Raw genomic sequence first — 72,089 nt, 5'->3', positions numbered from 1 at the left:
TTTCCTTCCAGCATCCCTTTCCCATGCATTGTGTAGCACCCTGATTTAGTTGGTTATATCTAATTAGCCATTGTAGTGCACCTTGTATCTGCCTTTGATGTAAGAGCAGAACGCTAATCAGACGAAACATCAGCAGTAAGTACCTGGATGTAAATATTATTCTGTATCTGCACTGTGTGACGTGAAGTAATAATTTTTTTGGGGGAAAATGCCTTATTCTATATTCTCACATTTTATTGGACAGCACTCTGACTTAGTTTTATAGATCCATTCACACATCCATGGAAATCACGGATCTGAGAATGAGATCCTTAAAGGTCAGAGAATGTCCTGTTCTGATTTGATTATGAGGATCATAAGAGGACATGCTCAATGCATCTGTAAAAGCGGGCAGCACACCGACACTGCACACAAATACAGGAATGTAGCCTTAGATATGTATAGCACAGTCCCTTAGTATATAGTGTACTCACTTGTTATGTATAACACAGTCCCTTACTATATAGTGTACTCACTTATTATGTATAGAGCCATCCTTAGTTACATTGTTTCCTCTTTTATTATGTATAACACCATCCCTTATTAAGTATCATCCTCTCTAGTTATATAGCTTCATCTGTTGTTATGTACAGTGCTATCCCATTATTACATAGTATTATGTCTTGTTATATATAGCACTGTCCCTTACATAGTATATTTTTGTTATTCTTTTATTACATAGTCATCTCTTTTTAGATATAAAATGGCTGCTTATGAAGCAGCCAGTGACAAGAAGACCAGTCCATCAGCTCCTCCATCAGAAAAGAAGCTTTTTTATGCTCCATCAGTCATCATTGCATTATATATCTAGTAGGAGATGACGCTATGTAAGAAAAACCGGGCTCTGTATAATCTGATATGTAAGGGACGAAGCTGTACATAACAAGAGAGGGCACTGTGCAATAATGGGCAGCAATATACATAATAAGAGAGACTATGCAAGATACATTTTTGTGTGTGAACATATATATATAAATATATATATATATACCTGTAGCTTTGTCGCAATAAAAGAAGGGGTCCCAGACACATTTCTTGCACAGGGGCCCCAAGTTGTCAGTGTCTGGCCCTAAACACATGGATCGTACACTGATGACATAATGATACACAATGACGACACCGGTACTAGATGAGTGAATGAGGCTTTAGAGTAATAAAATTGAAGTATTTGCATTTCCAGCTATTTTGTGATACATTTTTATAGCAACTGACATGTAACTCAGAAACAAACATGATGATCAGTTTCACAAATTGCCAGCAGGTGGCAGATAAGACCTGTATCATACTTATGTACAAGGTGGAAATAAGTTATTTTGTTATATTTTTGGAATCTAATTTGCCTGGAAGACAGGAGACATAACTGGTAGCTAAGTTATTAAATATGACACTTGCCTAGCCATTTTTTGAAGTTCAGAATTCTAATTTTCACTCCCAAGAAATGAATATTTAATTCTACAACATTTATATGCATATTAATAAAAACTATGGAGTTTAACAGGTAAATAAGGTTATATAAATGTCTTATTATACAACTGCAATTTTACTGACCAACTATTTTCTTAGAATGAAGCGCATAATAATATGAATGACATTCTAGAGAACGTCACCATTTGGAACACATATTATAGCAAATTCTGCTTTATGGATGACAGAAAAAAGTGGACAGAAATATTTTAAAAGAATTGTGGAACCCATACTCATAACTGGTCAAGGGCCTAACATTTTGGAGATACACAGATAACTAAACGACATGATGAATTGCTGCATTAAATGGGTTGTTCGCTTTCATACAACTTTCTCCTATAAGATGTGGCACTCACAAAAAAATGGAGCATTACTTATCCTTACCTGGTCCAACAACGTCAAAACATCACTACCTCCATCTTTGTTGTTTGTCTGCAGCACTGACGTCATGTTGACAGTGTGGCAAACAATCACTGTAGGGACGGAAAGACAGCTTGGTGCCCCTGTGCAGGAAATGTGTCTGGGCCCTCCTCCTTTTAAGGCTACAAAGCTAAATACACTGCTCAAAAAATAAAGGGAACACTAAAAAACCACATCCTAGATATCACTGAATGAAATATTTCAGCTGCAAATCTTTATTCATTACATAGCGGAATGTGTTTAGAACAATAAAACATAAAAACGATCAATGTAAATAAAAATGAATATCCCATGGAGGTTTGGATTTGGAATGATGCTTAAAATCAAAGTGGAAAATCAAATTACAGGCTGATACAACTTCAGTGGAAATGCCTCAAGACAATGAAATGATTCTCTATAGTGTGTGTGGCCTCCATGTGCCTGTATGACCTCCCTACAATGCATGGGCATGCTCCTGATGAGGCGGCTGATGGTCTCCTGAGGGATCTCCTCCCAGACCTGGACTAAAGCATCCATCAACTCCTGGACAGTCTGTGGTACAATGTTTTACGATAGTGGATGGTGTGAGACATGATGTCCCAGATGTGTTCAATCGGATTCAGGTCTGGGGAACGAGCGGGCCAGTCCATAGCTTCAATGCCTTCATCTGGCAGGAACTGCTGACACACTCCAGCCACATGAGGTCTGGCATTGTCCTGCATTAGGAGGAACCCAGGGCCAACTGCACCAGCATATGGTCTCACAAGTGGCCTAGGGATCTCATCTCAGTACCTAATGGCAGTCAGGCTACCTCTGGCGAGCACACGGAGGGCTGTGTGTCCCTCCAAAGAAATGCCACCCCACACCATTACTGACCCACTGCCAAACCGGTCATGCTGAAGGATGTTGGAGGCAGCAGATCGCTCGCCATGGAGTCTCCAGACTCTGTCACATCTGTCACATGTGCTCAGTGTGAACCTGCTTTCATCTGTGAAGAGCACAGGGCACCAGTGGTGAATTTGCCAATCCTGGGGTTCTGTGGCAAATGCCAATCGTCCTACATGGTGTTGGGCTGTGAGCACAACCCCCATCAAGGAGTTGGTCTGTGAGCACAACCCCCATCTGTGAACATCGGGCACTCACACCATCCTCATGGAGTTGGTTTCTAAATGTTTGTGCAGATGCATGCACATTTGTGGTCTGCTGGAGGTCATTTTGAAGGCTCTGGCAGTGATCTTCCTGTTCCTCCTTTCAGAAAAGCTGAGGTAGCGGTCATGCTGCTGGGTTGTCTCCTGGTAGCACCTCCAGCCTCTGGACACTATGCTGACAGACACAGCAAACCTTCTTTCCACAGCTCGCATCGATGTGCCATCTTTGGAAAGCTGCACTGCCTGAGCCACTTGTGTGGGTTGTAGAGTCCATCTCATGCTACCACGAGTGTGAAAGCACAACCAACATTCAAAAGTGACCAAAACATCAGCCAGAAAGCATTGGTAGTGAGATGTGGTCTGTGGTCCCCACCTGCAGAACCACTCCTTTATTGAGTGTGTTTTGATAATTGCCAATAATTTCCATCTGTTGTCTATTCCATTTGCACAACTGCACATGAAATTGATTGTCAAACAGTGTTGCTTCCTCAATTTTATGAGGAAAATCCGCACATAAAACAAGCGTACTTGCAAGAAAAATTAATGTGTTGCAGATTTGAAACATGCACCTCTGTGCAGTTTACAATACATTGTGTAAAAAACTACCTTGGTATGGGAGTTCTATAAGGCTATGCACCCACGTTGCGTTTTTTAAGTGTTTTTGCCGCGATTTTCCATGGCGGAAATGCTTAAAAAACGCTTACAAACAGCATCCCATTAATTTCTAATGCATGCTGTAATTGATGTGCCCATGCTGCGTTTTTTTCTGCTGCAGAAACGCATCGTGGTAAAATATGCAGCATGTTCATTATTTTTGTAGAATCGTGGCAATTCCACAACCATAGACATGTATTACAGAAGCTTGTAAATCACATGGAAAATGCGGTTAAACGTGTCTAAAACGCGTCAAAATCCGCATGCGTTTTTCCTGCCAAGGGTATGCAGAATTGAAGCAGAAAATTCTGCTTCTATTCTGCAATGTGGGCACATAGCCTTAAACAACATTACCTGGCATCTGCTCTGCTCTCACAGCCATCACTTCTTTCTCAGAATCCTTGTGCTGGGCTTAAAGTTAGTTGTGAAAACACCACCTGCAAGGGTATGTGCACACGTTGCGGATTTGACGCTGCAGATTCGCACCAGTTTTCCATGCGTTGTACAGTACCATGTAAACCTATGGAAAACCAAATCCGCAGTGCACATGCTGCGGAAAATATTGCACAGAAATGCTGCGGTTTATCTTCTGTAGCATGTCAATTCTTTGTGCGGATTCTGCAGTGTTTTACACCTGCTCCATAATTGGAATCCACAGGAGTAAAAAAGCATGTGAAAACCGCTGATTTTTCAGATTCTGTGCGGAAAAATCCACACACGAATCCGCAACATGTGCACATACCCTTCCTCCTCCTAATCCACTCTGTCATCCCGCAATGCCAGACCGCTTCAGAATAATATACTTTCTAGGAGAACACTGCAGGCAAGTCACTGCCATTTCTATGCACTGTAAAACAGAACACCAAAACACCATCCCTGGCAATAAATACACCGCTCAAAAAAATAAAGGGAACACTTAAATAGAATATAACTCCAAGTAAATAAAACTTCTGTGAAATCAAACTGTCCACTTAGGAAGCAATAATGTTTGACAATCAATTTCACATGCTGTTGTGCAAATGGTATAGACAACAGATGGAAAATATTGGCAATTATCAAGACACACTCAATAAAGGAGTCGTTCTGCAGGTGGGGACCACAGACCGCATCTCAGTGCCAATGCTTTCTGGTTGATGTTTTGGTCACTTTTGAATGTTGGTTGTACTTTCACACTCGTGGTAGCATGATACGGACTCCACAGCCCACACAAGTGACTCAGGTAATGCAGCTCATCCAGGATGGCACATCAGTGCGAGCTGTGGCAAGAAAGTTTGCTGTGTCTGTCAGCGTAGTGTCCAAAGGCTGGAGGTGCTACCAGGAGATAGGCCAGTACACCAGGAGACGTGGAGGGGGCCATAGGAGGAAGAAAACCCTGTATCAGGACCGCTACCTCAGCCTTTGTGCAAGGAGGAACAGGAGCACTGCCAGAATCCTGCAAAATGACCTCCAGCAGGCCACAAATGTGCATGTGTCTGCACAAACAGTTATAAACTGACTCTTTGAGGATGGTCTGAGTGCCCGGCAACCACAGATGGGGGTTGTGCTCACAGCCCAACACCGTGCAGGACGCTTGGCATTTGACACAGAACACCAGAATTGGCAAATTCACCACTGACGCCCTGTGCTCTTCACAGATGAAAGCAGGTTCACACTGAGTACATGTGACAGAGTCTGGAGACTCCGTGGGGAGCTATCTGCTGCCTGCAACATCCTTCAGCATGAGCAGTTTGGCAGTGGGTCAGTAATGGTGTGGGGTGGCATTTCTTTGGAGGGCCACACAGTCCTCCATGTGCTCGCCAAAGGTAGCCTGACTACCATTAGGTACCGAGATGAGATCCTCACATCTCTTGTGAGACCATATGCTGGTGCGGTTGGCCCTGGGTTCCCTCTAATGCAGGACAATGCCAGAACTCATGTGGCTGGAGTGTGTCAGCAGTTCCTTCAAGATGAAGGCATTGAAGCTATGGACTGGCCCGCTCGTTCCCCAGACCTGAATCCGATTGAACACATCTGGGACATCATGTCTCGCACCATACACCAACGTCACATTGCACCACAGACTGTCCTGGAGTTGGGGGATGCTTTCGTCCAGGTCTGGGAGGAAATCCTTCAGGAGACCATCCTCTGCCTTATGAGGAGTATGCCCAGGCATTGTAGGGAGGTCATACAGGCTCGTGGAGACCACATACACACTACTGAGCATCATTTCCTTGTCTTGAGGCATTTCCACTGAAGTTGGATAAGCCTGTAACTTCATTTTCCTCTTTGATCTGTGGCTAATCTCCCAGGACAATGATGGCAGAGAAAAATTGATGAAAGGTTGCAACGCAAGATAGTCTGGATGGTGGACAAACAGCCCCAATCAAATTCCAATGAAATTCAAACTGCCCTGCAGGCTCAGGGTGCAGCAGTGTCAGCGCAAATTATCCATCAGGATTTGAATGAAATAAAAATGCCATGGCAGAATGACACCACTGCTGACATAGAGACATGAAAAAGATAGACTATAGCTTGCCAAAATGTATGTGAGTATCCAAAATCATTCTCATAAAGCATCTTGAGGACAGATGAGACAAATATAGAGCTTTTTGGTAAAGCACATAAGTCTACTGTTTACCGAAAGCGTAATGAGGCTTACAAAGAAAAGAACACAGTAAATACAGCCAAATATGGTGGAGGTACAAAGATGTTTTGGGGTTGTTTTCCTGCCTCTGCCAGTGCCAGAAAGCTGGGTTTCCGTCATAGGTCATGGGTCTTCCAGCACGACAATGACCCCAAACATACTTCAAGAAGCACCTACAAATGGATAGAAACAAAGAGCTGGAGAGTTCTTTAGCCAGCAATGACTCCAGATATAAATCCCATTGAACACTTGTGGAGAGTTCTTAAATTTGCTGTCATGTGAAGACACCTCAGTTATTTATTCCAAAAAGTGTGCAATCCAAAATAAAGGAGAGGGTGCAAACAATTTTGTTTAGCCCGTTTTTGAAGTATTGTGTGTAATTACGCTGAATTTGCCATTTTTCTTTGTTTTTTTGTGTTGTTCCAATTAGAGATGTGCGAACCTTTCAAGGTTCGGATTGATTCAGTTCGGTGAAAGTCCCGATGTTAGCCAAACATGTTCACCAAATGATTCATCGAACGGATCTGAACCCGATTGAATTCAATGGAGACAAAACCAAATGTAAAGAAAACACCTTAAGGGGAGACAAAAAGCTCCCAAACACCTCAAATTATTGGCAGTCACCAGAAAAAGGGGCATCAATTGACCCAGGGTACAAATAGTATAATTGCGCAGCATGGATGCTTGAGACAGGGCATGGACCAGCATTTCTATCTGAAACATTGATTAGTAATGGATGAGTGACAGGTATAGTCCTGGTGCTCTGTAAGATCTGCAGAATTCAGGCAACACACATGAAAGAGACTCAAGTTGGTGTCCAAACATTTCCAAAAATTAGGGGCAGACATCATGAAAAGTGGCATCAATTGACCCACAGTAGAAATTTCATAATGGCACAGCAGCAGTCAGTCACAGGCCAAGCATCAGATGTATCAGGGTCTGGGACAGCATTTACAGCTTTGAACTGAAGCTTCAATTTAGACGAGTTGGATGAGGAGCGATATAAGCTTTCTTTGCTGGGAGCCCTGATACATCAAACTATTTTTTTCCCAGCCACACTCAGGTGGCACAAATATCAGCTTGGTAGAGCACTAATGTTAGAAAAATGTAAGGATAATAACACAGGTAGTTGATTGAAAGTAAATGCAGGCCTGCTGGTCTGAGAGCCTTAAGGTACCTTCACATTAAGCGACGCTGCAGCGATAGCGACAACGATGACGATCGCTGCAGCGTCGTTGTTTGATCGCTGGAGAGCTGTCGCACAGACCGCTCTCCAGCGACCAACGATGCCGAGGTCCCCGGGTAACCAGGGTAAACATCAGGTTACTAAGTGCAGGGCCGCGCTTAGTAACCCGATGTTTACCCTGGTTACCAGCGTAAAATGTAAAAAAAACAAACAGCACATACTTACATTCGCGTCCCCCGGCGTCCGCTTCCTGCACTGACTGAGCGCCGGCCCTAACAGCAGAGCGGTGACGTCACCGCTGTGCTGTACTTTCACTTTCACTTTACGGCGCTCAGTCAGTGTGGGAAGCGGACGCCGGGGGACGCGAATGTAAGTATGTGCTGTTTGTTTTTTTTACATTTTACACTGGTAACCAGGGTAAACATCGGGTTACTAAGTGCGGCCCTGCGCTTAGTAACCCGATATTTACCCTGGTTACCAGCGTAAAACATCGCTGGCATCGTTGCTTTTGGTGTCAAACACGACGATACACGCCGGTCTGACAACCAAATAAAGTTCTGAACTTTATTCAACGACCAGCGATATCACAGCAGGATCCTGATCGCTACTGCGTGTCAAACTAAACGATATCGCTAGCCAGGACGCTGCAACGTCACGGATCGCTAGCGATATCGTTTAGTGTGAAGGTACCTTAACTGCTACAAGCAACACACATGAAAGAGACTCCACTTAAAGTGCAAACATTTCAAAAGAGTATTGCCACACACCATTAAAGGGGCATCAATTTCCACAGTGTGCAAGGATGTTTCAGGATCTGTTTAAATCAGATGATATTTTATTGGCTATGTACAGCAAAGATCGAACTTTACAAAGACAATAAAAACTTAAATAACAAAACTCATTTCAGCCAAGTAGGCCATTAGGTGTATAATCTGTGCTAATTCAACATCAGAGATACTTGGTTCTTTGGCTACATAACCCTCTTATTCTAAATTGGGATAAGGATCCTCTGAAGAAGGTGCTCTGAATCATCCTTATTCACACTATCCACATGAAGGAATTGTTTTCATGGAGAGGAAAATCACCTCCATGTTATTACAAACGGGCAGTATACCATTGGATGGATTACCCTTGTTTGCAAACGTTTCCCAGTGTTGTGCATCCTTGCACAACCATACCTGGTGACCAAGATTCAAGTTGTACTTTTTTCACCAAGTAAAATTCACTCATTTATAATGCTCAGATAGCCCTCTCCCTCTCTTTCCCCAGATGGAGACCCAACTTGGAATCTCCACATTTCAAAAAACCATTGTAACACACCACTAAAGTGGCATCAATTTCATCAGAGTAGAAGCAGTATAATGGGCCTCTGACAACCCTTCCACAAAAGACAACCCAATTTAGAGTCACCACATTTGAAAAAAATCAGTCCTTCACCAGTAAAGTGGCATTACTTTCCCCAGAGAAGAAGCAGTATAATGGGCCTGTGACAAACCTTCCACTACAGGCAACTCAATAGATGGAGACCCAACTTGGAGTCTCCACATTTCAAAAAGTTGTTTGTAACATCAGTAGCAATGGCAGGCACAAAGCCACAATACAGCGAGATCAAAGCATGACGCTAAAATTACACAATTTCCTAGTCTGCCCAGTCTGCAACTGGGGAGTAAAAATCATTGGAGATCCATCACTTGTTCATTTTCATGAAAATTAGCCTATCTACACTTTTAGGGGCAGCCGGATGCGCTTATTCATCAGGACACCACCAGCAGCACCGAAGACAAGTTCTGAGAGAATGCTGGCTGCCAGGCATGACAAAACCTCTAAGGCATGACAGGTGAGATCAGGCCACTCTTCGATTTTTGAAGACCAAAATGCAAAAGGGTCCAAATTTCCACTGATGGCATTGATATTGAGCTAGAGATACTCCTGCACCTTTCTCTCCAGTCGTTCACAACGTATCAGACTTGTCCTCTATTCTGCTGGTGCATAGGCTGGCCTAAAAAATGAGTGATTTGACTCACAAAAATAGCTTATGTCGCTTACACTGCTGCTTATGTTTTTGCATTGATGCCTTGACGTCTCCATGGTTGGAAATCTATAACTGTGATGCATACTGTGTGCCTCACTGCTGTTTTGGGGAAAGCCCACTCTTAAGATTGTCTAAAAACGTGTTTCGATACTGCTGCATGCACGCGTTTCTTTCCCGGGGGATAGTATCTGGCAAAATTTACTTATGTACTGTGGATCTAATAGAGTGGCAACTCAGTAGTCATCACTATTTCTAATCCTAACAACATGAGCATCATGTTGCAGCAAGAAGGTGTTCATGTGTTGGGCTCTTCCATGGGGATCAAGTCCATGGTGAGCAAGTGGCGGAGTAACACTTAAAATTGCTTTCTCCGTCACCTCCCGCCAACCACAGACAACAGAGAGGGGATCATTATCCTCTTCATTTCCTGACTGTTGTGTGTCTGTCACTTCTTCCTTCTCATCCTCCTCCATTTGTTCATCGGCTCCTGCACTTTCACTAACAGTTTGTCAGGTACCATGAGCCCCCCTCAATTACTGTAATCCACCCTACCATTGTTATCCATTCTGCATCCTCCTCTGCTTCCACTTCTTCCTCTGGAATCACCATCTATTCAAAGTGTGCTCCAGCATGTTGCTGACCGCCATAGTGATGCTGATGATGGCAACGTCAGTGCTAACAATCTTAGTAGCCATTTTGATACTGTACAGAACGGTACAGAGGTCCTTCATCTGTGCCCGTTCCACAAGTATGATTTGCACCATGTCCATACTGCGTTGGCCCTGGCTATGCAAAAGGACATACTGCACCATGGCTCATCACTACTGTCACACACAGTCACTGCAACATGAGCAGAGTGGAATTCCACTGTGTTGGTACATTGCAAATCAAACAATTAACCAGTAGACCAAAAGACTTCTGTAGCAACGTGAGTTGATGACCTGCAAAAGATTGCGATTGGCAAAAGTGAGCACACATTGGTCATCCTTTCTGCAGCAGCACAGCCAGGCTGGGATAGTGGCAGAGAAATTGCTGTGCCACCTGGTTGAGGACATGAGCCATGCAAGGCAAGTGTATGAGGCTGTCTCGGCGTAGGGCTGCCACCAGGTTCGCACCGTTATCGCACACGGCCTTCCCTGGTTCTAGATTCCGTGGAGATAGCCATTGTTCAAACTTGGCCTTGATAGCTGTCTTGAGCTGTGTAAATGCTCCAAGGCATAATAATTTAAACACTGCCTGATTGCAGTGAGCCCTGGTTGTGCAGTAAGGAGGTGGGAGAGATGGTCTCTGCTCTGTTGAAATGCATGTCTAATTAAGGGAGAGGTTGATGGCACAGGTGGAGGCCCTATAGAAGGCGGAAGAGACAGAAGCAGTGGAGGAACTGTTACAGAGATTTACAGTGCCTACAAGTAGTATTCAACCCCCTGAAGATTTAGCAGGTTTACACATTTGGAATTAACTTGGCATTGTGACATTTGGACTGTAGATCAGCCTGGAAGTGTGAAATGCACTGCAGCAAAAAAGAATGTTATTTCTTTGTTTATTTTTTTTAAAATTGTGAAAAGTCATTTCAGAGGGTCATTTATTATTCAACCCCTCAGCCCACCAGAATTCTGTTTGGTTCCCCTAAAGTATTAAGAAGTAGTTCAGGCACAAAAAACAATGAGCTTCACATGTTTGGATTAATTATCTCTTTTTCCAGCCTTTTCTGACTATTTAAGACCCTCCCCAAACTTGTGAACAGCACTCAAACATGGTCAACATGGGAAAGACAAAGGAGCATTCCAAGGCCATCAGAGACAAGATCGTGGAGGGTCACAAGGCTGGCAAGGGGTACAAAACCCTTTCCAAGGAGTTGGGCCTACCTGTCTCCACTGTTGGGAGCATCATCCAGAAGTGGAAGGCTTATGGAACTACTGTTAGCCTTCCACGGCCTGGACAGCCTTTGAAAGTTTCCTCCCGTGCCGAGGCCAGGCTTGTCCGAAGAGTCAAAGCTAACCCAAGGACAACAAGGAAGGAGCTCCGGGAAGATCTCATGGCAGTGGGGACATTGGTTTCAGTCAATACCATAAGTAAAATACTCCACCGCAATGGTCTCCGTTCCAGACGAGCCCGTAAGGTACCTTTACTTTCAAAGCGTCATGTCAAGGCTCGTCTACAGTTTGCTCATGATCACTTGGAGGACTCTGAGACTGACTGGTTCAAGGTTCTCTGGTCTGATGAGACCAAGATCAAGATCTTTGGTGCCAACCACACACGTGACGTTTGGAGACTGGATGGCACTGCATACGACCCCAAGAATACCATCCCTACAGTCAAGCATGGTAGTGGCAGCATCATGCTGTGGGGCTGTTTCTCAGCCAAGGGGCCTGGTCATCTGGTCCGCATCCATGGGAAGATGGATAGCACGGCCTACCTAGAGATTTTGGCCAAGAACCTCCGCTCCTCCATCAAGGATCTTAAGATGGGTCGTCATTTCATCTTCCAACAAGACAACGACCCAAAGCACACAGCCAAGAAAACCAAGGCCTGGTTCAAGAGGCAAAAAAACAAGGTGTTGCAGTGGCCTAGTCAGTCTCCTGACCTTAATGTGGCGCCCCCAGGGGTATTTGCCACAAAAATAGTTATTGACACCAAATACAAATATTAAAATAGCAAGACTGCACTACCATCTCCGGCCAGAAGGGGGAGCTCCAGAGACTCCCCTTGATCTATTCTGGTCTGAGAAAAGGACTGGCAGTTGGGTTGAGGAGCTGAAAGTGAGAGGTCGTATAACTGAACTCCTAACAGCCCTATGACGGATTATAGGCCCGTGATACCCATAGTAGGAAAAGAGGAATAGAGAAAAAGGACATTGTGAGAACCGGGTAGCAATAACCTCTACCCAGAATAGGCGCAGAGACGGATACCGGATCCGTGGCTATATTCGTTATATATAATACAGCAACCGGAAGAAAGTGAGGTGATATCAGCTTCACCAGGGTAAGACGCAGCAACAGACACAGAGTTCAGTGGTACTCCCAAAGGGGGTAAGCCGACAAAAAGGACTCGGGTTGTCCGTCGAACCAGAGCACAGAAGAGACAGATTGGGTCGGCAGCCAGTTCACATACAGCAGCAGGGCCATACAGAAACTGCGCATAATAAGAGGTGGAAATCCTGACAGGGTCAAAGTAATTCAGAGTTCTTATACAGACTCCGGTGACAGTATTGGTTGCAAATCCCTTTTTGTTGAAGTAAACTGGTTAAATGTTTCAGCGCCTCAGTCTTTCATTTGGACAATAGCCATCGATCCAGGATCGGGGTCATCACAGCTGAGAGGACCTGCTGCTGATCAAGTAAGTGTCTGTTCCTTCATGATATCCCTTACACTGTGCATCGCCTGAGGCCACAGCACCGGGTCAAGCCACTAGTGACATCCCCCTCAAGAGACGGACCTCTTTGATCTGGTGCTAGGTGCCTCGGTCTCCCGGGCGTCACAACTGGCATCACGAACAGGATTGGGCCAGCCCGTACACCGGGTATTGTGTGCTGTAATTGGAGTCTGAAACTGTGAAAATTTGGATGAAAAATCTTGGAAATTGACTTTGTTAAAGAAAATCCCATTCCCCATTGAAAACTGTTGAAAGTGACTTTTCTCCATTGGTTATAATGGGGTAAAAATGGCCGCCATCCCCTGATGTGATCATCTCATAACCGTTAGGCACAAAACTGTTAATTGAGCTACGTCATTACCCAAGCCCCAGTCTAACTGAAAAACTTCAAAATCCACCATCACAGAGCGTTCGGCAGTTAGAGGCAGCAGGGGGCGTGTCATTGTCATCCTGCTGCACAGAGGAACGAATCTACATTATCTAGACGAAAGCTGGGACCGGAGGGGTCTGGATTAACTAAGGGGGTACAGTATGTCACAGCACGGAGACGCCGCAGCACCCGGCGACGCTAATGCAGCTGAAAGACAAGAGTGTCGATAGAGAGCCTGGCAGCGCAGCAGTGCAAGGAGTGGCGCCCATCATGCCGGTGTTGATGCCATATACCCCGGGTGGCCCGTGGCTTCCAATGTATGAAGGTGAACCTAATACCCTTGACGGTTTCAGGGAAAAGATGCTGGCTCATTTTGATATGTTCCCCGTGGGTGAAGCTCAGCGTGTTAGTCTCCTGATGATGCAGTTAAGTGGCCATGCTAAGCGAGAAGTCACGGCATGGGCAACTGATCTAAAAGGTACTGTTGAACACATATTTGCTGGATTAAAAGCTACATTTGAAACCACTGCCAGCAGCAAAGCTAAAGTACGATTCTTTAATTGCAAACAAAAAGCTAATGAGGGCGTGAAAGATTTTGCCTTAAACCTGCAGGAAGCCCTTAAATCACTTACACTGGCTGAACCCATTTTTAACACAGGAGCCGATAAACTGCTAAGAGATCAATTTATTGAGGGACTCTACACCCCTTCTCACCGGGGGCATGTGAGCATGCTTGTTTTTAAGAACCCTGAATTGACATTTGCCCAATTAAAGGAGAGCGCTATACGTCTCCAGCTGGCAGAGGCACCTCGGGATCAGGATCTCACACAACCCATGGCAGATGCACTTCAGCAACGGGGAATGCCAGTGACATCAGCTACGTCCGCTGCCAGTGCTAAGTCCCTGGGGCCCATTACTAATGAGACTCTTCAGCAAAAGCTTGACTCTTTAACTGATGTTGTTGCTTCAATGGCTAAAATCATGCAGGAGATGAGAGAACCCAAGATGGAGTTGGTAAACCGTAGAGAGGATATTCCATGGATGAGGTCCCGGAGATACCCGACATGGAGAGGATGGCCCCGTGACCGCTACCAACTGGATGGACAGCCCATTTGCCGCCGTTGCCAGCAGCCAGGCCACTTTGCATGAAATTGTGATTTAAACGGGAATCCCCTGGGAATGCGGGTCGCTTCGCAGGAATGAATTTTCAAGGCCCAACACCCTGGCACGACAGATACATCGGAGGACGACCCATCATCCCTATCGTGCTGGACGGAATTCCCCTCAACGCTTTGCTGGATACAGGTTCCCAGATTTCATCTATACCATATATCCTTTATAAGAGGTACTGGGCTGAGGTAGATATTGATAAAGGACCCTCTGATGTTGAACTAGATATATGGGCCAGTAATGGTAAGTTGGTACCAAAACTAGGATTCAGGGAGATGACCATAAAGATTGGTAAAGCAGAATTGAAGAAACAGGGTATAATTGTCGTTGATGTTGATCGGCAGAACTGTGAACCAACTGTATTGATAGGGATGAATGTGTTAGAGAATTGCTTTTCCGAAGTTATTTCTGTCTTACAACAAATTGCTGAAACTGCCCGATCCTGCCAGCAGAGAGTTCTCTGGAGGGAAATAAAAGTATTAATGTTAAGGCAACAGATAGAAGTTGCAGGTGGAGAAATCGGCAGTGTGAGGGTGAGTGATCCAACGTCTATTGTAATCCGACCAAAAACAGAAATGCTGGTATGGTGTAGAGCGGCCATTGGTACTAAAGGACGAGACTATCAAGCCTTAATAGAACCAGCGTACACCGACAGCAGGCCCACTATACTCACGGCATGAGGGGTGGTCGAGGTACACCAGGGACGGGTGCGGTACGACTTTTGAACTGTGGAGAGGAAGAGGTCACTTTGTCAAGGTACGCTACAGTGGCAAAGTTATACACTGTTGACAACAATGCCATCACAACCGTTGAGCCCTTAGAATCGACTTGTCAGGTGGAAAATAACGGCTCAGATGGAGAATCGGAGGATTGGTGCCAACAGCTAGACGTGGATGTAGATTCAACACCTATCCATCAAAGACAAGGGGTGTATAGATTAGTGACGGAATATGAACAGGTCTTCAGTAAACACCCATTGGACTTCGGATGGATAGAAGGGGTGGAACATACAATCCCCACCGGTGACCATCCCCCGATAAAAGAAAGATATAGACCCATACCGCCCGCTCACTATCAATGCGCGAAGGACATGCTGAGAGAGATGAAACAGGCCGGGGTAATAAGAGATAGTTGTAGCCCTTGGGCGGCCCCTCTGGTGATTGTCAAAAAAAAGGACGGAACCATGAGAATGTGCGTAGACTACCGGCAGATTAATAATATCACCCATAAAGACGCCTATCCCTTGCCTAGGATAGAAGAGTCCTTGAATGCTTTGAAATCTGCTAATTATTTTTCCACCTTAGACTTAACAAGCGGGTATTGGCAAGTCCCTGTGGCTGAGAGAGATAAAGAAAAAAACGGCATTCACCACACCAATGGGTCTAAGCGAATTTAATCGCATGCCGTTCGGACTCTGCAACACATCCGGTACTTTCCAGCGATTGATGGAATGTTGCCTCGGACACAAGAACTTCGAGACCGTCCTCCTGTACCTAGATGATGTGATCGTCTACTCAAAGACTTACGAACAGCACTTAACAGACCTGGCAGAGGTGTTCGAAGCCTTATCCAAGTATGGTATGAAAATCAAACCATCCAAATGTCACCTTCTCAAGCCAAAGGTACAATACTTAGGGCACATCGTGAGTTCGGAGGGAGTAGCACCGGATCCCGAGAAAATAACTGCCATAAGGGATTGGCCAAGACCTACCAACGCAAAAGAAGTGAGGCAATTCTTGGGATTAGTGGGTTACTATCGTAGATTTATAAAAGGATTTATAAAATTGGCAGCGCCCTTGCAAGATGCTTTGATAGGGCAGACGAAGAAACCTTCAAACCGAAACCCTCCTTTTCAGTGGAACGACGAAAGAGAAGACTCCTTTGAACAACTAAAGAAAGCACTAACCGGAGAAGAAGTTCTGGCGTACCCAGATTACCATCAACCTTTTATCCTCTACACCGATGCCAGCAATGTGGGATTGGGAGCGGTGCTGTCACAAAAGCAAGAAGGTCGGGAGAAAGTCATCGCCTTTGCAAGTAGAAAACTCCGGCCTACTGAAAGAAATTCAGAAAATTATAGTTCCTTCAAATTGGAGCTACTGGCAGTAGTTTGGGCTGTGACTGAACATTTCAAACACTATTTGACTGGTGCAGAATTTATTGTCTATACTGACAACAATCCATTGACCCACCTAGACACGGCTAAATTAGGTGCGTTAGAACAGCGATGGATAGCCCGGTTATCTAATTACAACTTCGTGATCAAGTATCGAGCAGGTCGCAAGAATGGAAATGCCGATGCCCTATCCCGGATGCCACACTTGAGAGATGTAGAAGAAGAAACGGGGGAGCTTGAAGAAATTGAACTACCAGCCTTTCATCAGCCCAAGGCAAAACATCGTCAGTCAAATACCTATCAGAAACAACAAGAAGTGAATTTTAGTCCATTAGCACACCATAGATGGGCTGACACCCAAGATAGCAATCCGGCTGTGAAGCTAGTGAAGGAACTATTGACTGAGCAAAGTGCATATCCTGATGAGGATGCCCCAGAAGAGATGCATCAACTCTGGAAAGAGAGAGGCAAAATGTTCCTGTATCAAGGGAAACTCTGTAGAAGATACACCAATCCGAAAACACATGAATTGGTTTGGCAGATTATCATGCCTAAACAAGATGTGAAGACGGTCCTCGAGGCTTACCACAATGGTGCTGGTCACTTTGGTTGGAAAAAGCTAGAAGTACTTCTGAGAGAAAGATTTTATTGGGTCGGGATGAGAAAATCAATCGAACAGTGGTGTAGAAACTGTGGCCCGTGCAACCTCAGAAGGAACGATCAAAAGAGCCAAAGAGCAGCACTGCAGCCCATAATCACCAAACAACAACTTGAACTGGTAGCCATGGACCACGTGAAGTTGACACCGAGCCGGTCCGGTTACGTCTATGCCTTGACCATCGTGGACCATTATTCACGCTTCTTGGTAGTAGTACCTGTAAAAGATCTAACTGCAAAAACAGCAGCCAAAGAGTTCCAAACGTACTTTTGTAAACCCCATGGATATCCGGAACAGGTTCTCACTGACCAGGGTACAGCCTTTGAATCAGAGATCTTCAGAGAATTCTGTAATATGTATGGTTGCAAAAAGATCCGGACGACGGCCTATCATCCGCAAACAAACGGCTTATGTGAGAAGATGAACCATATTGTGATAGACCTACTAAAGACTTTACCTGAAACGGAAAGGAATCAATGGCCAGAGAAATTGCCTGACTTGGTGGATCTGTATAATCATGTCCCGGTGAGCCTTACCAACTGCACTCCAGCTTATCTTATGCGTGCAAGACCCGGCCAATTGCCAATCGATCTAGAAATGGGAATTCTGAAACCAGACGCAGAAGTTCAAGACTCCAATTGGGATGTCGTACGGCAAAAGCAGTATCACCAAGTGCAAGAGAGTGTGGAAAGAAGCCTCCAGCAAACCAGAGAAAGACAAGAGCGAACTTTCAACCAGAATGCTCTAGCAACTCCATTAAGACCGGGTGACCAAGTACTCAAGAGGAATCATCGAACCAATAAACTGGATAATCAATGGGAAGCCGTACCCTACACAGTTTTACCAACAAGAATGGATAATCCTAAAATGTGTCTCATTAGCAAAAACGGAGGTTTAACATCTGTACTAGTGTCAAGAGACAATCTTAAATTATGTCCGGAAACGTTGAAAGAGCCAGAAGTTGTCCAGCCAGATTCAGAAGTTATTCAACCTATACAGGTTCAACCAGTAAAGGAAAAAGAGGAGGAAATGTATCACACCTGTATAGGAGACTTTCCCAAAACCCTACTAACATACCATGGTGCAGTAGTGGTTCCCATGGTGGCCTTTTATCCAACACCGAACCCAATGTTAGAAGTCCCAAGACAGGAAGAGGCTGACCCCGTACTACAAGAGGTTCCAGGTCAGGAAGAACAGATTCCTGATCAGAGTGATCCCATTCACGGTGGACTTGCCAACCCCATAGTGGTGGAATTATCTATAGCAGAGAGGGCAGATACTATATCCACAGTAGACAGTAGTACACCACATAAAGAGACACCGCTATTACGTAGATCCCAGCGTAGTACCCAGGGTCAATTACCGGCCAGGTATGCGGATTACCAACTATAAGATTATAGTCATTGTTATCGTTCTGTAACGTTTAAGCCCAGTACCTACAGAGACTTACCTGTATGAACTTCTTGCATATTCTTGAACTTTTATCAGCCCGGAAACACTAAATCAAAGCCCCGGAAAGACTGCTTTGTGAACTTTGCTTCCTAGTACCTTCAAGGATAAAACTGTATTAATGGACGCTATTTGAAGTGACTTTTTACAGAATTCCATTTTTTTTGTTTCTTTGAGTGGTTTTTGTAACTTTTCATTTTTAAGACTCTGTACATATCAATTGTTATTTCAAAATGTTATCGTCCCACTGTCCCGGAGTACTGTTCTTAACTAAGGGGGAATGTGGCGCCCCTAGGGGTATTTGCCACAAAAATAGTTATTGACACCAAATACAAATATTAAAATAGCAAGACTGCACTACCATCTCCGGCCAGAAGGGGGAGCTCCAGAGACTCCCCTTGATCTATTCTGGTCTGAGAAAAGGACTGGCAGTTGGGTTGAGGAGCTGAAAGTGAGAGGTCGTATAACTGAACTCCTAACAGCCCTATGACGGATTATAGGCCCGTGATACCCATAGTAGGAAAAGAGGAATAGAGAAAAAGGACATTGTGAGAACCGGGTAGCAATAACCTCTACCCAGAATAGGCGCAGAGACGGATACCGGATCCGTGGCTATATTCGTTATATATAATACAGCAACCGGAAGAAAGTGAGGTGATATCAGCTTCACCAGGGTAAGACGCAGCAACAGACACAGAGTTCAGCGGTACTCCCAAAGGGGGTAAGCCGACAAAAAGGACTCGGGTTGTCCGTCGAACCAGAGCACAGAAGAGACAGATTGGGTCGGCAGCCAGTTCACATACAGCAGCAGGGCCATATAGAAACTGCGCATAATAAGAGGTGGAAATCCTGACAGGGTCAAAGTAATTCAGAGTTCTTATACAGACTCCGGTGACAGTATTGGTTGCAAATCCCTTTTTGTTGAAGTAAACTGGTTAAACGTTTCAGCTAGGGTTGAGCGACTTTCATTTTTTTAAGATCGAGTCGAGTTTTGTGAAACCCGACTTTGTCCAGAGTCGAGTCGAGTGCAGTCGGCCGATTATCGCTAAAAGTCGGGGATCGACCGAAACACGAAACCCAATGCAAGTCAATGGGGAAGCATAGTCGGCAGTGAGTGGAGGCCAGGAAAACACCTACAGTGCCCATTTTAATGCCAAAAACATCCATTCTTGTTTCTGAAGCTTGTCAATCTTAATTAACTTTATAATAATAGTTGGGCATTGGAACTTGGGGGTCATTTGGCAAAAGTTGTGGGGGGTAGGGCTGGTTCAAGGTTTTAGTGGGCCCAGGAAACGTGGACTACATCACGGCGGTGGAGCAGGGAGAGGTAAGTATTTCAACGTTGCAAGTGCTGTGATCCTGAGCAAGCAGGGGGGGCCCACTCATTCGCATTGGCACTGGCACAGGGCTCCTCAAAGTACGGCGGTGTGTTTGCACAGTTGGGGCGCCTCCCACTGGCAGCGACACTTTTGCGTACTATGAGGGGCCCTGTGCCAGTGACGTCGCCAACGAGTATGCCCCCCCACCTGATGAAGGAACCTGCACTTTCATCTGCACCTTCCTCTTTGTCCCTGTGTAAGGTGGTATAGTATGCGGGAAGGGGAACCTGACTTTCAGATTGTGGCTTATTAGCATGCAAGGGGAATGTAGTGGTCTAGGTCAATGTACCAGCAGACTCATCTAGCAGTGGCTGGGCAATGGGCAGGATGAGGCGGAAAGAGATATAGGGCCAAAGAATAAAGTAGGCTAAATGCAGTTCAAGTTTGGTAGTGGAGTAGTAAACCCAGGAGCAGCAGACACTGTTTTAAGGGCCCAACCACACTAGTAGGCCAAATGCAGTTTAATATCTGCTACTGTAGGCCAAAAGCCAGAAGGTTGAAGCTCAGCTTTATTCAGTTGAGGAAAAACACCAGGGAGGGGCAGACACCGTTAGTAGGCCATAACCAAAGTTGAAAGCCAAATGCAGTTTAATATCTGATACTATAGGCCGAAAGCCAGAAGGTTGAAGCTCAGCTTTATTCAGTTGAGGAAAAACACCAGGGAGGGGCAGACACCGTTAGTAGGCCCTAACCACCAATTTCTTAAAAAACAGCACTTAATGAGAGCCAGAAGGTTGAAGCTCAGATTTATTCAGTTGAGGGAAAACATCAGGGAGGGGCAGACACCGTTAGTAGGCCGTAACCAAAGTTGAAGGCCAAATGCAGTTTAATATCTGATACTATAGGCCGAAAGCCAGAAGGTTGAAGCTCAGCTTTATTCAGTTGAGGAAAAACACCAGGGAGGGGCAGACACCGTTAGTAGGCCCTAACCACCAATTTCTTAAAAAACAGCACTTAATGAGAGCCAGAAGGTTGAAGCTCAGCTTTATTCAGTTGAGGGAAAACACCAGGGAGGGGCAGACACTGTTAGTAGGCCCTAACCAAAGTTGAAGGCCAAATGCAGTTTAATATCTGATACTATAGGCCGAAAGCCAGAAGGTTGAAGCTCAGCATTATTCAGTTGAGGAAAAACACCAGGGAGGGACAGACACCATTAGTAGGCCGTAACCACCAATTTTTTAAAAAACAGCACTTAATGAGAGTTAGAAGGTTGAAGCTCAGCTTTATTCAGTTGAGGAAAAACACCAGGGAGGGGCAGACACCGTTAGTAGGCCGTAACCAAAGTTGAAGGCCAAATGCAGTTTAATATTTGATACTATAGGCCGAAAGCCAGAACGTTGAAGCTCAGCTTTATTCCGTTGAGGAAAAACACCAGGGAGGGGCAGACACCGTTAGTAGGCCGTAACCAAAGTTGAAGGCCAAATGCAGTTTAATATCTGATACTATAGGCCGAAAGCCAGAAGGTTGAAGCTCAGCTTTATTCAGTTGAGGAAAAACACCAGGGAGGGGAGGGGCAGACACCGTTAGTAGGCCCTAACCACCAATTTTTTAAAAAACAGCACTTAATGAGAGCCAGAAGGTTGAAGCTCAGCTTTATTCAGTTGAGGGAAAACACCAGGGAGGGGAGGGGCAGACACCGTTAGTAGGCCCTAACCACCAATTTTTTAAAAAACAGCACTTAATGAGAGCCAGAAGGTTGAAGCTCAGCTTTATTCAGTTGAGGGAAAACACCAGGGAGGGGCAGACACCGTTAGTAGGCCGTAACCAAAGTTGAAGGCCAAATGCAGTTTAATATCTGATACTATAGGCCAAAAGCCAGAAGGTTGAAGCTCAGCTTTATTCAGTTGAGGAAAAACACCAGGGAGGGGCTGACACCGTTAGTAGGCCGTAACCAAAGTTGAAGGCCAAATGCAGTTTAATATCTGATACTATAGGCCAAAAGCCAGAAGGTTGAAGCTCAGCTTTATTCAGTTGAGGAAAAACACCAGGGAGGGGCAGACACCGTTAGTAGGCCCCAACCACCAATTTTTGGTTAAAAAAGCACTTAATGAGAGCCTGAAGGTTGAAGCTCAGATTTAGACAGTGGAGGACAATTTGAATTAGGGACTGCAGACAGACTTAGTAGGCTGTCCCCTGTGAACCATGCATCCACCACATTAACCCATTGCGCCGTAATGGACACGTAACCTTCCGTGGCCATGCCTACAGGTCCATGCGTCTGTTGTCAGGTGCACCTTTGTACTCACAGATTGCCAGAGTGCATGGACAATGCGGTCTTTTACATGCTGGTGGAGGGTTGGGATGGCTTTTCTAGAAAAGAAGTGCCGACTGGGTAGCTCGTAGCGTGGTACAGCGTAGTCCATCATGGCTTTATTAATATTAAATAAAATATATAAATAGGCTCTATGAACTTTTAAATAGGTTCCAGGGGTACACGGGCAGCATTGGTGTGGTCAGTGGAGGAGTATTGCAAGGAGTGACCGCAGACAGGCTAATGAAGGCCTAAAATAACAAAAAATAGGCTCATGGCAGTTTTAAATAGGTTACATGGATACACAGGAAGCATTGTGGTCAGCGGAGGAGTATTGCAAGGAGTGACCGCAGACAGGCTAACGAAGGCCTAAAATAACAAAAAATAGGCTCATGGCAGTTTTAAATAGGTTACATGGATACACAGGCAGCATTGTGGTCAGCAGAGGAGTATTGCAAGGAGTGACCGCAGACAGGCTAACGAAGGCCTAACATAACAAAAAATAGGCTCATGGCAGTTTTAAATCGGTTACATGGATACACAGGCAGCATTGTGGTCAGCGGAGGAGTATTGCAAGGAGTGACCGCAGAAAGGCTAACGAAGGCCTAACATAACAAAAAATAGGCTCATGGCAGTTTTAAATCGGTTACATGGATACACAGGCAGCATTGTGGTCAGCGGAGGAGGATTGCAAGGAGTGTCTGACACAGTTAGTACTCACAAAAAATAAATAGATGTTAATGTCTCGCAAAACAACAACAACAAAAAAAAAAAGCTGGCATACTTAGGTACAGGGGTGGGCTCATCTGCTGAGTTTCTGACAAAGTAATTTGGCAGTAACTTAGTATTTACTGGTGTCAATATAGGACACTGACCCAGACTACTTTAACTAGCATCATAGATGTCAACAAATTGGTATTGTCAGTGCCAGGCATTGAATGATGTCAGCGCATAGACTAAACATTGGTGGAGCTGTGCGAGATAATTTTGCACGTGGTAGAGCACAGTTTGAGCTGGGGGGGTGGGGGAACTCTCTTGTGGCCGGCGGTACCGTCCCAGGGCCCTCATGTTACAACGGTGTGTCTGACGTTGGGTGCGCACCACCACCACCAGAGACACTACATTGTACTATGAGGGACCCAGTGGCAGTGCCGTCGACCAAAAGCGGGCACACCCACCTCTTCAGACAAACAGCACTGTAACGGGTGCTTGCAACAAGTGGCGAGACCACGGCCCCGTGGGGGGAGTTTTCCCAATGGGGGAGGTGTAAACATGTCGTATGCTGGACAAACAGCTGCTCCAAATTAAGAGATTGGAACACTCAGTCAGTAAGACCAGTCCACAAGCAAGACCTTTTTATAGGAAAGCTAGGTGTCAGCAGGGAAAGGTGGGGCAAAATAATTTGAAATCCAGGAGTGGTTCATTTTAATGAAGGTGAGATCATCCACATTTTAGTTAGCCAGACGAGTCCTTTTTTCGGTTAATATTGAACCAGCAGCACTGAATACTCTTTCTGATAGCACACTAGCTGCTGGGCAAGCAAGCTCCTGCAATGCATATTCTGCCAATTCAGGCCAGGTGTCTATTTTGGATGCCCAGTAATCAAATGGGAATGACGCTTGAGGGAGAACATCGATAAGGGATGAAAAATAGTTAGTAACCATACTGGACAAATGTTGTCTCCTGTCACTTTGAATAGAAACTGCAGTACCTGTCCTGTCTGCGGTCATTGCGAAATCACTCCACAACCTGGTCAGAAAACCCCTCTGTCCAACGCCACTTCTGATCTGTGCACCTCTAACACCTCTGCCCTGTAGCCCCCTGCAGCTTGTGTGAGACCCATCACCGGCGCTGTGTGTTGGGAATGCCTGAATCAAACGGTCTACAAGAGTAGCTTGATTGGTTGCTAATATTTGTTCGAGGTTCTCATGTGGCATAATATTTTGCAATTTGCCTTTATAGCGAGGGTCAAGGATGCAGGCCAACCAGTAATCGTCATCGCTCATCATTTTAATAATGCGTGTGTCCTTTTTGAGGATATGTAAGGCATAATCCGCCATGTGGGCCAAAGTTCCAGTTGTCAAATCTGCGGTTGTGCTGGTTTGAGGGGCAGTTACAGGCAAATCTACGTCACTTGTCTCCCTTAAAAAAGCAGAACCCAGCCTTGCAACGCCACTAATTTCTGTTGGCCCAGGTGAAGCTTCCTCATTAAAAAAGTACTCATCCCCATCATCCTCCTCGTCCTCCTCCTCCTCTTCGCCCGCTACCGTGTCCTCTACACGGCCCTGACCAGACAATGGCTGACTGTCATCAAGGCTTTCCTCTTCCTCGGCTGCAGACGCCTGCTCCTTTATGTGCGTCAAACTTTGCATCAGCAGACGCATTAGGGGGATGCTCATGCTTATTATGGCGTTGTCTGCACTAACCAGCCGTGTGCATTCCTCAAAACACTGAAGGACTTGACACAGGTCTTGTAGCTTCAACCACTGCACACCTGACAACTCCATGTCTGCCATCCAACTGCCTGCCCGTGTATCCTCCCACAAATACATAACAGCACGCCTCTGTTCGCACACTCTCTGAAGCATGTGCAGTGTGGAGTTCCACCTTGTTGCAACGTCGATGATTAGGCGATGCTGAGGAAGGTTCAAAGAACGCTGATAGTTCTGCATACGGCTAGAGTGTACGGGCGAACGGCGGATATGCGAGCAAAGTCTGCGCACTTTGAGGAGCAGGTCGGGTAACCCCGGATAACTTTTCAGGAAGCACTGCACCACCAGGTTTAAGGTGTGAGCCAGGCAAGGAATGTGTTTCAGTTGGGAAAGGGCTATGGCAGCCATGAAATTCCTTCCGTTATCACTCACTACCTTGCCTGCCTCAAGATGTACAGTGCCCAGCCATGACTGAGTTTCTTGGTGCAAGAACTCGGACAGAACTTCCGCGGTGTGTCTGTTGTCACCCAAACACTTCATTGCCAATACCACCTGCTGACGCTTGCCACTAGCTGTCCCATAATGGCACACCTGGTGTGCAACAGTGGCAGCTGCGGATGGAGTGGATGTGCGACTGCGGTCTGTGGACGAGCTCTCGCTTCTGCAGGAGGAGGAGGAAGAGGAGGAGGGCGGGCGAACGCCTACAGCCAACTCTTTCCTTGACCGTGGGCTAGGCAGAACTGTCCCAATATTGCTGTCCCCTGTGGACCCTGCATCCACCACATTCACCCAGTGTGCCATGATGGACACATAACGTCCCTGGCCATGCCTACTGGTCCATGCATCTGTTGTCAGGTGCACCTTTGCAGTCACAGACTGCCTGAGTACATGGACGATGCGATCTTTAACATGCTGTTGGAGGGCTGGGATGGCTTTTCTAGAAAAGAAGTGCCGACTGGGTAGCTCGTAGCGTGGTACAGCGTAGTCCATCAGCGCTTTGAAAGCTTCGCATTCAACTAACCGGTAGGGCATCATCTCTAATGAGATTAGTCTAGCAATGTGGGCGTTCAAACCCTGTGTACGCGGATGCGCGGATGAGTACTTCCTTTTCCTAACAAGAGTCTCATGTAGGGTGAGCTGGACTGGAGAGCTGGAGATCGTGGAACTAGCGGTGGTGCCGGTGGACATAGGTGAGTGACAGAGGGTTGGAGATGTTATTCTTGCCGGTGCCCTACATGCAGTGTTTCCTACTGCAAACCTGGTGATTCCCTGACTGCTTTGGCCTGGCGACGAAAGCTGCACACATACTGCAGGTGGTGCGGGAAATGGTGGGTTTACAGTGAGGGAAGGGATGTAGCGTTGCTGACTAGCTTCATTGGCCGAGGGTGCTGCAACCTTTAGGGATGTTTGGTAGTTAGTCCAGGCTTGCAAATGCATGGTGGATAAATGTCTATGCATGCAACTTGTATTTAGACTTTTAAGATTCTGATCTCTGCTTAAGGTAGTTGAACATTTTTGACAGATGACTTTGCGCTGATCATTTGGATGTTGTTTAAAAAAATGCCAGACTGCATTCTTTCTACTATCGGATACCTTTTCAGGCATTGCAGACTGAGCTTCTTTAACCGGATGGCCACGCTGTCCTCCAACAGGTTTTGGTTTTGTCACGCGTTTTTGGCCAGAGACGGGCCCGGTAGATGGAACCTGTTGTGATGTTCATGCCTGCTGCGGCTACTCCTCCTCCGCTTCAGAACTACTGCCGCCTGCACCCTGTTCCCCCAATGGCTGCCAATCGGGGTCAACAACTGGGTCATCTATGACCTCCTCTTCTATGTCGTGTGCAACTTTGTCTGTGTCACCGTGTAAGCCGGTGGTATAGCGTTCGTGACGGGGCACCATAGTCTCCGCTGGGTTTGATTCTGCCTCAGTACACTGCGAGGGCAATGTTCTGGTCTGAGTCAAAGGAACAGCATAGTAATCTGGCTGTGGCTGTGCATCTGTGCACTCCATGTCCGATTCAACTTCTAATGGGCATGACCTGTTAACTGTTTCACTGTCTAACCCAGGAACGGTAAGTGTAAAGAGCTCCATGGAGTAACCTGTTGTGTCGACTGACGCATCCTTCACTGTTGTTCTGGGTGAAGGACACAAGGCAGCGACTTGTTCCTGACCGGGAGCATCCACTGACGATGCACTGCTCTGACATTTGGCACTTTCCGAGGAGGAGGCGAAAGAGCTAGAGGCAGAGTCAGCTATGAAAGCCAATACTTGTTCCTCCTGCTCCGGCTTCAAAAGTGGTTTTCCTACTCCCAGAAAAGAGAGCGTTCGAGGCCTTGTGTAGCCAGACAACGAACCTGGCTCAACAACTCGAGACTTAGGTAATGTACTGCTTTTACCACGACCACCTGATGCTCCACCACCACTACCATCATTACCAGCTGACAATGACCGCCCACGGCCACGACCTCTTCCACTAGACTTCCTCATTGTTTGCAAAACGTAACCAAAGTAACGGTATTTGTTACTGTAAAACAACTTATAAGGTGAACTCAAACTTCTGTAGGATTTATATATACCTTTACAGGTGCCTGACACTGAAAGGAAAATCAGGCCCAATGTTACACACTTGGTTTTCTGTGCCCCAATAATTTGAGACAGATGGAACACAGGATCGGCACTCAAGCAGAAATGCCAATCTTAATCTCCCACTATTTTTTTTTTCAGGGAGAATTTAAAAAATAAAAAATAAAAAAAAATAAAAAATATTACACACTAGGTTTTCTGTGGCACACAATGAGAGACAGATGCCACACACAGGACTGGTATACAAGAAATAGGAGACAAAAAAGCGCAAATAGGGTCTTATCCACAGGACTGCTCTTAAAGATTTATAAGAGAACTGCTCACCTGATGGTGCAAAGTAAAGGCGTGTAATTTGTCAGCTGCTGCAGATCCACAGGTCGGCGCTGCGACCTTTTAGAGACGTTATAATAGATGAATGTGGATAAAATCTGCGCTGCTGTAACAAATAATGAATCCAGATATAGTTGTAAGGTGTTCGGGTGGTTTATTCAACGCGTTTCAAAGCTCATGGCTTCTTCTTCAGGAAGTTTCCACACAAAGATCTTTGTGTGGAAACTTCCTGAAGAAGAAGCCATGAGCTTTGAAACGCGTTGAATAAACCACCCGAACACCTTACAACTATATCTGGATTCATTATTTGTTACAGCAGCGCAGATTTTATCCACATTCATCTATTATAACACACAGGACTGGCACAGAGGCAGACTTGCCAATATTTATCTCCCACTAATTATTTTTTTTTGAAAAGGGAGAATTTACCCCCCCCCAAAAAAAATGGCCAAGTATTACACAGTGGTTTTCGGTGGCACACAATGAGAGACAGATGCCACACACAGCAATGGCACAGAGGCAGACTTGCCAATATTTATCTCCCACTAATTATTTTTTTTTTGAAAAGGGAGAATTTGTAAAAAAAAAAAAAAAAATGGCCAAGTATTACACAGTGGTTTTCGGTGGCACACAATGAGAGACAGATGCCACACACAGCAATGGCACAGAGGCAGACTTGCCAATATTTATCTCCCACTAATTATTTTTTTGGAAAAGGGAGAATTTACCCCCCCCCAAAAATGGCCAAGTATTACATAGTGGTTTTCGGTGGCACACAATGAGAGACAGATCCCACACACAGTAATGGCACAGAGGCAGACTTGCCAATATTTATCTCCCACTAATTATTTTTTTTGAAAAGGGAGAATTTACCCCCCCCAAAAAAATGGCCAAGTATTACACAGTGGTTTTCGGTGTCACACAATGAGAGACAGATACCACACACAGCAATGGCACAGAGGCAGACTTGCCAATATTTATCTCCCACTAATTTTTTTTTTTTGAAAAGGGAAAATTTACCCCCCCCAAAAAAATGGCCAAGTATTACACAGTGGTTTTCGGTGGCACACAATGAGAGACAGATGCCACACACAGCAATGGCACAGAGGCAGACTTGCCAATATTTGTCTCCCAATAATTATTTTTTTTGGAAAAGGGAGAATTTACCCCCCCCCCAAAACAAAGGCCAAGTATTACACAGTGGTTTTCGGTGGCACACAATGAGAGACAGATGCCACACACAGCAATGGCACAGAGGCAGACTTGCCAATATTTATCTCCCACTAATTTTTTTTTGGAAAAGGGAGAATTTATCCAAAAAAAAAAATGGCCAAGTATTACACAGTGGTTTTCGGTGGCACACAATGAGAGACAGATGCCACACACAGCAATGGCACAGAGGCAGACTTGCCAATATTTATCTCCCACTAATTATTTTTTTTTGAAAAGGGAGAATTTGTAAAAAAAAAAAAATGGCCAAGTATTACAAAGTGGTTTTCGGTGGCACACAATGAGAGACAGATGCCACACACAGCAATGGCACAGAGGCAGACTTGCCAATATTTATCTCCCACTAATAATTTTTTTTGGAAAAGGGAGAATTTACCCCCCAAAAAAATGGCAAAGTATTACACAGTGGTTTTCGGTGGCACACAATGAGAGACAGATGCCACACACAGCAATGGCACAGAGGCAGACTTGCCAATATTTATCTCCCACTAATTATTTTTTTTTTTTGAAAAGGGAGAATTTACCCCCCCCCCAAAAAAATGGCCAAGTATTACACAGTGGTTTTTGGTGGCACACAATGAGAGACAGATGCCACACACAGCAATGGCACAGAGGCAGACTTGCCAATATTTATCTCCCACTAATTTTTTTTTTTGAAAAGGGAGAATTTACCCCCCCCCAAAAAAAGGCCAAGTATTACACAGTGGTTTTCGGTGGCACACAATGGGAGACAGATGCCACACACAGCAATGGCACAGAGGCAGACTTGCCAATATTTATCTCCCACTAATTATTTTTTTTTGAAAAGGGAAAATTTACCCCCCCCCAAAAAAATGGCCAAGTATTACACAGTGGTTTTCGGTGGCACAAAATGAGAGACAGATGCCACACACAGCAATGGCACAGAGGCAGACTTGGCAATATTTATCTCCCTGCAGTAATGTCAGAAAAGTATGGCAGGCAGCTATAAAAAGGACTGCTGCACACAAAAGTGTAGACAAACACACAAGATAGCTGTGCAGAAAGGAAGGAAAAACAGGATTTGTGCTTTGAAAAAAGCAGTTGGTTTGCACAGCGGCGTACACACAAAGCAACACAGCTATCAGGGAGCCTTCTAGGGCAGCCCAATGAGCTACAGCGCTGAGGAAAAGAAAATGTAGCTTCCACTGTCCCTGCAAACAAAAGGTGGTGTTGGACAGTGGAAATCGCTACAGCACAAGCGGTTTGTGGCTTTATGTACCCTGCCTATCACTATCCCTGCTTCTGAAGAAGCAGCAGCAACTACTCCCTACGCTCAGATCAGCAGCAGTAAGATGGCGGTCGGCGGGAACGCCCCTTTATAGCCCCTGTGACGCCGCAGAAAGCAAGCCAATCAATGCAATGCCCTTCTCTAAGATGGTGGGGACTGAGATCTATGTCATCACGCTGCCCACACTCTGCGTCCACCTTCATTGGCTGAGAAATGGCGCTTTTAGCGTCATTGAAACGCGACTTTGGCGCGAAAGTCGCGTACCGCATGGCAGACCCCACACAGGGATCGGCTCGGTTTCATGAGACGCCGACTTTGCCAAAAGTCGACGACTTATGAAAATGAACGATCCGTTTCGCTCAACCCTAGTTTCAGCGCCTCAGTCTTTCATTTGGACAATAGCCATCGATCCAGGATCGGGGTCATCACAGCTGAGAGGACCTGCTGCTGATCAAGTAAGTGTCTGTTCCTTCATGATATCCCTTACACTGTGCATCGCCTGAGGCCACAGCACCGAGTCAAGCCACTAGTGACATCCCCCTCAAGAGACGGACCTCTTTGATCTGGTGCTGGGTACCTCAGTCTCCCGGGCGTTACATTAACACAATTGAAACTTGTGGAAGGAGCTCAAGATTAAAGTCCACATGAGACACCCAAAGAACCTAGATAACTTGGAGAAGATCTGCATGGAGGAGTGGGCCAAGATAACTCCAGAGACCTGTGCCGGCCTGATCAGGTCTTATAAAAGACGATTATTAGCTGTAATTGCAAACAAAGGTTATTCCACAAAATATTAAACCTAGGGGTTGAATAATAATTGACCCACACTTTTATGTTTAAAATTTATAAAAATTTAACTGAGCAACAAAACTTTTTGGTTTGTAAGATTTATGCATCTGTTAATAAATCCTGCTCTTGTTTGAAGTTTGAAGGCTCTAACTTATTTGCATCTTATTAAACCTGCTAAATCTGCAGGGGGTTGAATACTACTTTTAGGCACTGTATACCGCAAGCTTTGGGAATTGCAAGACTTGTGGAGCAGCCCCTGCCCTCGCAGCCACTAGGTTCACCCTGTGCCCAGTCAGCGAGATGTAACGCCCCAGCCCATGTTTGCTCATTCAGGTATCAGTAGTGAAATGCACCCTGGCAGACATAGATTTTTTCAGGGAACGGGTGATGTCTGTGACATGTTGGTGTAGCGCAAGCACAGATTTTTTAGAAAAGTAGTGGCAACAGATACTGGGGGACTGCGACAGCTATCAATTTTTGGAAATCGTCTGTATCCACCAGGCAGAAAGGCAGCATTTCTGTGTCCAACAGATAGAATGGTGGAATTCAAATTCTTAGCTTTGCCATGCGAAGGAGGAAACATTCTTTCATGTGACCAGGGCTGGCTGCTATGCTGAGAGAGAGTGGAGTTGGGTGAACAGGACAAACTGTTGGACTGTGAGTGAGATGCAGGCAGAAATCTTATGGTGGATAGAGAAAGATGTGGTGTGCTCGGTGAAACAAAAACAGCAGGCATCTCTACTTCCATAACATCTGACAGGCTGTCACTAACCCTGACTGTAGGGGTAAGCAAGTGGAGGTTCTGCGGTCGGAGATCTATGTGAGAACGCTTGCCATGGTGATGGAGGAGGATGAAGCAGCATATGCGGTTGATGGGATGGCTGGTCCGTATTTTAGTGCAGTGTGATTCCTAGACTAAGGCTTTTTTATTGCGCATGTGCCGGATCATGCATGTTATAGTCAAATATTGCAATTTTTGCCTCTATTGAGTCATTTTTGGCAATTTGGCAGATAACGTGAGTTGGCTCATCCTTTGTAGTCTCAAAAAGGCCCAGTCTAGGCAACCCTTTCCACCTCTGTGAACTGCACACTGAGGATCAGTGCTGGCCACAGCCACAGTTGTGACTGAGGATGCAGTGCTTGTCGTGGTTGCATCACTTCATGTCTGTGTGGCAAACCACAATGTAACCTCCTTGTCTTCCCCTTTCTCCACTTCCTTTGCTGAGCTATTCAGCTGTATGTCTTTGGGTTCACACCAAGAGGGATCCACCTCATCATCATCCTCTCTGTTCTCCCACTCCTTGCCCCGAGAGTCACCCTCCTCCTCTTCCTGCCCTGACAGCACACTACAGTCAGCATGCGTATCAGGCATCTGAGTCTCATCCATAACACCTCTACCTCCAGGGTATAAAGCCTGTTGATGAGGGTCTCGATTCTGTTCTGACTCTGCTTTGTCTGGCCCCAAATCCAGCAAGAAAACATTTTGGGCATGCTTTCCTCTTCTGCATTCTGTGAATCTTTGGAGCAGACCTCTGATACACATGGAATAGAATGTGTGAACAGCTCTGCAGACTGGCCCATCTGTGGTTCCGCACAGTCAGTTTGGTGGTTGGAAAGTTGTGACATGGGGAAAACAAGCGTTATTATGGTGCCACCTCTGAGAATTACACTGTGTGCGATTTTAAGGTTGAGGAAAAAGAGTAGAGGCCACTTGATGCAGCGCTTGCCATCCACTGGAACACATGCCCTTTCTGACACTCATCTACAAGGCATCCTGCTGTCCAGCTGCCAAAGAAAGGGAGTCGAATAGCCTATCCAGTAACAGATGATGTCAGTTGTCATTTGATAGGACTAGACAATGTTTGTTCAGTAGAGCTTTCAGTAAATTTTCCACCTAACCCACGTACATGTCGAACACCAAGCCTATTCCCCCTTCCACCACGACCTTACTTTTTCCCACTTATGTAGTATGTACTGTTCCCCTCTCTGTTTACCAGCTGTTATGCAATCATAGACCCAGACCTGTCAGTCACCTGTCACTAAATGAACAATCAATTTTTTTTTCTGAGATAGAGTGCCTGAGCAACAATATTAGCAAATGATGCCTCCTGAGTCCTGACTGTAACACAGTATTAGAACAAATGATTTTGAGCAGGAAATATGGATTTTGATGAGCAAATGGGCCCTCTCGGCTGCACCCCAATATTATGCCTAATAATTTTGATTATCAAATGGGGCCTTCTGAGTCCTGACTGCAACACACTTTTAGCCCAATGTGGACTACTGCCTGTACAACACTATTAGTACTAACTAGTTAGATGCTGGATGGTCGATTTCACACAGGACAGTATCTTCTCTAGCTATATGACAAGTTAACTTGCAGCAGGAGTGGCCTTATTGTGCTGTTCCACTGAGAAAATGGTGCCAGCAAAATAGCATCTCTGCTTTTTATATGCAGATGGACATGCGATTCTGGCAGCCAATGACATTGTGGATGGTTTCTGATTGGCTGCCGGAATGTACACACGTTAAGCAGGGCCGGACTGGGACTAAAATTCAGCCCTGGCATTTGAAGTTACACAGGCCCACTTGTCACACGGTGACAGTATAATACCTTTGTACACTTGTAGGCAGGGCCGGTTTTAGGCAAAGTGGGGCCCTAGGCAAAGTTTAAAATGGGGCCCCAAATGCTAACATATTGCACATCACACAAAAGCATTTTGGTTGTATTTACTTACATGCGCTGATCTCAGGCCGCTAAATGAGTTTGATCGACCATACTGAAGTTGTTCAACGCTTGTTTCCCGGCCTCTTTCCACCGTCTGAGACAGAATGATGGGACAGAACGATCACTAACAGATCACCATACAGTATCATGTTATCAGCAGCACATCTACAGTTTACGCTGGCGATGTGCTGCTGAGAACAATGATTTTTGTTCCGGCAAAAACAATCTGAATATGCAGCATTTTACTTGTTTAGTAAAATATACCCCATAGTCCTCCATATATTATAATGTGCACCATAGTCCTCCATATATTAAAATACACTGCTTAGTCCTCCACAGAGCATAATACACTCCTCATAGTGCTCCATATAGTATAATGCACCGCCATAGTCATCCATGTAGTACAATTCACTTCCCATAGTATAATGCACCCCATAGTTCTTCATATAGTATAACGTATTCCCCATAGTCCTCGATACAGTATAATGCAGCCCACATACAGTATAATGCAGCCACCACCCTACAGAGTATAATGTAACCCCCCATAGAATATAATGCAGCCCCCCCAATAGAGTATGATGAAATCACCCCTCATAGAATATATATATAATACAGCCCCCCCCATAGAATTTAATGTAGCCCCAAATAGAATAGAATACAGCCCACCTCCCCATAGAATATAATGCAGCCCCATCAGAGTATGATGCAATCATCCCTCATAAAATCTAATACAGCCCCCCATAGAATATAATACAGCCCACCTCCCCATAATATATAATGCAGCCCCCCATAGTATAAGACAGCCTCCCCCATAGAATATAATATACCCCCATAGTATAACACAGCCTCCCCTACAGAATATAATATACCCCCGCAATAGTATATAACACAGCCACATAGTATATAACATGGCCTCCCCCATAGAATATAATATACCCCCTATAGTATATAGCAAAGCCCGCATAGTATATAGCACAACTTGCATAGTATATAGCACAGCCTGCATAATATAGCACAACCCGCGTAGTATACAGCACAGCCCACACAGGGGTATATAGATCAAAGCCCGCACAGGGGTATATAGAGCACAGCCCGCACAGGGTTATATAGAGCACAGCCCGCACAGGGGTATATAGAGCACAGCCCGCACAGGGGTATATAGAGCACAGCCCGCACAGGGGTATATAGAGCACAGCCCGCACAGGGGTATATAGAGCACAGCCCGCACAGGGGTATATAGAGCACAGCCCGCACAGGGGTATATAGAGCACAGCCCGCACAGGGGTATATAGAGCACAGCCCGCACAGGGGTATATAGAGCACAGCCCGCACAGGGGTATATAAAGCACAGCCCGCACAGGGGTATATAGAGCCAAGCCCACACAGGGGTATATACAGCCAAGCCCACACAGGGGTATATACAGCACAGCACAGGGGTATATACAGCCCAGCCCACACAGGGGTATATACACCAGAGCCCACACAGGGGTATATACAGCAGAGCCCACACAGGGGTCACTCCCTGAGGAAGCTACGTGCTGCGAAACGCACGTTGGAGTGTAGTAACGAGGCACTGGCACAGTAACATGAGCACTGGTAAGGATAACTATTTGCACTATGCACTTTATTAATGGTTTTTGATGGGGAACCAATATACTAACTTTGCATGGGCACTGCCTTTCATTCACCGTATAGTGGCAGTAACTGTCTAAAGGACTATGCACTTTATACTTGGATATGAAATCCTCCTAAAGTTGCACTATAGCAGTGGCTCCCCCTTTCTTATGTGACCTCTTGCCGTAGTTCATGTTTATTTATGTTCATATATGAAAATATGCAGGGGCATTAATAACAATATATTTTGAATATTGAATATTATTATAACTTGTCCCTTGCATAGCCTCATTTGGTTAATAATGTCTTGTGCCTCTTTGAGATTTTCTGTGTATTGTCTTGGTTGGTGTCTTATGTGTTATAATAAAATATTCTGATTTTACTAAGTTGTCAATCAGTATTTTTTCAGGTAGTGTTTTTTTTTGTTTTTTTGGGGTATATACAGCCCAGCCCACACAGGGGTATATACAGCCCAGCCCACACAGGGGTATATACAGCCAAGCCCACACAGGGGTATATACAGCCAAGCCCACACAGGGGTATATACAGCACAGCACAGGGGTATATACAGCCCAGCCCACACAGAGGTATATACAGCAGAGCCCACACAGGGGTATATACAGCAGAGCCCACACAGGGGTATATACAGCAGAGCCCACACAGGGGTATATACAGCAGAGCCCACACCGGTAGGGCTCTTAGTCTAGCAATGTGGGCGTTCAAACCCTGTGTACGCGGATGCGCGGATGAGTACTTCCTTTTCCTAACAAGAGTCTCATGTAGGGTGAGCTGGACTGGAGAGCTCGAGATCGTGGAACTAGCGGTGGTGCCGGTGGACATAGGTGAGTGACAGAGGGTTGGAGATGTTATTCTTGCCGGTGCCCTACATGCAGTGTTTCCTACTGCAAACCTGGTGATTCCCTGACTGCTTTGGCCTGGCGACGAAAGCTGCACACATACTGCAGGTGGTGCGGGAAATGGTGGGTTTACAGTGAGGGAAGGGATGTAGCGTTGTTGACTAGCTTCATTGGCCGAGGGTGCTGCAACCTTTAGGGATGTTTGGTAGTTAGTCCAGGCTTGCAAATGCATGGTGGATAAATGTCTATGCATGCAACTTGTATTTAGACTTTTAAGATTCTGACCTCTGCTTAAGGTAGTTGAACATTTTTGACAGATGACTTTGCGCTGATCATTTGGATGTTGTTTAAAAAAATGCCAGACTGCATTCTTTCTACTATCGGATACCTTTTCAGGCATTGCAGACTGAGCTTCTTTAACCGGATGGCCACGCTGTCCTCCAACAGGTTTTGGTTTTGCCACGCGTTTTTGGCCAGATACGGGCCCGGTAGATGGAACCTGTTGTGATGTTGATGCCTGCTGCGGCTACTCCTCCTAAGCTTCAGAACTACTGCCGCCTGCACCCTGTTCCCCCAATGGCTGCCAATCGGGGTCAACAACTGGGTCATCTATGACCTCCTCTTCTATGTCGTGTGCAACTTCGTCTGTGTCACCGTGTAAGCCGGTGGTATAGCGTTCGTGACGGGGCACCATAGTCTCCGCTGGGTTTGATTCTGCCTCAGTACACTGCGAGGGCAATGTTCTGGTCTGAGTCAAAGGAACAGCATAGTAATCTGGCTGTGGCTGTGCATCTGTGCACTCCATGTCCGATTCAACTTCTAATGGGCATGGCCTGTTAACTGTTTCACTGTCTAACCCAGGAACGGTATGTGTAAAGAGTTCCATGGAGTAACCTGTTGTGTCGACTGACGCATCCTTCACTGTTGTTCTGGGTGAAGGACACAAGGAAGCGACTTGTTCCCGACCGGGAGCATCCACTGACGATGCACTGCTCTGACATTTGGCACTTTCCGAGGAGGAGGCGAAAGAGCTAGAGGCAGAGTCAGCTATGAAAGCCAATACTTGTTCCTCCTGCTCCGGCTTCAAAAGTGGTTTTCCTACTCCCAGAAAAGAGAGCGTTCGAGGCCTTGTGTAGCCAGACAACGAACCTGGCTCAACAACTCGAGACTTAGGTAATGTACTGCTTTTACCACGACCACCTGATGCTCCACCACCACTACCATCATTACCAGCTGACAATGACCGCCCACGGCCACGACCTCTTCCACTAGACTTCCTCATTGTTTGCAAAACGTAACCAAAGTAACGGTATTTGTTACTGTAAAACAACTTATAAGGTGAACTCAAACTTCTGTAGGATTTATATATACCTTTACAGGTGCCTGACACTGAAAGGAAAATCAGGCCCAATGTTACACACTTGGTTTTCTGTGTCCCAATAATTTGAGACAGATGGCACACAGGATCGGCACTCAAGCAGAAATGCCAATCTTAATCTCCCACTATTTTTTTTTTCAGGGAGAATTTAAAAAAAAAAAAAAAAAAAATATTACACACTAGGTTTTCTGTGGCACACAATGAGAGACAGATGCCACACACAGGACTGGCACAGAGGCAGACTTGCCAATATTTATCTCCCACTAATTATTTATTTTTGAAAAGGGAGAATTTACCCCCCCCAAAAAAAATGGCCAAGTATTACACAGTGGTTTTCGGTGGCACACAATGAGAGACAGATGCCACACACAGCAATGGCACAGAGTCAGACTTGCCAATATTTATCTCCCACTAATTATTTTTTTTTTTGAAAAGGGAGAATTTGTAAAAAAAAAAAAAATGGCCAAGTATTACACAGTGGTTTTCGGTGGCACACAATGAGAGACAGATGCCACACACAGCAATGGCACAGAGGCAGACTTGCCAATATTTATCTCCCACTAATTATTTTTTTTGGAAAAGGGAGAATTTACCCCCCAAAAAAATGGCCAAGTATTACATAGTGGTTTTCGGTGGCACACAATGAGAGACAGATGCCACACACAGCAATGGCACAGAGGCAGACTTGCCAATATTTATCTCCCACTAATTATTTTTTTTGAAAAGGGAGAATTTACCCCCCCCCAAAAAAAATGGCTAAGTATTACACAGTGGTTTTCGGTGGCACACAATGAGAGACAGATGCCACACACAGCAATGGCACAGAGGCAGACTTGCCAATATTTATCTCCCACTAATTATTTTTTTTGAAAAGGGAGAATTTACCCCCCCCCAAAAAAAATGGCCAAGTATTACACAGTGGTTTTCTGTGGCACACAATGAGAGACAGATGCCACACACAGCAATGGCACAGAGGCAGACTTGCCAATATTTATCTCCCACTAATTTTTTTTTGGAAAAGGGAGAATTTATAAAAAAAAAAAAAAATGGCCAAGTATTACAAAGTGGTTTTCGGTGGCACACAATGAGAGACAGATGCCACACACAGCAATGGCACAGAGGCAGACTTGCCAATATTTATCTCCCACTAATTATTTTTTTTGAAAAGGGAGAATTTGTAAAAAAAAAAAAAAATGGCCAAGTATTACAAAGTGGTTTTCGGTGGCACACAATGAGAGACAGATGCCACACACAGCAATGGCACAGAGGCAGACTTGCCAATATTTATCTCCCACTAATTATTTTTTTTGGAAAAGGGAGAATTTACCCCCTCAAAAAATGGCCAAGTATTACACAGTGGTTTTCGGTGGCACACAATGAGAGACAGATGCCACACACAGCAATGGCACAGAGGCAGACTTGCCAATATTTATCTCCCACTAATTATTTTTTTTTGAAAAGGGAGAATTTACCCCCCCCAAAAAAAAGGCCAAGTATTACACAGTGGTTTTCGGTGGCACACAATGGGAGACAGATGCCACACACAGCAATGGCACAGAGGCAGACTTGCCAATATTTATCTCCCACTAATTATTTTTTTTTGAAAAGGGAGAATTTGTAAAAACAAATAAAAAAATGGCCAAGTATTACACAGTGGTTTTCGGTGGCACACAATGAGAGACAGATGCCACACACAGCAATGGCACAGAGGCAGACTTGGCAATATTTATCTCCCTGCAGTAATGTCAGAAAAGTATGGCAGGCAGCTATAAAAAGGACTGCTGCACACAAAAGTGTGGACAAACACACAAGATAGCTGTGCAGAAAGGAAGGAAAAACAGGATTTGTGCTTTGAAAAAAGCAGTTGGTTTGCACAGCGGCGTACACACAAAGCAACGCAGCTATCAGGGAGCCTTCTAGGGCAGCCCAATGAGCTACAGCACTGAGGAAAAAAAAATGTAGCTTCCACTGTCCCTGCAAACAAAAAGTGGTGTTGGACAGTGGAAATCGCTACAGCACAAGCGGTTTGTGGCTTTATGTACCCTGCCTATCACTATCCCTGCTTCTGAAGAAGCGGCAGCAACTACTCCCTACGCTCAGATCAGCAGCAGTAAGATGGCGGTCGGCGGGAACGCCCCTTTATAGCCCCTGTGATGCCGCAGAAAGCAAGCCAATCACTGCAATGCCCTTCTCTAAGATGGTGGGGACTGAGATCTATGTCATCACGCTGCCCACACTCTGCGTCCACCTTCATTGGCTGAGAAATGGCGCTTTTAGCGTCATTGAAACGCGACTTTGGCGCGAAAGTCGCGTACCGCATGGCAGACCCCACACAGGGATCGGCTCGGTTTCATGAGACGCCGACTTTGCCAAAAGTCGACGACTTATGAAAATGAACGATCCGTTTCGCTCAACCCTAGTTTCAGCGCCTCAGTCTTTCATTTGGACAATAGCCATCGATCCAGGATCGGGGTCATCACAGCTGAAAGGACCTGCTGCTGATCAAGTAAGTGTCTGTTCCTTCATGATATCCCTTACACTGTGCATCGCCTGAGGCCACAGCACCGGGTCAAGCCACTAGTGACATCCCCCTCAAGAGACGGACCTCTTTGATCTGGTGCTGGGTACCTCGGTCTCCCGGGCGTCACATTAACACAATTGAAAACTTGTGGAAGAAGCTCAAGATTAAAGTCCACATGAGACACCCAAAGAACCTAGATAACTTGGAGAAGATCTGCATGGAGGAGTGGGCCAAGATAACTCCAGAGACCTGTGCCGGCCTGATCAGGTCTTATAAAAGACGATTATTAGCTGTAATTGCAAACAAAGGTTATTCCACAAAATATTAAACCTAGGGGTTGAATAATAATTGACCCACACTTTTATGTTTAAAATTTATAAAAATTTAACTGAGCAACAAAACTTTTTGGTTTGTAAGATTTATGCATCTGTTAATAAATCCTGCTCTTGTTTGAAGTTTGAAGGCTCTAACTTATTTGCATCTTATTAAACCTGCTAAATCTGCAGGGGGTTGAATACTACTTTTAGGCACTGTATACCGCAAGCTTTGGGAATTGCAAGACTTGTGGAGCAGCCCCTGCCCTCGCAGCCACTAGGTTCACCCTGTGCCCAGTCAGCGAGATGTAACGCCCCAGCCCATGTTTGCTCATTCAGGTATCAGTAGTGAAATGCACCCTGGCAGACATAGATTTTTTCAGGGAACGGGTGATGTCTGTGACATGTTGGTGTAGCGCAAGCACAGATTTTTTAGAAAAGTAGTGGCAACAGATACTGGGGGACTGCGACAGCTATCAATTTTTGGAAATCGTCTGTATCCACCAGGCAGAAAGGCAGCATTTCTGTGTCCAACAGATAGAATGGTGGAATTCAAATTCTTAGCTTTGCCATGCGAAGGAGGAAACATTCTTTCATGTGACCAGGGCTGGCTGCTATGCAGAGAGAGAGTGGAGTTGGGTGAACAGGACAAACTGCTGGACTGTGAGTGAGATGCAGGCAGAAATCTTATGGTGGATAGAGAAAGATGTGGTGTGCTCGGTGAAACAAAAACAGCAGGCATCTCTACTTCCATAACATCTGACAGGCTGTCACTAACCCTGACTGTAGGGGTAAGCAAGTGGAGGTTCTGCGGTCGGAGATCTATGTGAGAACGCTTGCCATGGTGATGGAGGAGGATGAAGCAGCATATGCGGTTGATGGGATGGCTGGTCCGTATTTTAGTGCAGTGTGATTCCTAGACTAAGGCTTTTTTATTGCGCATGTGCCGGATCATGCATGTAATAGTCAAATATTGCAATTTTTGCCTCTATCGAGTCATTTTTGGCAATTTGGCAGATAACGTGAGTTGGCTCATCCTATGCAGTCTCAAAAAAGGCCCAGTCTAGGCAACCCTTTCCACCTCTGTGAACTGCACACTAAGGATCAGTGCTGGCCACAGCCACAGTTGTGACTGAGGATGCAGTGCTTGTCGTGGTTGCATCACTTCATGTCTGTGTGGCAAACCACAATGTAACCTCCTTGTCTTCCCCCTTCTCCACTTCCTTTGCTGAGCTACTCAGCTGTATGTCTTTGGGTTCACACCAAGAGAGATCTACCTCATCATCATCCTCTCTGTTCTCCCACTCCTTGCCCCGAGAGTCACCCTCCTCCTCTTCCTGCCCTGACAGCACACTACAGTCAGCATGCGTATCAGGCATCTGAATCTCATCCATAACACCTCTACCTCCAGGGGATAAAGCCTGTTGATGAGGGTCTCGATTCTGTTCTGACTCTGCTTTGTCTGGCCCCAAATCCAGCAAGAAAACATTTTGGGCATGCTTTCCTCTTCTGCATTCTGTGAATCTTTGGAGCAGACCTCTGATACACATGGAATAGAATGTGTGAACAGCTCTGCAGACTGGCCCATCTGTGGTTCCGCACAGTCAGTTTGGTGGTTGGAAAGTTGTGACATGGGGAAAACAAGCATTATTATGGTGCCACCTCTGAGAATTACACTGTGTGCGATTTTAAGGTTGAGGAAAAAGAGTAGAGGCCACTTGATGCAGCGCTTGCCATCCACTGGAACACATGCCCTTTCTGACACTCATCTACAAGGCATCCTGCTGTCCAGCTGCCAATGAAAGGGAGTCGAATAGCCTATCCAGTAACAGATGATGTCAGTTGTCATTTGATAGGACTAGACAATGTTTGTTCAGTAGAGCTTTCAGTAAATTTTCCACCTAACCCACGTACATGTCGAACACCAAGCCTATTCCCCCTTCCACCACGACCTTACTTTTTCCCACTTATGTAGTATGTACTGTTCCCCTCTCTGTTTACCAGCTGTTATGCAATCATAGACCCAGACCTGTCAGTCACCTGTCACTAAATGAACAATCAATTTTTTTTTTCTGAGATAGAGTGCCTGAGCAACAATATTAGCAAATGAGGCCTCCTGAGTCCTGACTGTAACACAGTATTAGAACAAATGATTTTGAGTAGGAAATATGGATTTTGATGAGCAAATGGGCCCTCTCGGCTGCACCCCAATATTATGCCTAACATTTTGATTATCAAATGGGGCCTTCTGAGTCCTGACTGCAACACACTTTTAGCCCAATGTGGACTACTGCCTGTACAACACTATTAGTACTAAGTAGTTAGATGCTGGATGGTCGATTTCACACAGGACAGTATCTTCTCTAGCTATATGACAAGTTAACTTGCAGCAGGAGTGGCCTTATTGTGCTGTTCCACTGAGAAAATGGTGCCAGCAAAATAGCATCTCTGCTTTTTATATGCAGATGGGCATGCGATTCTGGCAGCCAATGACGTTGTGGATGGTTTCTGATTGGCTGCCGGAATGTACACACGTTAAGCAGGGCCGGACTGGGACTAAAATTCAGCCCTGGCATTTGAAGTTACACAGGCCCACTTGTCACACGGTGACTGTATAATACCTTTGTACACTTGTAGGCAGGGCCGGCTTTAGGCAAAGTGGGGCCCTAGGCAAAGTTTAAAATGGGGCCCCAAATGCTAACATATTGCACATCACACAAAAGCATTTCGGTTGTATTTACTTACATGCGCTGATCTCAGGTCGCTAAATGAGTTTGATCGACCATACTGAAGTTGTTCAACGCTTGTTTCCCGGCCTCTTTCCACCGTCTGAGACAGAATGATGGGACAGAACGATCACTAACAGATCACCATACAGTATCATGTTATCAGCAGCACATCTACAGTTTACGCTGGCGATGTGCTGCTGAGAACAATGATTTTTGTTCCGGCAAAAACAATCTGAATATGCAGCATTTTACTTGTTTAGTAAAATATACCCCATAGTCCTCCATATATTATAATGTGCACCATAGTCCTCCATATATTAAAATACAATGCTCAGTCCTCCACAGAGCATAATACACTCCTCATAGTGCTCCATATAGTATAATGCACCGCCATAGTCATCCATGTAGTACAATTCACTTCCCATAGTATAATGCACCCCATAGTTCTTCATATAGTATAACGTATTCCCCATAGTCCTCGATACAGTATAATGCAGCCCACATACAGTATAATGCAGCCACCACCCTACAGAGTATAATGTAACCCCCCATAGAATATAATGCAGCCCCCCAATAGAGTATGATGAAATCACCCCTCATAGAATATATATATATAATACAGCCCCCCCCCCATAGAATTTAATGTAGCCCCAAATAGAATAGAATACAGCCCACCTCCCCATAGAATATAATGCAGCCCCATCAGAGTATGATGCAATCATCCCTCATAAAATCTAATACAGCCCCCCATAGAATATAATACAGCCCACCTCCCCATAATATATAATGCAGCCCCCATAGTATAAGACAGCCTCCCCCATAGAATATAATATACCCCCATAGTATAACACAGCCTCCCCTACAGAATATAATATACCCCCGCAATAGTATATAACACAGCCACATAGTATATAACATGGCCTCCCCCATAGAATATAATATACCCCCTATAGTATATAGCAAAGCCCGCATAGTATATAGCACAACTTGCATAGTATATAGCACAGCCTGCATAATATAGCACAGCCCGTGTAGTATACAGCACAGCCCACACAGGGGTATATAGATCACAGCCCGCACAGGGGTATATAGAGCACAGCCCGCACAGGGGTATATAGAGCACAGCCCGCACAGGGGTATATAGAGCACAGCCCGCACAGGGGTATATAGAGCACAGCCCGCACAGGGGTATATAGAGCACAGCCCGCACAGGGGTATATAAAGCACAGCCCGCACAGGGGTATATAGAGCCAAGCCCACACAGGGGTATATACAGCCAAGCCCACACAGGGGTATATACAGCACAGCACAGGGGTATATACAGCCCAGCCCACACAGGGGTATATACAGCAGAGCCCACACAGGGGTATATACAGCAGAGCCCACACAGGGGTCACTCCCTGAGGAAGCTACGTGCTGCGAAACGCACGTTGGAGTGTAGTAACGAGGCACTGGCACAGTAACATGAGCACCGGTAAGGATAACTATTTGCACTATGCACTTTATTAATGGTTTTTGATGGGGAACCAATATACTAACTTTGCATGGGCACTGCCTTTCATTCACCGTATAGTGGCAGTAACTGTCTAAAGGACTATGCACTTTATATTTGGATATGAAATCCTCCTAAATTTGCACTATAGCAGTGGCTCCCCCTTTCTTATGTGACCTCTTGCCGTAGTTCATGTTTATTTATGTTCATATATGAAAATATGCAGGGGCATTAATAACAATATATTTTGAATATCGAATATTATTATAACTTGTCCCTTGCATAGCCTCATTTGGTTAATAATGTCTTGTGCCTCTTTGAGATTTTCTGTGTATTGTCTTGGTTGGTGTCTTATGTGTTATAAATATTCTGATTTTACTAAGTTGTCAATCTGTATTTTTTCAGGTAGTGTTTTTTTTTGTTTTTTTTGGGTATATACAGCCCAGCCCACACAGGGGTATATACAGCCCTGCCCACACAGGGGTATATACAGCCAAGCCCACACAGGGGTATATACAGCCAAGCCCACACAGGGGTATATACAGCACAGCACAGGGGTATATACAGCCCAGCCCACACAGGGGTATATACAGCAGAGCCCACACAGGGGTATATACAGCAGAGCCCACACAGGGGTATATACAGCAGAGCCCACACAGGGGTATATACAGCAGAGCCCACACAGTATACAGCAGAGCCCACACAGGGGTATATACAGCAGAGCCCACACAGTATACAGCAGAGCCCACACAGGGGTATATACAGCAGAGCCCACACAGTATACAGCAGAGCCCACACAGGGGTATATACAGCAGAGCCCACACAGTATACAGCAGAGCCCTCACAGGGGTATATACAGCAGAGCCCACATAGTATACAGCAGAGCCCACACAGGGGTATATACAGCAGAGCCCACACAGTATACAGCAGAGCCCACACAGGGGTATATACATCAGAGCCCACACAGTATACAGCAGAGCCCACACAGGGGTATATACAGCAGAGCCCACACAGTATACAGCAGAGCCCACACAGGGGTATATACAGTAGAGCCCACACAGTATACAGCAGAGCCCACACAGGGGTATATACAGCAGAGCCCACACAGTATACAGCAGAGCCCACACAGGGGTATATACAGCAGAGCCCACACAGTATACAGCAGAGCCCACACAGGGGTATATACAGCAGAGCCCACACAGTATACAGCAGAGCCCACACAGGGGTATATACAGCAGAGCCCACACAGGGGTATATACAGCAGAGCCCACACAGTATACAGCAGAGCCCACACAGGGGTATATACAGCAGAGCCCACACAGTATACAGCAGAGCCCACACAGGGGTATATACAGCAGAGCCCACACAGTATACAGCAGAGCCCACACAGGGGTATATACAGCAGAGCCCACACAGTATACAGCAGAGCCCACACAGGGGTATATACAGCAGAGCCCACACAGTATACAGCAGAGCCCACACAGTATACAGCAGAGCCTACACAGGGGTGTATACAGCAGAGCCCACACAGGGGTGTATATAGCAGAGCCCACACAGGGGTATGTACTGCAGAGTCCACATCTCGTCACCCCCCCCTGATAATGGCCCCACAGTCCAGTTAAAAAAGAAAAATCAATCTCCTCACCTTTCCTTTTGCCCGCACTGCGCGCGGCTCCTGGCTCCTGTCTCCTGTCTCGGCGGATGCAGTCTGCCCGGGACACAGCAGGTGCGTGATGATATGACGTCATCGCGCACCCGCAGTGTCAGAGGCAGAGCAGGGAATGATGGGAGAGGGGGCGTCAGGTGACGCCTTCTCCTCCATCATTGCATTGAACTATACCGGCGTCATAGACGCCGGTATAGTTAAATGCGGCGGTGGCGGCACTGGCGGGGGGGAGGGGGAGAAACAGTGCAGCGGCCCACTACTGGCACCGGCCCTTCTGGCATTTGCCAGAAGTGCCCGATGGCCAGTCCGGCCCTGACGTTAAGTTATTAACCCCTTTCTGACATTAGACGTACTATCGCAGCTGACATCCGGCACTATGTGCCAGGAGCGGTCACGGACCGCCCCCGGCACATTAACCCCTGGCACACTACGATCAAACATGATCACAGTGTTCCGGCGGTATAGGGAAGCATCGCGCAGGGAGGGGGCTCCCTGTGTGCTTCCTTGAGACCCCCGGAGCAACGCGATGTGATCGCATTGCTCCGAGGGTCTCTTACCTCCTCGCTGCAGCAGGCCCGGATCCAAAATGGCCGCGGCATCCGGGTCCTGCAGGGAGGTGGCTTCACAGCGCCTGCTCAGGCGCCGGGAAGCCAGGAGCTGTGCATGTCAGATCGCCGATCTGACACAGTGCACAGCAAAGTGTCAGATCAGCAATCTTACACTATAACATGATGTCCCCCTGGGGCAATGTTATAGTGTAAAAAAATATATATTCACATGTGTAAAAAAAATTAAAAAAAATTCCCCCAAAAAATTCCCCCCAAAAATAAATATATTGTTCCTATAAATACATTTCTTTATCTAAATAAAAAAAAACAATAAAAGTACACATATTTAGTATCGCCGCATCCGTAACGACCCGACCTATAAAACTGTCCCACTAGTTAACCCCTTCAGTGAACACCGTAAAAAAAAAACGAGGCCAAAAACAACGCTTTATTATCATACCGCCAAACTAAAAGTGGAATAACACGCGATCAAAAGATGGATATAAATAATCATGGTACAGCTGAAAATGTCATCTTGTACTGCAAAAAACGAGCCACCATACAGCGTCATCAAAGAAAAAATAAAAAAGTTATAGTCCTCAGAATAAAGCGATGCAAAAATAATTATTTTTTCTATAAAATAGTTTTTATCGTATAAAAGCACCAAAACATAAAAAAATGATATAAATGAGGTATCACTGTAATCGTACTGACCCGAAGAATAAAACTGCTTTATCCATTTTACCAAACGCGGAACGGTATAAACGCCTCCCCTAAAAGAAATTCATGAATAGCTGGTTTTTGGTCATTCTGCCTCACAAAAATCGGAATAAAAAGCGATCAAAAAATGTCACGTGCCTAAAAATGTTACCAATAAAAACGGCAGCTCGTCCCGCAAAAAACAAGACCTCACGTAACTCTGTGAACCAAAATATGAAAAAATTATAGCTCTCAAAATGTGGTAACGCAAAAAATATTTTTTGCAATAAAAAGCATCTTTCAGTGTGTGACGGCTGCCAATCATAAAAATCCGCTTAAAAACACGCTATAAAGGTAAATCAAACCCCCCTTCATCACCCCCTTAGTTAGTGAAAAATTTAAAAATTAAAAACATGTATTTATTTCCATTTTAAATTTAGGGTTAGGTTTAGGGCTAGGGTTAGGGCTAGGGTTAAGGTTAGGGCAAGGGTTAGGGCTAGGGTTAGGGTTGGGGCTAGGGTTAAGGCTACAGTTAGGGTTGGGGCTAAAGTTAGGGTTAGGGTTGGGGCTAAAATTAGGGTTAGGGTTGGGGCTAAAGTTAGGGTTAGGGTTTGGATTACATTTACGGTTGGTAATAGAGTTGGGATTAGGGTTAGGGGTGTGTCAGGGTTAGGGGTGTGGTTAGGGTTACCATTGGGATTAGGGTTAGGGCTGTGTTTGGATTAGGGTTTCAGTTATAATTGGGGGGTTTCCACTGTTTAGGCACATCAGGGGCTCTCCAAACGAAATATGGCATCCCATCTGAATTCCTGTCAATTTTGCATTGAAAAGTCAAACGGCGCTCCTTCCCTTTCGAGCTCTCCCATGCATCCAAACAGTGGTTTACCCCCACATATGGGGTATCAGCGTACTCAGGACAAATTGGACTACAACGTTTGGGGTCCAATTTCTTCTCTTACCCTTGGGAAACTAAAAATTGGGGGCAAAAAGATCATTTTTGTGAAAAAATATGATTTTTTATTTTTACGGCTCTGCATTATAAAATTCTGTGAATCAATTAATGGGTCAAAGTGCTCACCACACATCTAGATAAGTTCCTTAGGGGGTCTACTTTCCAAAATGGTGTCAGCGTACTCAGGACAAATTGTACAACAACTTTTGGGGTCCACTTTCTCCTGTTACCCTTGCTAAAGTAAAATAAATTGGAGCTGAAGTAAATTTTTTGTGAAAAAAAGTTAAATGTTAATTTTTATTTAAATATTCCAAAAATTCCTCTGAAACACCTGAAGGGTTAATAAACTTCTTGAATGTGGATTTGAGTACCTTGAGGGGTTCAGTTTTTAGAATGGTTTCAGACTTGGTTATTTTCTATCAAATAGACCTCAAAATGACTTCAAATGAGATGTGGTCCCTAAAAAAAATGGTGTTGTAAAAATGAGAAATTGCTGGTCAACTTTTAACCCTTATAACTCCCTAAAAAAAAAATTTGGTTCCAAAATTGTGCTGATGTAAAGTAGACATGTGGGGAATGTTACATATTAAGTATTTTGTGTGACACGTCACTGTGATTTAATTGCATGAAAATTCAAAGTTGGAAAATTGCAAAATTTACAAAATTTTCGCCAAATTCCCATTTTTTTCACAAATAAACGCAGGTAATATCAAAGAAATTTTACCACTATCATGAAGAACAATATGTCACGAGAAAATAATGTCAGAATCACCGGGATCCATTGAAGCATTCCAGAGTTATAACCTCATAAAGGGACAGTGGTCAGAATTGTAAAAATTTGCCTAACGTGCAAACCACCCTTGGAGGTAAAGGGCTTAAAAGTAAATTATACTCCACCGTTCCACTGACCTATACACACACCCTCCCTTCATAAAACATGTCCCCCCGTTCATAATACAACACCACTATCCTAGCCAAAGTCATAACAAGAACATTAGTGGAAATGAGATCATTTATGGAGCTGTGACCGAATTTTGCCAACTTTGAGGAAAAATGCTCAGAAAAACGAACACAAATCCGAATGTGCTACGTTTGTGCCGTATTTGAGATTGGCGAATGTTTTCTGAACAAGTTTGCTCATCTCTAGTTCTAATACATTCAAAGGAAATAATTGTGTATAAAAAATAATGTGTAATTGCAATAATATTTTGAAAGAAACACGTCTTTTTCCAGAATAATTTCAAGGATATTAACACTGTTGGTCATGACTGTGTTTGTGAATGCTGTGTGTGTATAAACAGTATAATGGTTGTATACGCCTGTCATGTGCTCTTGTGCAAAATGTGAGGTGTGTGAGTGATGTGTATATATGTATATTGTGCATATATAATTTATTTCAGTATATACTGTATACAATATATTGTGTGTTCCAACAGGCATGTTTCAGCCGAGAAATCATGTGATATGAGCTATAGAGGGGAAAAATTTACTCATAGGTGGGAGTTCAGAACTATACACATCACTAACAGAGATAGAAGTACCCAAAAATTCAAATGTAAAAAACATAAAACTTTATTGAATATAAAAACTGGATAAAATGCAAACTAAAATAAAGAGGATACAAGCTAGTACAGAGAATATAGTGGTAATTGGTCACATATGCAGTTTATCTTTAATCCTCAATATTGATATGTAGCAAACAATTAAGCACTATGAATAATATATCCATAAATAAGCACCAGTCTAAAAAAGCACCATATAGATAAATTGCTATCTACTGTACATAAGATGCTGACTCCATCTAGTGGACAAAAAAAATAATGACATCACAAATCCATAGGTTTCAGTATTTTAGTGATAACTAGTGTTGATCGATACCTACCGATATTTGAAAGTATCGGTATCGGATTGTATCGGCCGATATCCGAAAAATATTGGATATCGCCGATACCGGTACCCGATACCAATACAAGTCAATGGGACACAAATATCGGAAGTGATCCTGGATGTTTCCCAGGGTCTGAAGGAGAGGAAACTCTCCTTCAGGCCCTGGGATCCATATTCATGTGTAAAATAAAGAATAAAAATAAAAAATAGGGATATACTCACCCTCTGACGGGCCCTGGTGGTAACCGCTGCAACCGGCAGCCTCCTTTCCTAAGAATGAGCGAGTGAAGGACCTTCGATGACGTGGCGTCTTGTGAACTCGGTATCGGAATTCCGATACCACAAATATCGGCCGATACCCGATACTTGCGGTATCGGAATGCTCAACACTAGTGATAACCTTTGTGTGATAACTATAAATTAAATAAATTATAAATAAAAATAGGTAGCAGCCGGCAGCACTTCAATGCAAGGGTGCACGTTCCAGTCCAATGGCCCAATTGTTGAGAAAACACAGTCCAGTGCAAAAAAGAACAGCATCTCATCCAGGTGATGAAAGATTAAAAAAGCTTTATTCTGCCATGATGCAACGTTTCGACCACTGTAGGTCTTTATCAAGCATGTACAAAACATAAAATGGCAGCCTTATATAGTGTGGTGGCACATGCACACCAATCACTCACAAGGTACTGCCCACTTTGCTTAAATACAAAATATATACATAATATATCATTACATTTCTAAACACACCATATTTACAGTATATAATCAAATCCAATCTTGACACAGAGCACATAAAAAAACACAACAGAGAAATTTACAAAAAACATCAATATCAGAAACACAACCAATCACATATAGATCAAGAAATGTTGGTATAGAAACCAAATCCCAATCAGGACTCACCTCACTGTTTATTTGTATATCTAACCAATCATTGCCCACAAAATCCTCTCGCTCAAACCGGCTAATCAAAGCTACCTACACAGTTATGCTGTTTCAAACATGGGACTCCATTCGCCGTCACCGGGGATAGATTGAGGATTTTAAAGAAAAAGAAATACTTGTGCCACCACACTATGTAAGGCTGCTATTTTATGTTTTGTACATGCTTGATAAAGACCTACAATGGTCAAAACGTTGCATCTATAAATTATAGTCAAGATAGAAGATGGCAAATAATGATAACAGCATGTACCTATACCAAATCATGTAACAGAAATATACTATTTATACATGTATATACATATATGTATATATACATAAAGTATACTGTACTAATAATAGAACATACCTAAACCATAGCATATATACACACGTGGTCAAAATTGTTGGTAACCCTTGTTTAATGACAGAAAAACCTACAATGGTCACAGAAATAACTTGAATCTGACAAAAGTAATAATAAATAAAAAAATCTATGAAAATGAACAAATGAAAGTCAGACATTGCTTTTCAACCATGATTCCACAGAATTTAAAAACTAAATAAAACTCATGAAATAGGCCTGGACAGAAATGATGGCACTCTTAACTTAATATTTTGTTGCACAACCTTTTGCGGCTATCACTGCAATCAAACAATTCCTGTAACTGTCAATGAGACTTCTGCACCTCTCGACAGATATTTTGGCCCCCTCCTCAAGAGCAAACTGCTCCAGTTGTCTTGTGTTTGAAGGTTACCTTTTCCAGACGGCATGTTTCAGCTCTTTCCAAAGCTGTTCAATAGGATTTAGGTCAGGGCTCATAGAAGGCCACTTCAGAATAGTCCAATGTTTTCCTCTTAGCCATTTTTGGGTGTTTTTGGCTGTGTGTTTTGGGTCATTATCGTGTTGTAAGTCCCATGACCTGCGACTGAGGCCAAGCTTTCTGACACTGGGCAGCACATTTCTCTCTAGAATGCCTTGAAAGTCTTGAGATTTCATTGTACCCTGCACAGATTCTAGACACCCTGTGCCAGATGCAGCAAAGCAGCCCCAGAATGTAACAGAGCCTCCTCCATATTTAACAGTAGGGATGGTGTTCTTTTCTTGATATTCTTCATTTTTCTGTCTGTGAACATAGAGTTGTTGTGCCTTGCCAAAAAGTCATTTTTGTCTCATCTGTCCATAGGACATTCTCTGAGAAGTTTTGTGGCTTGTCAACATGTAGTTTGGCAAATTCCAGTCTGGCATTTTTATGATTTTTTTCAACAGTGATGTCCTCCCTGGCCGTCTCCCATGAAGTCCACTTTGGCTCATACAACAACGGATGGTGTGATCTGACACTGATATTCCTTGAGCTTGAAGTTCACCTTTAATCTGTTTAGAAGTTTTTCTGGGCTCTTTTGTTACCATTCGTATTATCCGTCTCTTTGATTTGTCCTCAATTTTCCTCCTACTGCCACGTCCAGAGAGGTTGGCTACAGTCCAATAGATCTTAAATTTCTGAATAATATGTGCAGCTGTAGTCACAGGAACATCAAGCTGCTTGGAGATGGTCTTATAACTTTTACCTTTAACATGTTTGTCTATCATTTTCTTTCTAATCTCCTGAGACAACTCCTTCCTTCGCTTCCTCAGGTCCATGTTGAGTGTGATACACACTATGTCACCAAACAGCACAGTGAGTATATGTTACTCCTGGATATAATCTTTTTGATGGAAAATACATTGTGCAAAAAGATAATCAACTGGATGTTTTAAACCAATATCAAGATGACCTACTAGGAACATCACATGAACAAATAAAACCTCAATAACAACAATAATATGGGCTTTAGAGAGAACCATAACATGCATTTCTCCAATTGGCTTCTTTAGAAAGATTTTTTTTGGGGGGGGTAATGGTGCATCATATGTACATGGCTAGGCAACCGATCAAGTACCTTATCAGAGTGATTTAATTCAGCATGTTAGAGATTCAGCAAGTAACAAACCTGAGAAGCATACTCACATAGGGTGTCAGCATATAGATTCTCAGCACATGGATTCTGGATGGTGGTGACACACGCCATTCAGGTCGGTCCCACACACCATCCGTCCTTCACTGAATTGCATCATGCGTAGCAGGGCATGGTACAGGTACATACAGGGTGCATCTCACAAAATTAGAATAACATCAAAAAGTTTATTTTTTTCTGTTCTTCAATACAAAAACTGAAACTCATATATTATATACAGTCATTACAAACATAGTGATCTATTTCAACTGTTTATTTCTGTTAATGTTGTTAATTATGGCTTAGGCCGGGGTCACACTAGAGAGGAATATGGACGTATTCTCTTGATAAGCTTCAAGAGGTAGTCTGTATATTGCATTAATTTTCTATGGTTTTCCTGGCATCTGAGTGTCTATGTGCAGCGCATATACACTTTTTCTGGTATGCTTTCTTACCTGTAATCTTGTTTCCATGACCTGTTTCATGTCTCTCATTATGTTATTCTGCCATATCTTTGAGGGCCTCTCTAACCGCTCCCTCTCTTTATGACCTTTGCTTAACTCTCTACATCTGGTCTCGCCATACCCACCCACCTCCTCATTCACACCTGATTGCCCTTAGCTGGGGATATATTCAGACCCAGGATTCTGATCAAGACTTTAGTCTGATCCATGTATCTTTCAAATTCCACCTTTCAAATTACAGATTTCTAATTACTATACTTTAATATACTTTGAATTAGACTTGAATTGGACTGGAATTTGACTGTAAGGTAACGGATTATCAAACCACTGCCATGTTTTGGTTTCCTTTCTCTCTCACACCTACACTACTCTCTTTTTCCCTACCTCCTGTAATCCCCCCACCTAGTAAGAAATTAGTAATTTCACCCTCCATCCTCCCCAGCCATCTCACCTCCTCACAGCTGTTCCTCCATATACAATCCTCTTTCTCCAGACACACACGGCACCATCATGTCCTATCCTGCTCCCACCTTCTAATGCTCTGTCTGCTACTCCTCATCGCTGGTGACATATCCCCAAATCCTGGCCCTCCTCATCACATCACAACACTCATTTCTAACCCCCTGCCACGATCCTCTATACGTTTTCCCAACCATGATAACCTTATACCCATTCATTAAGCCCCCACTCCCCCAGTCCTCCAACCTGGAGCACTATGGAATGCACGCTCTGTCTGCAACAAACTGCCATTTATCCATGACCTCTTCATCAGTAACAAACTCTCCTTCCTCGGCATCACTGAAACCTGGTCACCCCCTCTGACTCAGCCTCTCCAGCTGCACTTTCCTATGGCGGATTCCACCTCTCTCACACCCCTCGCCCCAGCAAGAAACATGGTGGAGAAGTTGGCTTGCTCCTGTCCATCACCTGCTCCTTTACTCCAATCCCACTACCACACTCCGCTACTCTTACCACGTTTGAGGTGCATTCTGTTCGCATCTATTCCCCCTCCAACCTCCAGCTGGCTGTCTTCTACCGCCCCCCAGAACTAGCCATCTCCACCTTTCTCGCCCACTTCACCACCTGGCTACTTCATTTCCTCTCTGCTGATATCCTCACTATCATCATGGGTGACTTCAATATCCCCAATGACATTTCCACCTCAGCTGCCTCTAAACTTTTATCGCATACTGCCTCCTTCGGCCTGACTCAATGGTCTTCTGGGGCCACTCACAAAGTTGGTCACACACTAGACCTTATCTTTACTCCATTCTGTTCCCTTCCTAATCTCACTAACTCACCCCTCCCCCTGTCTGACCACAGCCTACTAACATTCTCTTCCCTCTCCTCTCCTAGTGCGCAACCCCCACTCCACAAACTCACTCACCCTTGCAGAAATCTCAAACACCTCAATTTACAATCACTCGCTGAGTCCTTTCTCCCTCTTACAGACATAGCTTCCCTTCATAACACAGATGCTGCTGCCACTTTTTATAATACCACAATAACAGCTACACTCGATTCACCGTCCCACTCATGCATAGCAAAACTCGTACAATCAACAGACAGCCCTGGCTGACCAGCCTTACCAAAGAACTGAGATGAGCTTCCAGGGTCGCTGAGCGGAGATGGAAGAGATGCCACTCTGCTGAGCACTTCATCGCATACAAGCAGTCCCACACCAGCTTCAAGTCCATGCTCACTGCCACAAAACATACTTATTTCTCATCTCTCATATCCTTCCTGTCTAACAACCCTAAACAGCTTTTCAACGCTTTCGATTCTCTACTCTGTCCCCCAGCACCTCCTCCCCCTCATTTCTGCTGAAGACTTTGCCTCATTCTTTAAACAGAAGATCAATATTATCAGAGACAGCTGTGGCCTGCAATGCCCAATGCCCTCTTAGCTGCTCAACCCTGTTCCTCCAAACCCAGCTTCTCCACCATGACAGAAGATCAGCTCTCCACCCACCTGTCTAGATCACATCTCACCACTTGCACGCTTGATCCGCTCCTTTCCCACCTCATCCCTAACCTCACCACAGTCTTCATCGCAACCCTAACACACCTCTTCAACCTCTCTCTCACAACTGGTGTCTTCCCCTCATCCTTCAAACATGCCAAGATCACACCCATCCTCAAAAAGCCCTCCCTCGACCCATCTTCTGTGTTTAGCTATCGCCTGATATCTCTTCTTCCTTATGCCTCAAAACTACTGGAGCAGCATGTCCATCTTGAAATGTCCTCCCGCCTCTCCTCCTGCTCCCTCTGGCCAGTTACAATCTGGTTTCCGACCCCATCACTCAACTGAAACTGCCCTAACTAAAGTCACCTATGACCTACTAACCGCCAAGAGCAAGCGATACTACTCTGTCCTCCTTCTCCTGGACCTGTCTTCTGCCTTGACCCTGTGGACCATTCCCTCCTGCTACAGAATATATCATCCCTTGGCATCACAGACTTGGCCCTATCCTGGATCTCATCATATCTAACAGACCAAACTTTCAGTATCTCCCTCTGCCACACCACCTCCTCACCTCACCCCTTTTCTGTCGGTGTCCCTCAAGGCTCAGTTCTGGGACCCCTACTCTTCTCCATCTACACCTTCGGCCTGGGACAGCTCATTGAATCCCACGGTTTGCAGTATCATCTCTACGCCGATGACTCGCAGATCTACCTATCCAGACCTGACCTCACCTCCTTACTCACCAAAATCCCATACTGTCTGTCTGCTATCTCGGCCTTCTTCTCTGCTCACTTTCTAAAACTGAACATGGACAAGACAGAATTCATCCAAAGTAAAGTATGGAACAGCATCCAGTCCAGGTGAAAGATTAGAGAAAACTTTATTCCGCCATCATACAGCGTTTCGACCAAATGGTCTTTATCAAGTATTGGGTCGAAACATTGTATGATTGCGGAATAAAGTTTTCTCTAATCTTTCACCTGGACTGGATGCTGTTCCATACTTTACTTTGGAGTTACTACGTCCAATTGGGTCTGTGGACTTGGAGCGTGCATCCTTTTTTCTGATGTGCTGTCAGCTGTCCTTTTTGTCTTTTTTTTTTTTTTTAAACAGAATTCATCATCTTTCCCCATCTCACTCTACCCCTCCACCAGACTTATCTATCAATGTCAATGGCTGCTCACTTTCCCCAGTCCTACATGCTCAGTGCCTCAGGGTGATCCTTGACTCTCCTTCTCTTTCAAGCCACATATCCAAGTCCTTACCTCCTCCTGCCATCTCAAGCACAAAAATATTTCCCGGATCCGTGCATTCCTTGACAATGAAACCAAAAAACAATAGTGCACACCCTTATCATCTCCCGCCGTGACTACTGCAACCTCCTACTCTCTGGCCTCCCCTCTTGCACTCTGGCACCACTCCAATCCATCCTACACTCTGCTGTCCGACTAATCTACCTGTCTCCCTGCTATTCCCCAGCCTCTCCCCTATGCTACGCCCTTCACTGGCTTCCTATCGTCCAGAGGCTACAGTTCAAAACCCTTACTATGACATACAAAGCCATCCACAACAAGTCTCCTCCATACATCTGCAACAAGGTCTCCCGCTACTTACCTGCACGCAACTTTCGATCCTCACAAGATCTCCTTCTCTACTCCCCTCTTATCTCTTCTTCCCACAACCGCATCCAAGACTTCTCCAGTGCTTCCCCCATACTCTGGAACTCTCTACCCCAGCACATCAGACTCTCGCCTAGCATAGAAACCTTCAAAAAGAACTTGAAGACTCACTTCTTCCAACAAGCCTACAGCCTGCAGTGATCCTCAACCTACTGAACCCCAAGAGAAGCAAATGGGGGCACCACGATCAGTGGGACTCAAACCCAGGCCTGAAGAAGCTGAGAGTAATGTATGTAGAAAAAAGGTAGGCCTCACAAGACGGGAGTCACCACCATATAAATGTAAAATGTCAAATAACAACTTTATTTCACACTAATGCAAAAGACAGAACATTTAAAAGCATTAAAAACAAGGGGATGACACATATCCCTAAACAAACCAAAAAGCCTGTAATAAGGCCTAAGCACTGCTCCCACAACAAAAGGGTTAAATACACATGCCCAATATGGTGAACAAACTGCCCTGAGAAATGGTCAAATGGCTGAACATAACCAGTCCCCCCGGTCCATGTAGAGACTCAAATATAAAGAAAAAAGGTGTAAGTCTAATAGCAAATGTGCCAGCACTCCATGATGGCATTAAATCTGCAAAACAGTAATAATGAACACAATATTACATGTTATAATCTGTCCAGCTGAAAAAATTGGCTGTGGACAGACATGGATTCCATACCCACCAAAGGAGAAAGGACCGGTGACCTGAAGCGCAAGGGCAGGAAATGACCCGTGGATGCCAATAATACGAGCAAGGGCATGTGTACCCTGATAGAGGTGATTGCGGGCAGCAGACACCCAACGCGTGTCGCCACGCTACGGTGGCTTCGTCAGGGGCATCCACGGGTCATTTCCTGCCCTTGCGCTTCAGGTCACCGGTCCTTTCTCCTTTGGTGGGTATGGAATCCATGTCTGTCCACAGCCAATTTTTTCAGCTGGACAGATTATAACATGTAATATTGTGTTCATTATTACTGTTTTGCAGATTTAATGCCATCATGGAGTGCTGGCACATTTGCTATTAGACTTACACCTTTTTTCTTTATATTGGAGTCACTACATGGACCGGGGGGACTGGTTATGTTCAGCCATTTGACCATTTCTCAGGGCAGTTTGTTCACCATATTGGGCATGTGTATTTAACCCTTTTGTTGTGGGAGCGGTGCTTAGGCCTTATTACAGGCTTTTTGGTTTGTTTAGGGATATGTGTCATCCCCTTGTTTTTAATGCTTTTAAATGTTCTGTCTTTTGCATTAGTGTGAAATAAAGTTGTTATTTGACATTTTACACTTATATGGTGGTGACTCCCGTCTTGTCAGGCCTACCTTTTTTCTACATACATTACTCTCAACCTACTGAACCACCGCACGACCAGCTCTACCCTTTCTTAGTGTATCCTCACCCATCCCCTGCAAACTGTGAGCCCTCGTGGGCAGGGTTCTCCTTCCTTCTGTACCTGTTAGTGCCTTGTTTTCTGCTCATGTTTATTGTATTTGTCTATATTTGCCCCCTTTTCACATGTAAAGTGCCATGAAATAAATGGCGCTATAAAAATGTATAATAATAATATCCAGTCAGTTGGTTTTTTTTTCTGTGTCTGTGTTGTGTGGAGAAAGAAAGTCTCCACACTGAAGCTCATGTGAGAGCTGCCATAGGTGTTGTTCCAGAAGTACTGGACTTTTTACTTTCTTTTTGAGCCAGACAGGCTTTTTTCTGTTGCGAGTTTTGGGTCTCGATTTATGATTAGTGATGAGCGAATATACTCATTACTCGAGATTTCTCGAGCATGCTCGGGGGTCCTCCGAGTATTTTTTAGCGCTCTAAGTTTTAGGTTTTCTTGCCCCAGCTGAATGATTTACATCTGTTAGCCAGCATAAGTACATGTGGGGGTTGCCTGGTTGCTAGGGAATCCGAGCACTAAAAAAATACTAGGAGGACCCCGAGCATGCTCAAGAGATCTCTAGTAATGAGTATATTCACTCATCACTATTTATGATGCATTAAACCATCACGTGTCTTTAACCAAACGTGGTCCGGTGTCTACATTGAGGAGCAGCTAAGCATGTCAACCCCTCACAATATATAATATATAACGCTCTGCTACTCCTCATCGCTGGTGACATATCCCCAAATCCTGGCCCTTCTCATCACATCACCACACTCATTTCTAACCCCCTGCCACGATCCTCTATACATTTTCCCAACCATGATAACCTCATACCCATTCATTAAGCCCACACTCCTCCAGTCCTCCAACCTGGAGCACTATGGAACGCACGCTCCATCTGCAACAAACTGCCATTTATCCATGACCTCTTCATTAGGGTTGAGCGAAACGGATCGGTCATTTTCATAAGTCGCCGACTTTTGGCAAAGTCCCAGCGTGGGATCGGCCATGCGGTACATGACCTTCGCGCCAAAGTCGCGTTTCATATGACGCTTAAAGCGTCATTTTTCAGCCAATGAAGGTGCACGCAGAGTGTGGGCAGCGTGATGACATAGGTCCTGGTCCCCACCATCTTAGAGAAGGGCATGGCAGTGATTGGCTTGCTTTCTGCGGCGTCACAGGGGCTATAAAGGGGCGTTCCTGCCGACTGCCATCTTACTGCTGCTGATCTGAGCGTAGGGAGAGGATGCTGTCGCTTCGTCAGAAGCAGGGATAGCGTTAGGCAGGGTTAATTGACCCCAAAACCGCTTGTGCTGTAGCGATTTCCACTGTCCAACACCACCTTTTCTTTGCAGGGACAGTGGAGGCTAGATTTCTCTTCATCAGCTCTGTAGGTTATAAGGCTCCCTGATAGCTGCGTTGCTGTGTGTACGCCGCTGTGCAATCCAACTGCTTTTTTCAAAGCACAAATCCTGTTGCTCCTTCCTTTCTGCACAGCTATCTTGTTTGTTTGTCCACACTTTTGACTTTTGTGTGCAGCACTCCTTTTTTTTGCTGCCTGCCACACTTTTCTGAGATTACTGTAGGGAGATAGTAATTGTATTACTTTTTTTTTTTTGTTATATCTCTTCAAGCCACTTTCTGCCACAGAAAACCTTTTGTATAACAGTGTGCCTGATTTGTTCCGAATTCTCCCATAAAACAAAAAAAAAGTGGGAGATTAAGACTGGCAAATCTGCATTAGTGCCAGTCCTGTGTGTGGCATCTGTTTTTTTTTTCTGCCACAGAAAACCTACTGTATAACAGTGTGCCTGATTTGTTCCGAATTCTCCCATAAAACAAAAAAAAAGTGGGAGATTAAGACTGGCAAATCTGCATTAGTGCCAGTCCTGTGTGTGGCATCTGTTTTTTTTTCTGCCACAGAAAACCTACTGTATAACAGTGTGCCTGATTTGTTCCGAATTCTCCCATAAAACAAAAAAAAAGTGGGAGATTAAGACTGGCAAATCTGCATTAGTGCCAGTCCTGTGTGTGGCTTCTGTCTTTTTTTTCTGCCACAGAAAACCTACTGTATAACAGTGTGCCTGATTTATTCCTAATTCTCCCATAAAACAAAAAAAAAAGTGGGAGATTAAGACTGGCAAATCTGCATTAGTGCCAGTCCTGTGTGTGGCATCTGTCTTTTTTTCTGCCACAGAAAACCTACTGTGTAGCAGTGGGCCTGATTTCTTCACAATTCTCCCAGAAATAAAAAAAGTGGGAGATTAAGATTGGCAAATCTGCATTAGTGCCAGTCCTGTGTGTGGCATTTATTTATTTTTTTCTGCCACAGAAAACCTACTGTGTAACAGTGGGCCAGATTAAATCACTTGTCTCACATATCCCCCCAAAAAATTAAAATAAAGGGAGAATAATCTTGCCAAACCTGTGCATGTGTGCGAGTGCTGTCTGTGGTATCTGTCAGTCATTTAGTGCCACAGGAACTATACCGTGATATAGTGGGCCTGATTCAATCCCTTGTCTCCCATATCAAAAAAAAGAGGGACATTTCTATTGCCAGTGTGTGCATCTGCGTCAGTCCGGCTAGTGCCATATCTGCCAGCCTCTTTCTGCTAATCAAACTGTGTATTGTGTAATACAGTGGGCCTGATTTTTCCCTGCATTCTCCCACACATAAAGAGGGATATTTCTATTGATAGTGTTTTCATCTGCATCACTCCTGTTAGTGCCATATCTGCCAGCCTCTTTCTGCTAATCAAACTGTGTATTGTGTAATACAGTGGGCCTGATTTTTCCCTTCATTCTCCCACACATAAAGAGGGACATTTCTATTGCCAGTGTTTTTATCTGCGTCAATCCTGTTAGTGCCATATCTGCCAGCCTCTTTCTGCCAATCAAACTGTTTAGTGTAATACAGTGGGCCTCATTTTTCACTGCATTCTCCCACACATAAAAAAGGGAGATTTACATTCCCAACAAGTTCACGCACACCTTGTACCTGGTTTTACAGGACCACATAACGGTTGTTAGTTTGGTAACATTTTTCCAAGAATGAAGAAGTCTGGTGGCCGTGGGGGGTCATTGGCAGCTGGTAATGATGGTAGTGGTGGTGGTCGTGGAGCATCAGGTGGTCGTGGGAAAAGCAGTATAGCCCTTAAGTCTCGAGTTGTTGAGCCAGCGTCATCGTCTGGCTGCACAAGGCCTCGAAGGCTCCCTTTTCTGGGAGTAGGAAAACCGCTTTTGAAGCCGGAACAGCAGGAACAAGTATTGGCTTTCATTGCTGACTCTGCCTCTAGCTCTTTCGTCTCCTCCTCGGAAAGTGCCAAATGTCAGAGCAGTGCATCATCAGTGGATGCTCCTGGTCAGGAACAAGTCGCTTCCTTGTGTCCTTCACCCAGAACAACAGTGAAGGATGCGTCAGGCGACACAACTGGTTACTCCATGGAGCTCTTTACACATACCGTGCCTGGGTTAGAAAGGGAAATTGTTAACAGGCCATGCCCATTACAAGATGAATCGGACATGGAGTGCACAGATGCACAGCCACAGCCAGATTATTATGCTGTTCCTTTGACTCAGATCAGAACATTGCCCTCACAGTGTACTGATCCAGAATCTGACCCCGATGAGACTATGGAGCCCCGTCACGAACGCTATAGCACCGGCTTACACAGTGACCCAGAGTAAGGTGCACAGAACATAGAAGAGGAGGTCATAGATGACCCAGTTGTTGACCCCGATTGGCAGCCATTGGGGGAACAGGGTGCAGGCGGCAGTAGCTCTGAAGCGGAGGAGGAGGAGCCGCAGCAGGCATCAACATCGCAACAGGTTCCATCTGGCAGGCCCGTATCTGGCCAAAAACGTGTGGCAAAACCAAAACAAGTTGTAGGACAGCGTGGCCATCAGGTTAAAGTAGCTCAGTGTGCAATGCCTGAAAAGGTATCCAATAGGAAGAGTGCAGTCGGGAATTTTTTTAACCAAGATCCCAATGATCAGCGCAAAGTCATCTGTAAGAAATACTCAAGGACCTTCAGCAGAGGTCAGAATGTAAAAAATTTAAATACAAGTTGCATGCATAGACATTTAACCACCATGCACTTGCAAGCCTGGACAAACTACCAAACGTCCCTTAACGTTGTAGCACCCTCTCACAATGAAGCTAATCAGCAAGGCGACATCCCTTCCCTCACTGTAAGCCCACCGTTTACCACACCACCTGCAGGTAATGTTGCGATTTCGTCGCAAGGCCAAAGCAGTCAGGGAATCACCAGGTTCGTGGTCGGAAAAACTGTATGTATGGCACCATCAAGAATACCATCCCCAACCCTCTCTCAGTCACCCATGTCCACCGGCACCCCCGCTAGTTCCACAGTATGCAGCTCTCCAGTCCAGCTCACCCTACATGAGACTCTCGTTAGGAAAAGGAAGTACTCATCCTCGCATCCGCATACACAGGGTTTTAACGCCCACATTGCTAGACTAATCTAGTTAGAGATGATGCCCTACCGGTTAGTTGAAACCGAAGCTTTCAAAGCCCTGATGGACTATGCTGTACCACGCTACGAGCTACCTAGTCGACACTTCTTTTCGAGAAAAGCCATCCCAGCCCTCCACCAGCATGTAAAAGACCGCATTGTCCATGCGCTCAGGCAATCTGTGAGTAGAAAGGTGCACCTGACAACAGATGGATGGACCAGTAGGCATGGCCAGGGGCGTTATGTCTCCATCACGGCACACTGGGTTAATGTGGTGGATGCAGTGTCCACAGGGGACAGTAATATTGGCACAGTTCTGCCTAGCCCACGGTCTAGGAAACAGTTGGCTGTAGGCGTTCGTCCCCCCTCCTCCTCCTCATCTTCCAGCAGAAGCGAGAGCTCATCCACAGACCACAGTCGCACGACCACTCCATCCGCAGCTGCCACTGTTGCACATGAGGTGTCCAATTATGGAACAGCTAGTGGCAAGCGTCAGCAGGCTGTATTGGCAATGAAGTGTTTGGGCGACAACAGACACCGCGGAAGTTCTGTCCGAGTTCTTGCAGCAAGAAACTCGGTCATGGCTGGGCACTGTACATCTTGAGGCAGGCAAGGTAGTGAGTGATAATGGAAGGAATTTTATGGCTGCCATAGCCCTTTCACAACTGAAACACATTCCTTGCCTGGCTCACACCTTAAACCTGGTGGTGCAGTGCTTCCTGAAAAGTTATCCAAGGATACCCGACTTGCTGCTGAAAGTGCGCAGACTTTGCTCTCACATCCGCCATTCGCCCGTACACTCCGGCCATATGCAGAACCATCAGCGGTCTTTGAACCTTCCCCAGCATCGCCTAATCATCGACGTTGCAACAAGGTGGAACTCCACACTGCACATGCTTCAGAGACTGTGCAAACAGAGGCATGCTGTTATGTATTTGTGGGAGGATACACATACACGGGCAGGCAGTTGGATGGCAGACATGGAGTTGTCAGCTGTGCAGTGGTCGAAGCTCCAAGACCTGTGTCAAGTCCTTCAGTGTTTTGAGGAACGCACACGGCTGGTTAGTGCAGACAACGCCGTAATAAGCATGAGCATCCCCCTAATGCATCTGCTGATGCAAAGTTTGACGCACATAAAGGAACAGGCATCTGCAGCCGAGGAGGAGGGAAGCCTTGATGACAGTCAGCCATTGTCTGGTCAGGGAAGTCTACAGGACGAGGTGGCGGGCGAAGAGGAGGAGGACGAGGAGGATGATGGGGATGACTATTTTTTGGAAGAGGAAGCTTCTCAGGGGGCAATCAAAAGTGTTGGCGGTGCAAGGCCGGGTTCAGTGTTTTTGAGGGAGACAAGTGACGTTGATTTGCCAGAAAGTGCTCCTCAACCCAGCATATGCACTGACTTGACAACTGGAACATTGGCCCACATGGTGGATTATGCCTTGCGGATCCTGAAAAGGGACCCACGCATTATAAAAATGATGACAGATGACGATTACTGGTTGGCCTGCCTCCTTGATCCTCGCTATAAAGGCAAATTGCAAAATATCATGCCACATGAGAACCTCGAACAGATATTGGCAACCAAACAAGCAACTCTTGTAGACCATTTGATTCAGGCATTCCCAGCACACAGCGCCGGTGATGGTTCTCACACGAGCTGCAGGGGGCAACAGGGCAGAGGTGTTAGAGGTGCACAGATCAGAAGTGGCGTGGTTTTCTGACCAGGTTGTGGAGTGATTTCGCAATGACCGCAGACACGACAGGTACAGCAGGATCCATTCAAAGTGTCAGGAGACAACATTTGTCCAGTATGGTTACTAACTATTTTTCCTCCATTACCGATGTTCTCCTCAACCGTCATTCCCCTTTGATTACTGGGCATCCAAAATAGACACCTGGCCTGAATTGGCTGAATATGCATTGCAGGAGCTTGCTTGCCCAGCAGCTAGTGTGCTCTCAGAAAGGGTATTCAGTGCTGCTAGTTCAATACTGACCGAAAAAAGGACTCGTCTGGCTACCCAAAATGTTGATGATCTAACCTTCATTAAAATGAACCACTCATGGATTTCAAATTATTTTGCTCCACCTTTCCCGGCTGACACCTAGCTTTCCTGTAAAAAGGTCTTGCTTTGGGACTGGTGTTACTGACTGTTCCAATCTCTTAATTTGCAGCTGCTGTTTGTCCAGCATACGACATGTTTACACCTCCCTAAATGGCCTAACTCCCCCCACGGGGCCGTGGTCTCGCCACTTGTCGCAAGCACCCGTCAGAGTGCCGTTTGTCTGAAGAGGTGGGTGTGCCCACTTTTGGTTGATGGCACTGGCACTGGGTCCCTCATAGTACAATGAAGTGTCTCTGGCGGTGGTGGCGCGCACCCAACGTCAGACACACCGTTGTAACATGAGGAGCCCTGGGCTTGTACCGCCGGCCAGGAGAGAGTGTCCCCCCCAAGGTCAAACAGTGCTCTACCACTTGCAAAATGCTCCACCACTGTTTAGTCTATGCGCTGAAATCCTTGCATGCCTGACACAGACAATAACAATTTGTTGAAATGTATGATGATAGTTAAAATAGTCAGGGGCCCTGTCCTACATTTACACCAGTAAATACTTTGCGCCAAATTACAATGTGTGAAAGTCAGCATAGGAGCACACCCGTGTACCTAAGTATGCCACCCTTTTTTTTTTTTTTGTTCTGTTTTTGTTTGGGATACATTAACATCAATTTAGGTTTTGGGACTCGGAGTACTTACTGTGTCAGACACTCCTTCCAATTGTCCTCCGCTGACCACACCAATGCTGCCTGTGTACCCCTTCCACCTAATGGAAGCTGCATAGAGCCTATTTTATTATTTTAGACCTAGGAAGTCTGTGTGCGGTCCCTCCTTCCAATTGTCCTCCACTGACCACACCAATGCTGTCTGTGTACCCCTGCCACCTAATGGAAGCTGCATAGAGCCTATTTTATTATTTTAGGCCTAGGAATTCTGTCTGCGATCCCTCCTTCCAATTGTCCTACGTTGAACACACCAATGCTGCCTGTGTACCCATGCCACCTAATGGAAGCTGCATAGAGCCTATTTTATTATTTTAGGCCTAGGAATTCTGTCTGCGGTCCCTCCTTCCAATTGTCCTACGTTGACCACACCAATGCTGCCTGTGTACCCCTGCCACCTAATGGAAGCTGCATAGAGCCTATTTTAATATTTTAGGCCTAGGAAGTCTGTGTGCGGTCCCTCCTTCCAATTGTCTTCCACTGACCACACCAATGCTGCCTGTGTACCCCTGTTACCAATTTAAAACTGCATAGAGCCTATTTCATTATTTTAGGCCTAGGAATTCTGTCTGCGGTCCCTCCTTCCAATTGTCCTCCACTGACCACACCAATGCTGCCTGTGTACCCCTGTAACCAGCTTTAAACTGCATAGAGCCTATTTTATTATTTTAGGCCTAGGAAGTCTGTCTGTGGTCCCTCCTTCCAATTGTCCTCCACTGACCACACCAATGCTTCCTGTGTACCCCTGTTGCTAAATTTAAGCTGCATAGAGCCTATTTTATTATTTTAGGCCTAGGAAGTCTGTCTGCGGTCCCTCCTTCCAATTGTCCTCCACTGACCACACCAATTCTGCCTGTGTACCCCTGCCACCTAATGGAAGCAGCATAGAGCCTATTTTATTATTTTAGGCCTAGGAATTCTGTCTGCGGTCCCTCCTTCCAATTCTCCTACGTTGACCACACCAATGCTGCCTGTGTACCCCTGCCACCTAATGGAAGCTGCATAGAGCCTATTTTATTATTTTAGGCCTAGGAATTCTACCTGCGGTCCCTCCTTCCAATTGTCCTACGTTGACCACACCAATGCTGCCTGTGTACCCCTGCCACCTAATGGAAGCTGCATAGAGCCTATTTTATTATTTTAGGCCTAGGAAGTCTGTCTGCGGTCCCTCCTTCCAATTGTCTTCCACTGACCACACCAATGCTGCCTGTGTACCCCTGCCACCTAATGGAAGCTGCATAGAGCCTATTTTATTATTTTAGGCCTAGGAATTCTACCTGCGGTCCCTCCTTCCAATTGTCCTACGTTGACCACACCAATGCTGCCTGTGTACCCCTGCCACCTAATGGAAGCTGCATAGAGCCTATTTTATTATTTTAGGCCTAGGAAGTCTGTCTGCGGTCCCTCCTTCCAATTGTCCTCCACTGACCACACCAATGCTGCCTGTGTACCCCTGTAACCAACTTAAAACTGCATAGAGCCTATTTTATTATATTAGGCCTAGGAAGTCTGTCTGTGGCCCCTCCTTCCAATTGTCCTCCACTGACCACACCAATGCTTCCTGTGTACCCCTGTTGCCAAATTTAAGCTGCATAGAGCCTATTTTATTATTTTAGGCCTAGGAAGTCTGTCTGCGGTCTCTCCTTCCAATTGTCCTCCACTGACCACACCAATGCTTCCTGTGTACCCCTGTTGCCAAATTTAAGCTGCATAGAGCCTATTTTATTATTTTAGGCCTAGGAATTCTGTCTGCGGTCCCTCCTTCCAATTCTCCTACGTTGACCACACAAATGCTGCCTGTGTACCCCTGCCACCTAATGGAAGCTGCATAGAGCCTATTTTATTATTTTAGGCCTAGGAAGTCTGTGTGCGGTCCCTCCTTCCAATTGTCCTCCACTGACCACACCAATGCTTCCTGTGTACCCCTGTTGCCAAATTTAAGCTGCATAGAGCCTATTTTATTATTTTAGGCCTAGGAAGTCTGTCTGCGGTCCCTCCTTCCAATTGTCCTCTACTGACCACACCAATGCTTCCTGTGTACCCCTGTTGCCAAATTTAAGCTGCATAGAGCCTATTTTATTATTTTAGGTCAAGGAAGTCTGTCTGCGGTCCCTCCTTCCAATTGTCCTCCACTGACCACACCAATGCTGCCTGTGTACCCCTGTTACCAATTTAAAACTGCATAGAGCCTATTTTATTATTTTAGGCCTAGGAATTCTGTCTGCGGTCCCTCCTTCCAATTGTCCTCCACTGACCACACCAATGCTGCCTGTGTACCCCTGTAACCAATTTAAAACTGCATAGAGCCAACTTTTTTAGTTAACACATACTACCTTTGTCTGTCTGCGCCACTAAATCACGCTGTCCTCCACTGAAAAAGCTGAGCTTCAACCTTCAGGCTCTCATTAAGTATTTTTAAATGTAACACTGCAATTGCCCTACTACTTGGGTTGGGGCCTAGTAACGGTGTCTGCTGCTCCTTGGTGTTCTCCTCCTCCTTGGTGTTCTCCTCCAGGTTTCCTTGTCTGAGCTTCAACCTTCTGGCTCTCATTAAGTATTTTTAACTGTAACACTTTTGTTGCCCTACTACTTGGGTTGGGGCCTAGTAACAGTGTCTGCCGCTCCTTGGTGTTCTCCTCCTCCTTGGTGTTCTCCTCCTCCTTGGTGTTCTCCTCCAGGTTTCCTTGTCTGAGTTTCAACCTTCAGGCTCTCATAAAGTATTTTTAATTGTAACACTTTTGTTGCCCTACTACTTGGGTTGGGGCCTAGTAACGGTGTCTGCCGCTCCTTGGTGTTCTCCTCCTCCTTGGTGTTCTCCTCCAGGTTTCCTTGTCTGAGCTTCAACCATCTGGCTCTCATTAAGTATTTTTAACTGTAACACTTTTGTTGCCCTACTACTTGGGTTGGGGCCTAGTAACGGTGTCTGCCGCTCCTTGGTGTTCTCCTCCTCCTTGGTGTTCTCCTCCAGGTTTCCTTGTCTGAGCTTCAACCTTCTGGTTCTCATTAAGTATTTTTAACTGTAACACTTTTGTTGCCCTACTACTTGGGTTGGGGCCTAGTAACGGTGTCTGCCACTCCTTGGTGTTCTCCTCCTCCTTGGTGTTCTCCTCCAGGTTTCCTTGTCTGAGCTTCAACCTTCAGGCTCTCATTAAGTATTTTTAAATGTAACACTGCAGTTGCCCTACTACTTGGGTTGGGGCCTAGTAACAGTGTCTGCCGCTGCTTGGTGTTCTCCTCCACTGAACAAAGCAGTGCCGCCTGTTTCCTACTGTTAGCAATTTAGAACTGCATTTAGCCTAGTTACTTATTTGGCCCTACTCACTGTGTCAGCCTCTCATTACAGTTGTCCTCCACTGAACAAAGCAATGCCGCCTGGATAGTCCTGTTACCAATTTTGAACTGCATTTAGGCCACTTTATTATTTGGACCTAGATCTGTATTTCCTCCTCATCCTGCCCATTGCCCAGCCACTACAAGATTAGCCCGCTGGTACATTGACCCAGACCACTACATTCCCCTTGCACTCTACACAGCCTGAATCTGACCCTGCTGAAAGTCTGGTTCCTCTCCCCGTATACTATACCACCTTACACGGGGACAAAGAGGAAGGTGCAGGTGAAAGTGCAGGTTCCTTCATCAGGTGGGGGGCCCACTCGTTGGCGACGTCACTGGCACAGGGCCCCTCATAGTACGCAAAAGTGTCACTGCCGGTGGGAGGCGCCCCCGCCGTGCAAACACACCGCCGTACTGTGAGGGGCCCTGTGCCAGTGCCAATACGAACAAGTGGGACCCCCTGCTTGCTCAGGATCACAGCACTTGCAACGTTGCAATACTTACCTCTAACTGCTCCACCGCCGTGACGTAGTCCACGTTTCCTGGGCCCACTAAAAACTTGAACCAGCCCTACCCCCCACAACTTTAGCCAAATGACCCCCCAATTTTCAATGGCTACCTATTATTGTAAGGTAAATTAAGATTGACAAGCTTAAGTAACAAAAATTGATGTTTTTGGCATTAAAATGGGCACTGTAGGTGTTTTCCTGGCCTCCACTCACTGCCGACTATGCTTCCCCATTGACTTGCATTGGGTTTCGTGTTTCGGCCGAACAACGACCCCGACATTTCAAGAAGATCGGCCGATTTCACTCGACTCGACTTTTGACAAAGTCGGGTTTCGCAAAACCCGACTCAACCCCAAAAAAGTAAAAGTCGCTCAACCCTACTCTTCATCAGTAACAAACTCTCCTTCCTCGGCATCACTGAAACCTGGCTCACCCCCTCTGACTCAGCTTCTCCAGCTGCACTTTCCTATGGCGGATTCCACCTCTCTAACACCCCTCGCCCCAGCAACAAATATAGTGGAGAAGTTGGCTTGCTCCTGTCCACCACCTGCTCCTTTACTCCAATCCCACTACCACACTCCACTACTCTTACCACATTTGAGGTGCATTCTGTTCGCATCTATTCCCCCTCCAACCTCCAGCTGGCTGTCTTCTACCACCCCCCAGAACTAGCCATCTCCACCTTTCTTGGCCACTTCACCACCTGGGTACTTCATTTCCTCTCTGCTGATATCCTCACTATCATCATGGGTGACTTCAATATCCCCAATGACATTTCCACCTCAGCTGCCTCTAAACTTTTATCGCTTACTGCCTCCTTCGGCCTGTGACTCAATGGTCTTCTGGAGGCCACTCACAATATATATATATATATATATATATATATATATATATATATATATATATGTATATATATATTATATAATTATATGAAGGTGAGATCACAGAAACTGAAGACCAGGCTATAAGGTGATTCCACTCAGATGCATCGAGGATCCAGAAGGATGGATGGAAATTTTTAATTAAAAAAAACAAGAAAAGGGCTGCTAGCAACTTATGTACTCACTTTTGGTCTTATAGCATCCGCTGGTTCTGTGACTCTGAATCCGGATGCCACATTTTTAACAGTTCAGCTTTACTTAACATCAGGTGTTCAAAGGCAGTTACAGCAAAACATGATTCCACTCTGTCCATTTTTTGGCCTGAGCTCTCCCTTTGTTTCCTGACACCTCTGGTACCTGAGATGCGCTCTCCGTCTCTGCATCTCCCATGGTTTCTGGCCCACGGTTTCTCATCTGGCTTCCTTTTCTGAAAGGTGACTAAGGCACCCACTTTGTTACTTAATTCAGGTCCTAGGCCCCAGATATTTAGGGAAGGACAGCTGAAATTAGTGGTGGCCATTTACATGTTGCTCCCAAAAGTTCTGTGCTTTTCTGTGCTATTCAACCCACTGGCCTAATCTACCTTTCATCTAATCTCCACCATCTTATCTTTGCATCTATCTTAAACTCTATCTAACCAGGAAGTGTTTCCCCTTTATATTATCTGTGCCTCTCACTAACTGGGGCTGTTCCTTACTGTATTAACAATTACCTTACTGCACCTACTTCCTAAACCACAGTGCAGCGCCCCAGAGTCCTGGTCGTTGCAGTAATGTTATTCTTCCACCAGGAGGAGTGATATTACGTCTGATGGCAATAAAGGAGATCTTCCTACCAGGTATCACAAACCATACACCACATTTCACGCTCCAGACCACCAGGGGGAGCCTTGCTCCTATCTACTAGGGCACTCCTCACAATTAGGTAAAACTGGTGGGCTGGATAGAAAGTTAGTCAGAAGCTGGCTGGGCTTCACCCAGGTAACATTGAGTCAGAAATTGACTGGGCTTCACCCAGGCAGCATCCTGTCAGGCAGACAGAGGGAAAGGAGGAACATCACAGGGCTGCAGACAGAGAGGTCCCTGACAGGGGTGGGATCCTGTCAGAGGCCTAGATAGAAGGCCACCGAGCTGCGCCTGCCCCACGTGCGGCAGCATCCCAAGAAAGGACACGAGGAGAATTGTATTGTAGCGGGTGAGAAACTAAGTCTTAGCACAAGGAGATATAACCAGAAGGAGTTCTGCCCTGTAAGAGGCTGCCTCCTTCTGAGGCGCAGAAGCCGGTAGCCAGAACACCGAGGAAGCAATCGTCTCCAAGCCTTGCTTGAGAGACTGGCAGGACAGTTAATTCCACGTTGGCTGCCTGACCATAAACCCAGGAGGCACGGTGGCAACTTGTAG

This window comes from Ranitomeya variabilis, chromosome 2, assembly GCF_051348905.1.
Source record: "Ranitomeya variabilis isolate aRanVar5 chromosome 2, aRanVar5.hap1, whole genome shotgun sequence".
Taxonomy (NCBI): domain Eukaryota; kingdom Metazoa; phylum Chordata; class Amphibia; order Anura; family Dendrobatidae; genus Ranitomeya; species Ranitomeya variabilis.
The sequence above is the reverse complement of the archived record's forward strand: the minus strand, read 5'-3'. Positions refer to the sequence as shown.